Here is a 72,089-nt window from a genome sequence, read left to right as displayed (position 1 = left end):
CATCTCAGCCTGTAAACAGAAACAAGACGAAGACACTAGTGATTTCTATTCCAGATTTGAGAAATGTTTCATTATTAATAGCGGCTTGAAAACAAGTAGTGAGTCGTATCCCCATCTTTTTGTTACCAAACTAGTTGAGAATTCTTTACCACAAGTTAAAAATCGAGTACTGAAAGTCGAGAGTACCTGGCAAGCTAATACCCCGTCCCAAATGCTACAAATGTTGCAGTATCACCAGAACCGAATCAGAGAAGAGCAAGAACACGAAAGGAGACGTATGAAAGACACGAAAATGAAAGTGCTAGTGGCACAGTCTGTTCTAGCAGATAGTCAAAAGAGGGGTACGAATCAGACCAGTCATTCTGCAGCTCCCGTTAAAGGGACATGCAATTATTGTAAACAGCCAGGTCACTATATAAACGAATGTGCAGTTCTGAAACACAACATAGCTACTGGTAAGACGAAAGAAAGACCGCGTCCTCCTAGACAGGAACTTGTTCCGCAAAATACGCAACCACCGCAGAACGCACAACAGACAGTTACAGTACCGCAGCCTATAGCTGCCACACAACACGTTACACAGCAGATGTACCAGTATGCACAGTCAGATTATCCGGAATATCAGCAGTATTCATGAAACAGCCTAGAGAGGGAGGTTGGCTTGCCTCTCATCGAAGTTCCTGTAGATCAAGAGGGTCCCTATGTACACAGTCAAGTATTAGGGAAAGACAGAAAATTTATGATTGATACAGGGGCAAGTAGGACTACCATCAGTCATGACGAGGTTCCAGGGGCTCCTCTCTCGGGCTCAAGAAATGTTTCCCTGGGATTTTCAGGAAAGCCTATTGTTAACGAAATATCGAAACCAGTTTCCCTAGAAGTTGGTCCATTGTCCCGAACTACAGATTTGTTACTTACGAAATCATGTCCTGAAAACTTACTAGGTATTAAAACTTTGAAAGAATTGGGTGCAGTAATCTGTTGTTCTCCGGAAGGAGTGAGATTGTTTTTACGTGATTTTAAAGGACATTATGTGTTAAGAGATTTTGATCCAAGATTATTGAATGTACCACAGCATTTATGGGCGCAAGGTCCAACTGATGTAGGTTGTATGCACATTACACCATATCGTGTCACTCTGAAGCAAGGAGTTGTATTACCCCGAATCCTACAATACAAATTGCCACCTGAGGCTGTAACAGCCTTATCGAAAATCATTGACGAGCTCATTGCTCAAGGAGTAGTTGTAGAAACTGACTCCAATGTATGTAATTCTGCTATCATTCCGATTCTTAAACGTACTGACACAAATGCACCTCCAGTTTATCGACTAGTGATTGATCTTCGAGAACTTAATAAATGTATCATACCCCAGTACCCAGTGGTTCCAGATATCTCTTCCCTACTGACTGCCATTGATTCCGAAGCTACGTTCTTTACTGTTATTGATCTCAAGAACGCTTTCTTTAGTGTCCCCATTCATCCAGACAGCCAGTTCCTTTTCGGATTCTGTTTAAATGGAAGAAGCTATAAATTTACACGTGCACCTCAAGGGTTCACAGAAAGTCCTAGTATTTACAGTCAAGCACTTAAACGACAACTAGACAGTATTCACATGCCAACTGACACTCCCCTGCTCCAGTATGTCGATGATCTATTAATCACAGCCCGTACAGAACGTGACTGCGAACGTGCATCACTGACAGTCTTGTATTTCCTGGCAGAAATGGGGCACAAGGTGTCCCCTTCGAAACTGCAATTCTGTGTCCAGCAAGTGGTATACCTTGGACACTTACTGTCCAAGAGGGGTAGACAGTTGACACCTGACCGTATCCAGTTAATTGCACATCTTCCTCAGCCCAAGACACAGAAGGAGGTACGAGCTTTTATCGGCCTCACTTCCTACTGCAGACAATGGATCCCTCAGTATGCATATCTAGCCAAGCCACTGATACAGTTAACAACACAGGAGGCAGCGACATCGACTATCCTCCCTTGGACCCAGGAACATACACTTGTTTTTAATGAATTAAAGAAAGTTTTATGCCAAGCACCTGTTTTAGCGACACCAAACTACAGCAAGCCTTTTACACTTTTTGTCACCGAACGTGATGGTACAGCATTATCTGTTCTCACACAAGATCAAGCAGGACAACACAAGCCTTGTGCTTATTTTTCTAGCACATTAGATCCAGTAGCCCAGGCTCTGCCTGCATGCCTCAAATCAGTTGCAGCCACAGCTTTAGCTATCGGACAAAGTGATTCCATAGTGTTAGGACACTCCCTGACAGTACCGGTTCCACACTCCGTGGAAGTTCTTTTAAACCGAACACAGACTCAGCACTTGACAATTGCACGATTAACAGGATATGAACTGACACTGTTCCAGCCACACATAGAAATTAGACGCTGCAACATATTAAATCCTGCTACACTGTTACCCTCGATTACCTCAAATCCTGCAACACATGACTGTGTGGAAGTTATTAACACCATGACAAAGCCAAGACAAGACTTGACGGACACTGCATTACCTGATCCAGACCTGACACTTTACGTGGATGGTTCATGTATGAGAACAAGTACAGGAGAGTTAGTAGCTGCATATGCAGTGACTACTGAAACTGAAGTTATAGAAACACATCGTATTGACACCCTGTCTGCTCAAGCAGCAGAGCTTATCGCTCTGACCCAAGCCTGCATACGAGCCAAGAACCTGAAAGTAAACATATATACAGATTCACGTTAAGCATTCGGAGTCGTACACGACTTTGGAGTCCTTTGGCAAGAAAGAGGTTTCATGACCTCTCATGGAGCCAAGATTCAGCATGGCCCCCTCATTCAAGCTCTGTTAGAAGCAATACATTTACCTACAGCTATAGCCATTATGAAGTGCAAGGCACATACGAAAGTCACTGACACCATTTCCCAGGGTAACGACCTGGCAGATCGAACAGCCAAGCTTACAGCTCAGACTCCAGACATTCCAGTTGACACGACAAAGACAGACGTCCCAGTCAAGACGACTTGTATGACAGTTAAGGACCCTACACAAGATATACTAAACATACAGACACATGCTACTCCAGATGAAATCAAGAAATGGTCTGAACAAGGAGGGGTTCAGACAGTTCAGGGATGGTTGACGAAGGGAAAAGCCACATGGTTTCTCCCCGACTCTATGGTTCAAGTCATTATTAATACAGCACATAGTCCAGCACACTTAGGAGAAAAAGCCATGTTAGACAGTATCCAGAACCTCTGGTTTAACAAGCATTTACGAGCAGCAGCGAAGCAGAAAGTGCGTACCTGCATGATCTGTTGTCAGTTCAATCCAGGTAAAGGTGTTCCCGTGGAACAAGGTGGATTCCATCCTCCTGACCACCCTTTTGAAGTCCTCCAGATGGATTATATCCAGATGGATCGATGTCGAGGTTTCAAGTATGTCCTCGTAGTTGTCTGCGCTTTTTCCAGATGGACAGAAGCATATCCAGTCCCAGATTATACTGCCGCGACCACTGCCAAGCAGTTGGTTCGTGAGTTCTTCCCTCGCTATGGTTTGCCCCGGGTCGTGTATTCAGATAACGGACAGCCATTCTCGTCTGAACTCATGAAGCAGGTATCACTTCTGTTAGGGTACCAGTGCAAGTTCCACTGTGTACAACATCCCGAGGCAGCTGGCCTCGTCGAGAGACATAATCAAACTCTGAAAATACGAATAGCGAAGGTCTGTGCCGAAAAAGGTGTAGATTGGATGGTAGCCTTGCCGGTTGCCCTCTTCTATATGAGAATGGTCGCTCACTCCCGATCTGGTTTGTCACCCTACGAAGTAGTGTTCGGTCGTCCCCCAAACATGTGGGGTACACCTATGCCTCGTAAAATCACCGATATTGACAGTAACATGCTGACAGACTACCTAGCTTCCTTGATGTCTGCACTACTCTCTTGTCGTTCACAGGTTGCGGCTGCCTTTCCAGACAACACCCAGGTGAAACCGCACGAGGTCATTCCAGGTGACCTTGTTTTGATCCGCAACTTCGATCGTTCAAGCCCTCTGGAGCCCCGCTGGAAGGAGCCAAAACTCGTTCTGATGACCACAAGGACCGCCGTAAAGCTGGAAGGACGTAAAGGCTGGCTCCACTCCAGTCACATCAAGCGTTTCCATGGACTGCGTCCAAAGAGTTTTTTCAAGGACTGCCCCGATACTGACTCTAAACTTCCCCTGTTAGAGAAAACTCCGCAGCAGGAGTATAAAATGAAATTGAGGTCTAGTAAGTCAGACAGCGTTTAATTGTTTAAGTCCCCCTCGGGTGAAGCGGTTAGACAGGTTCCTGACATGTATGAGATAGACCCACATAGTGAGAGAGATAGACGAAACTCCAAGAAAATGAAATACTGTAAAACTCTCCGAAGCAGATGCATTGTTACGTTATTGTTTATGTTATTTCTGAGTCTTACGATCACATGTATAAGTTATATGCTACATGTATTCTTTCCTCCTCTTGGTTCACATGTACACTTTTCCTCTTATGATACTGTAGAGCACACATTTAGTGAACTACCCCCTCACGAGTTATCCTACCGACTTGCAATGCGCAACAATACTTTTATTCGTATGTTACACTATTCGCACCAGACCAGCAATGCCACTAATTGCTGGGTATGTGGTTGACTCCCCACTTACCAGACAGTGAAGGGAGCTCTGCCACTCTTTCCCTATCCGTTTTCACACAATGGCTCGTGTGGAGCATGGTTTACGTTAACGTCATCTTCAGACGAAAAGTCCCTTCTGAATAGAACATGTTTCCCAGACAAGGACGGTCTTCCCCATAGGACAGGGATAGATCTAGAAAATGAAGTATATGATCTAGGTAATTTTTCCTCTAACCTCATGGTTTTGAATGTTCAGTCCGAGACTAATTCAGACTTGCCTTCTATAACAGTTCTACCAGTGAAAGGTGAATTATGTGTTAGAAAGAATGGTTCAGTACATCTAGGACACAGTGATTGTACTACTGTGGTCGAGTATAGTGACAGTGGGAAGTCTACTTTCAAAGCCTCACGTCATTCTTATTTTGTATGTGGTCAGACCGCATATGTACGTTTGCCCCTAGATTGGGATGGAACCTGTTACATTGCATTCCTACTGCCACCAGTTTTCCTGGCCCCATCCGATTATCACCGAAATACACATCTAGTACACGTCAGACATAGAAGGGAGATCGAGTCCCCAATTGTCGATCAGACTGAAACTGCATTGGAACAGTATACGGATTTCAATAAAGGTTTCTTCTTCTTCATAGGTCCTGTCCAGAATAGTAAATTAATACGCAGGTTAACCAGAACCCTTGAAGCAGTAGTGAATGAGACTACTTCCGCCCTAGGTAACTTAACAGAAGAGCAGTCTGCTATGAGATTTGTTGTTCTTCAGAACCGCCTTGTTCTTGACGTCATACTGGCCGATAGGGGCGGAGCTTGTAGAGTCATCGGATCTAGTTGTTGCGTTTTCATTCCTAATAACGCACCGTCTGTGTATTCAGCAATAACCAGACTTCATAAAATAGCTCATCAGCTACACCAGAATCCAGGCACCTGGACTTGGTCCGGCTGGCTCTGGAGTGTAATATCTGCATGGGGATGGAAAGTACTGTCGTTCCTGGGAGTAGTAGTAATGATCATATTCAGTTGTTGTCTCTGTTTACAATGTGGCCCAGCGATTTGCGGCTTGTGCGCTACATCTTGTATTCCACGTCCTAAGTCCCATTCCCAAAAGATAAATGACGAGCAAATGATGCTGTATGAACAGATAGATGGTATAATGAATATTGATGTTTCCTGAAGGGAACGTAGGGAACAAGGAGGGAATGAGGAAAATTGAATTTTGCCTTGTTATGTGTCCCTACGTGCTCCCCCACATGTAACATATATGCATGATTAATATGCATATTTCCCTCCATGATCGAATATAAAGACGCATTTACAGTTGCGTCCAATGTTAGTATGTCAGTTATCCAGTTCTCCTGAAAGCAACGTGAATTAGGCTTTTAGGCCTATGTTGCCAACGTCTTTACATTATGCACGTTAAATCCTCGAGTTGCACCCGTTTCTAGGCCTCACAGGGCCCGGACACCAGATTCAAGCCTCAAGTCTCCTGAACCACTCCGAGAGATGCAGCCCCGCCCGCATCCCTGACCCTTCACTCACTTCCTGCCAAGCAGCGCGGTGCCCGGCTCGGCCTGGCCTGCCTGCCAAGAATATGTTATGCCTACAGTTATCTGTTCAGCTCCCCGGCTTCACATTCCTAGCTAACAAACAGCATAAACATATCCATCTATAGTCTAGTCTTCCTGTCTCCATGCAAGTGAATTACTGAATTAATACCCATAGAAGATCCATAGCACACGCAATACATGAAGAAATATATGCATGCACTAGCCTTAGTGACAAGTAGCCTTTGCCCTGATGACTTTTAGAATCAAGCAACATGTACTCCAAACACAAGATATCAGATATGCTATAGGTACAGGTCGCTCTGACATCCCAGACTTCAGTCTCCTCTTCTAGTGCTAGAAGTCAGCGGCCCCCAGCTCTCCCCAGTTACACGTCATGACTCGTTTGCGCGCACCAGTAGGTTAAAGGTGCCAGCTGCCCATGAAGCCCCCTCCATGTGTCCACCCACTTATGACACCTCTGTGATGTCTACATCACACACCTCCGTGCACGCCCTGTGCACGCCTTCTTTTCACGCCCATATGTTCTTATCTTCCGTTTGTTACTTGTTACGCCTACTGTATTCAATGCACCTGTACTGTTTTACTATATATACTGTATGATGTTAATAAGAGATTGTCTGTCCCTTCCTGAACCTTAGCAGGTGATGGAACCCGATGTCCATTGGCTCGAGCCACTTAATTAAAGCCCGTATGACTCAGATACCACGGATTCTGCCTCTTATTTATTGAGCTATCCTTTTCAGTTAATGCATAGAAAAATAGTACCGGTAATTATTTATTTATTTACCACAGTGCCCTGTTTCAGATGTGAACCTCAGTGCCAAGTGTAATATCCCCAGTGACAGATTTACCCTCAGAAGCCCTTACAAATGTCTACCTTTACTAGTAGTAGTGTACAACTGCCAGCAGACCCATGTAGAGGAATAGCATCAAAACACAACTTAGTTTTCGCACTAACATATTTATTCTCAAAAGTCAGGTTTGGCCCCTCCTTTGACAAGTATGCCCTCAATTGATGTAAATGCTCTCTACAGCCTCTTGAACAAACGAATGACCTTAATAGACTAGGTCACATCCCCTACGGCCTCAAAGGTCCAATTTAGGATCCAGATGTGTCTCAATAGCCCTGTACAGGCTTCACAATCACCTCAAATTCATAATGAAACCTCTTCAATGGCCTGAGGTTTAGCCAGTGCATGCTTCTTACGGCCTGAAACATCTGACAATCTGTTTAATGGCATCAAATGCTAAATTCAGTCCAACCACCAAACAATTATGGCCTCAGAGGTCCCAGAGCTGCCTTCACTCATTCTCCACATTCAGGTCACAACTTACCTTTGGGCTTCTTTCATTCCAGAGACAAGGATAATGGTAGCCAGGGTGATGTACTGTCTATGCACCTATGGGGTATTGTGCCTAACCATCACTAACTATGTGAATGCGGGAGACCAATGTTACATTTCATACAAAGGACCTCATTGACTAGTGTCCCCATTACAAGAGGATCACCTTCGAGACAGATTATTTTGTACATACTTTGGACTATAGCTAAGGCATTGAACCACGAATATAACTGTCTTGGTCAGGCCTATCCTTTTTATTACTGAACTGAATTAATTAATTAATTAACCACTTGTTGTATACACAAGATTGATGGAGGGGCAAGGAAAAGATGTATTCTTTTGACCATTCATACTAATTTGTGTTCGTGACTGTGAAAGAAAATTGTTTTGTGAATATGCTCTATGTTTGTCTTAGTTGATATATATGTCCATAACTGACTGGACTTCAGGCTACTAAGCCTTAATAACCAACTTTGGTGTAATAAAAACGAAGATAAGTGTTGGTAGCACTATTTTAAGCAGTATAACAAACTTTTATGATTTAGTCAGTCTGCCCACTTTAATTAATTTCGCTGCTGATGCAAAGTAACCCTTGTGTTTAATCTATCTCTGCTAGCTACCCGCTTTTGTTGGTAAAAACATTGACTAGTTTATCAGAGGGTCTCACAAGTTGGTGTGTGAGGGATATAGTTAGGGTGGCCATTATCTGGGGGTAATGTTCATTTGTTTTAGGTGTAAATGTTCCACTACATTTGCTTTTTAATTCTACTTTAGAACCACAGGACTTTGCTGAGCTAAATGTGTCAGCACAATACGGGGAAGAAGCAACCCCTTGGGAATTATTATCTGTGACAGACGTTTCCCAAATATATGTCTCCAATAGCTTCTTCAACCCACTTTAATTAGAACCTGTTCGAGACATGTTACACACCATTCTTAACAGTATATGTGTTTGTCAACTCTGCTTTCTCAATGGCATTAGAATATTTGATCTGCAGGAAACATACATACCTCTACAATATTTGTAAATATCCACTGATATTTCGGATTGAACCTGCGACCTGTAGATTAAACATAAATCCCTGATCAAGGCAGATCTGCATATGGTTGCATAAGGCACATTTTGAAAATGTCACTTCCTAAATGCTAGACTACCCAGGACAATACCTTTTCGAGAACTGTTGAAATATGAACAACGTTTTTTTATCAGTGGACTCTAAGAACTTTAAAATGTTGAGGTTTAAAGCCATGGAGAGACATTGAGCAGAACTGTAAAATGTGCATAGGCCAACAATAAAACCAAACGGCAAACATTTTACTATGAGAAAGGCAATCCTAATGGCTTTGGTAATGTCTTTTATCTATGTAACATGACCACCATTAAAGAATAGGACAGATTCACCTAAAGAAAGTTTCCAAACAAACAAAAAGGCACAATTTGATCCTAATATATTGACAACTATTTTCTGTTTTAGTTTTTAGGTTTCATACAGTCATGTGAAAGGCATTTGAACAGTTTAACACTTTTGACACTTTTAAGGGACAAACTTTTAAATAATCAGTACTAATAGAGTACACCTATTTCTTATTGTAATCAACTATAATCTGTCACTGCACTGTTGTCAGTTGTGACATATCACGAGTTAATGATTAATGTACAGCTTCTCTTATATTGATAATATTTTAATAATGCACCAGCGAGCAACTAGGAAAGAAGCACCTTTCATCTTACGCTATATTTTAGGAGTAGAGAATTAAATGTTACTCCTTTCAAAAACTTAACCAATCAATTTCTACAAACTTCTCCTTAAGGAATCCGCGTCTAGGTTTTGAACGCAATTGATCAGCAAAGTTACTTGGACAAAAAGTTGAATACTTTCTTTCACATCTATCAAAGTCTGAAATAGGCACCGAAAGCTAGGAAAGGAAAGAGAGCAAATGCAAAGGAAGCATCAAAATGTTTGCAGTTAAATATGCTGTGTTCTCCTAAAATGGATTTAGAGATTTTGCAGGTGAGTTTGACGTGAGAATATCGCTTGGACACTTTCACTACTAATTCTGACTCTTCCATTTGACATGGTCACACTTTTAGTGTTTCAATCATTGTAATAATGGATACACAGATTGATTGTATTGATATTTAACATCTCTTTGTTTAATGACTTTAGGTCTGATTTAGCGTGTGCCGTATTTTCAATCCAAATCCATTCCAATCCTTTCCAAGACAAAACAGGTTGATGACAAAATAATTTTGCTGGCGCTATTACATGTTCTTGGTTGTATGCAAGGCACTGCTTGATGCAAATACCATTTATCAGCATATTTTGAAATGGTATGCTCAAGTCACCAGTGCAGGGGCCCCTCAGAAGCCTAGTCTTTTCATGTTGGCTTTCATGTTTTTTAAAGTCACTTGAATTTGAGGAGAGCCAAGGTAGTAATCTAGCAACAAATGCCCCATATACCAGTCCTTGTCTGCCATCACAAAAAATAATGCATCCTGGGAGTACTAGTGTCACTCACAACTTCATCTAAACCCAGCAGTGATCCATCTGATACCAATTATGTGTCATGTTAAATGTACATTCAAATTGTGAATTGGTGCCTTAGCAATATGGGGCCAGATTTTGACGTGAGCTGTAATCGAAGTTCTACCAAGGATTGCTCAAGTTCCATCCAACACGCCCCCATCCCACCCCACCCCACACGTGGTCTACCGCACTGTGAATAGCTAATTCTGGAGCCAAAAACAAAAGTTGAATGCATGAGAGGCCAAAATGAAAGAGCAAAGATACTGGTGGGAGTCATTACTAAAGGAGTGAAAAGTGGAAATCTGTGATATGTGCCATGTAGTATACCTCTCTGCAAAGCAGTTTATGTTTGCAGGTAGTTGATGCCTTTGGACAAATTCCCTGGGGCAACAGTGTTGACGGCCCTGAACTGTTACCTAAAAATACCATTTTATGGGCACATTTTCTATATGCACCCAGCACAGCTGTAAACAGTGGCTAAAATGTGGCATGCAACGATTCTGGAGTTATAAGGATAGTCACAAAGGAGTCGTTCCTACCAAATAAATATGCTGCACATGCCAAATTTGCGTCCACTCAAACAAAAAATCACAGACAATGTAGAAGATGAGATGATGTGTTTGATTTGTAACACTACGGTTTTACCCATGCGTTTGGGAGAGACCAATAGGAACCACAACCAAACTCTGAAAATGCCAATAGCCGCTCATGCAGCAACATCTAGAATTGTATCACCTGACACTGAGTCCACGCCACCCGCCATCCACAACCAACAACCAAACCATCACCGGACAATTAAGATGATTGAACGAGGTATGCCAAAACCAACTCAATACCTAGAGGTGCTACTGGAGAGCTATTAGGAAAGATTAATCATACCATTTCAAAATGTCACTATGGTCACATGAGGCTTATTTGTATGGGAGCTGGGGACAACACAACATTACACAATTGTATCTTTCCGGGGATGGCAACATTTCATAACTCATAACTATTGGAAAATCTAACATCTAGCATGACTACTCCACAATTTGAAGGGGGTCATAAAAACATGACTAATGTCACCATGAACATAGGCATCTCATCCTTAAGAAGTCAGTCAGCTGCCTGCAAGCTGCAATGTCATTGTCTGTAGCTTCTACCCCCACGCTTCAGGAGCATGTACTCATCAAAGATCAGTGAAGAACCAAATCCTGCTATTTTTCGCCTCTACACCAAAGAAGGGAACTGTATGCCTGACAAAAAGGAAATCCAATTGTCAAGCCACCCTGACTAGTCAAGAAGTAGAAGCCATAAAGGTATGCTGTTGATCAAATCACTACAACGATTCAAAGGAAATATTTAAATACAATCTTTGTCCAGGCATCCAGGGCAGGTGGTGCCCACAAATAGGTGTATTAGCAACTAGGAGGGGTTTGGCCCATAATCAGTAAGGCTATGCTATTTAATTGTTTTAAAGTAACATACATGCCAGTACTGATAGTCTTTCACACTCTTCCTTCCTGATCACACCACACACTTGATATGACCACAACAGATTTCTTATTCCTTTTGTTATTTATTCTTTAACATTTGGTATTAAGTTCTTTCAAAACATGTTTTTCTTTTTTTCAAAGGCTAAGATAAACTTGTTTTTGTCAACAACATTTTAAACCATAAAGACATTGAACATAGAAAAAGTTACAAAACTCAAACAACACATACAGTCATTACAATACACATATATGAATACAATTACATATAAAGACAAAGTTGTAAACCAGCTCAAGTTCTGTAATTGTTTCAGGCACAGTAAAGAACAAAAATAAAGAAAGAAAATTAGATGATAACAGCCCTGCTAAACTTCTCCAGAAACCTGGGCTAACAATCAAACAGTGTACCAATTAGGCTCATAATAAATCTATATACATGATGCTTAATTCTTTTTTGGAGTGAGCCACCTTGGTATAATTCTATACTGTTACACGTGTTTGAAGGATTTAACTGTTGATGCATTTCAAACCCATTTACTTTTTATTTCGGGTTCTCCTCAGGGCACAGAACAGAAAAGAGCTAAAAAAAACACAAAACATTGTATTAACAATCATCCTCTACATGACTTACACCATTCATCAAAATGAACCCCCCTTCTTCCTATTTACCTTTTTATTAATAAGGGAAACAATTGAAAAACAATCCTCTCAGATAATGCCACGGCCCCCTACATTTTAACTTGTCTGCAGAACTGTTAAAAACCAAAATAAACCAATATTCAGAAAACGAGCTACCACGTTGTTACAGCAAGGCACTTCAACACAATGTAAATCCAAGTACCTACTTGTAGAAATTACTCACATCAAATCAAATCAACTAAACTGTATTTGGTTTCACAGAGGAGAACCATAAAAGTTACAAACATACAATTACATTAAAACGGTGATTCATTAAAAATACAGGTTAAAAATAAAATAACTTACACAGCCTCCCAATTTAAGCTATAATCACACAGTGCAATGTGCCATAAAAATCATCACTCCTTTGAGTATTTAACCATATAATGTAGTCTGAGCCTTCACAAGTTAATAAAATCCCAATGAAACATACATTAACTATACATCCAAACAAACCTTAGATTTCACAATGGATTTTAGATATCCCACACTGAAGGGTAAGCAGCACTCTTTCAGCAACTGCAAGTACAGTAGGGCGGGGCGAGCCTGAGTAATATCCATCTTCTTTTAAATTGGAACCAAAAAGTGCCTTTGAGGGCTTACATAAAACGTACATATAAACATAAAATGCAGCAAATCCTGCGGAGACTGACCGTCGCAGCCAGAGGGTGCTAGCACATAGCCTCTACTGCATCCCTTGGGCCTTGCTAACAGGAGGTGAAAAAAGATCACCTGAAACCAGGTAAGTAAAAACCTCTCATGTGTAGATAGGGGCCCCATAAGATAAGGCTCCATCAACTGAGTTGTTTTAAGCATTAAAAACTTACGAACACTTAACTTCTGCAACTCCTGTTCATCCCTATTCAATTTTCTTTGGGTTAAAAAGGGTTCCCTGATTGATTTCACATCTTTCTTCACAATATTTTCAGGCTTGAAAAATAAATCAACATGCCCTACCCCTTCAAAGCTACTTTTAATATAATGTAACCAGGGGATTCGGGTTGCATTATCAAGGGACATACATTCTCGTAATATCAGATGGTTAAGAGTTAGTTCCTTATTCAAACTACACTTCAACCAAAACACAAGAGGGCGTAAGGCCAAATTACTCAATAACCACTGGGGGAAGAGTGCCTAGTGTTCTCTGTAGTGAGCGGCGTTGCCGCTATCAATGCGAACTGAAAGTAAAACGCGAGGCCTGTTGTTTTAATTTAATCCAGACTGTGAGCTCATAAAGAGTAGGTTCCTTAAAGGAAAATATGCTCCGTAGCACACGTACGTTCAATTCAGTTAAGCTTCTCGATATGTTCCCACGCTGTCAGGATACTCCTCATCTGACTGCTGTGTACCCGTTGGTGCTTCCACTCTGCAACTAAATAATTTGAGCGTACTTCAGAAGCTGACGTTAAAGTTAGACTCACCCGATATTCACTTCCGGGTCAGAGGCAATCAAGGTCCAGTTGCTGGCTTTTGTCAAAACAGTTGTTACTGTCAATTTTTTAAGAACTCCGACGTGTTACGGAGTAGCTCAAATACTTGTTGGAATTGGTACTTCCAGTTGTTGTTGTTGTCTAACGGGCCATGCTGCAATAAAGTATCATTTTTTAACAAAACTCCAATGTATATCAATGTAGCCTTAAGGATAGTTGGAATTAGTACTTCACAGCTTAGTGATTCTGCCTTTTGAAAATCGGTCTGTATGTATGTTTTGTGACAATTATGTATTTGCCTTACCAAGATAAAAATGCATTAACGCTATGGTTCTACCACCTTTCATGCAGTATATAATCCCATTTCAGAATATTTGCTCCTTAAATGGACCGCAGTGAACTTATTTCCACTACCTATATTACCTGTTTTGTGTGACTAAAAACAATAAGTCACAACAGCTTATGAACCCTGCCGGTATGTATAAATGCATTCACAAAGGCTCTTGGGAATTGGAGTCAAAATTGCCTGGCCATCAATCAGTGGTCTCGATGTCCAAGTTTGAATTATCACATAGGTGGCAAGAAACACTTTGAATTTGCAAAACACTAAGTTTACAACATTCGCAAATTGTGTAACTCTCACATTTAATTCAGACCGAATTTGACTATGAGCAACGCCTCTCTCTCAATCAATAATTGTTCTAGGTCACCTCCTCAGGTGCCTAGCTCAATCACAGATAATACAGTCCATTGTAAATCGCTCCTACCATGATTTGAATCGCTCCAATGGCTTATGAAGGGAGCTGTAACGCCATTTTTATGAATTCTAGATTTGTGCTGGGAAATTCATTTTCCCACTTCCTGGCTAGTTTTGCCAATGTATGGTTTAAGACAAGGGCACAATATTCTATATATAAAATCTTTTGATTTACAATTTGAAAAATGTGTGTTTCCAATTGATGTTCTTGTGGGTAAATTATTTTCCTTCGATCATAGTGGACAACACACACATGTGCCACATTTATGATGGCCCAAGACTGGTGGTAAGTTCAGTTGTTCTCGTACTGTATATTTTACCAGTGATTTTGGAAGAGCTGCCAGGACTACTTGGTTTGCTATACTTTTGTCTTTTTTTAGTACGAACAAAGGTTTTGAGAAAGACGCATCTAGATTCTCCAGTAGATGCCAGTTATGATTCACAAACTTCTTCAACTGATTTGTTTTAGTACAGAATGTTGTTACACACACACTAAGTGCTCATCCAGATTTGTATCTTTCTGCAGAAAGAGTTCTTCACTAGGAAGATGGATTAAACCCAGATCAGTTGACTGGGGGTGAGTGTTTGTATTGTCAACGCTCCGTCCATCACCACCTTTGTTTTTTCTTTGTGCGCCCTAAGTTGGCAGGGTATGCTCAGACGTGAGTCCCTTGCTCACTTTGCCACTAGAGTCAAGCAAGCCCGGCTGATGACGGCTGTAATGCCAGAAAGCGGTCCTGGGAAGCTTGATTCCGGTCCAGGGAAGACATGGCTTGGCAGTTCGGGCTGGACTGTTCCCATGAGGCACAGGGTCAGACTGATTTGCATATGGCCATGTCTGAACTGGGGTGGCGGAGTGAGCTAAAGAACGGTGATGGATTAAACCCAGATCAGTTGACTGGGGGTGATTGTTGGTATTGTCAACGCTCCGTCCATCACCACCTTTGGTTTTTCTTTGTTCGCCCTAAGTTGGCAGGGTATGCTCAGACGTGAGTCCCTTGCTCACTTTGCCACTAGAGTCAAGCAAGCCCGGCTGATGACGGCTCTGATGCCAGAAACCGGTCCTGGGAAGCTTGATTCCGGTCCAGGGAAGACATGGCTTGGCAGTTGGGGCTGGACTGTTCCCATGAGCCACAGGGTCAGACTGATTTGCATATGGCCATGTCTGAACTGGGGTGGCGGAGTGAGCTAAAGAGCGGTGATGGATTAAACCCAGATCAGTTGACTGGGGGTGAGTGTTTGTATTGTCAACGCTCCGTCCATCACCACCTTTGGTTTTTCTTTGTTCCCCCTAAGTTGGCAGGGTATGCTCAGACGGGAGTCCCTTGCTCACTTTGCCACTAGAGTCAAGCAAGCCCGACTGATGACGGCTGTAATGCCAGAAACCGGTCCTGGGAAGCTTAATTCCGGTCCAGGGAAGACATGGCTTGGCAGTTCGGGCTGGACTGTTCCCATGAGGCACAGGGTCAGACTGATTTGCATATGGCCATGTCTGAACTGGGGTGGCGGAGTGAGCTAAAGAACGGTGATGGATTAAACCGAGATCAGTTGACTGGGGGTGAGTGTTTGTATTGTCAACGCTCCGTCCATCACCACCTTTGTTTTTTCTGTATATTTCACCATATCTATTTCATGCAGAGCTATTGGCTCATGTTCAGGTATAGTTCTAAATGCCCAGTGAAGTATTACAGTGTGCAGGTACATACTCGCTTCCTTCTAATGTGCATTGCTGGCATTAAATTCCTTGCATATTCGCACTAAGCTAAGGTATGGTATTAATTGCCCAGTGCAACCTACACATATGAATGATTAGCCTCAGTGTACCAGTGAGAGTGCCCTGTTTCAGATGTGACCCTCAGTGCCAAGTGTAATATCCCCAGTGACAGATTTACCCTCAGAAGCCCTTACAAATGTCTACCTTTACTAGTAGTAGTGTACAACTGCCAGCAGACCCATGTAGAGGAATAGCATCAAAACACAACTTAGTTTTCGCACTAACATATTTATTCTCAAAAGTCAGGTTTGGCACCTCCTTTGACAAGTATGCCCTCAATTGATGTAAATGCTCTCTACAGCCTCTTGAACAAACGAATGACCTTAATAGACTAGGTCACATCCCCTACGGCCTCAAAGGTCCAATTTAGGATCCAGATGTGTCTCAAAAGCCCTGTACAGGCTTCACAATCACCTCAAATTCATACTGAAACCTCTTCAATGGCCTGAGGTTTAGCCAGTGCATGCTTCTTACGGCCTGAAACATCTGACAGTCTGTTTAATGGCATCAAATGCTAAATTCAGTCCAACCACCAAACAATTATGGCCTCAGAGGTCCCAGAGCTGCCTTCACTCATTCTCCACATTCAGGTCACAACTTACCTTTGGGCTTCTTTCATTCCAGAGACAAGGATAATGGTAGCCAGGGTGATGTACTGTCTATGCACCTATGGGGTATTATGCCTAACCATCACTAACTATGTGAATGCGGGAGACCAATGTTACATTTCATACAAAGGACCTCATTGACTAGTGTCCCCATTACAAGAGGATCACCTTCGAGACAGATTATTTTGTACATACTTTGGACTATAGCTAAGGCATTGAACCACGAATATAACTGTCTTGGTCAGGCCTATCCTTTTTATTACTGAACTGAATTAATTAATTAATTAACCACTTGTTGTATACACAAGATTGATGGAGGGGCAAGGAAAAGATGTATTCTTTTGACCATTCATACTAATTTGTGTTCGTGACTGTGAAAGAAAATTGTTTTGTGAATATGCTCTATGTTTGTCTTAGTTTATATATATGTCCATAACTGTCTGGACTTCAGGCTACTAAGCCTTAATAACCAACTTTGGTGTAATAAAAACGAAGATAAGTGCTGGTAGCAGTATTTTAAGCAGTATAACAAACTTTTATGATTTAGTCAGTCTGCCCACTTTAATTAATTTCGCTGCTGATGCAAAGTAACCCTTGTGATTAATCTATCTCTGCTAGCTACCCGCTTTTGTTGGTAAAAACATTGACTAGTTTATCAGAGGGTCTCACAAGTTGGTGTGTGAGGGATATAGTTAGGGTGGCCATTATCTGGGGGTAATGTTCATTTGTTTTAGGTGTAAATGTTCCACTACATTTGTTTTTTAATTCTACTTTAGAACCACAGGACTTTGCTGAGCTAAATGTGTCAGCACAATACGGGGTAGAAGCAACCCCTTGGGAATTATTATCTGTGACAGACGTTTCCCAAATATATGTCTCCAATAGCTTCTTCAACCCACTTTAATTAGAACCTGTTCGAGACATGTCACACACCATTCTTAACAGTATATGTGTTTGTCAACTCTGCTTTCTCAATGGCATTAGAATATTTGATCTGCAGGAAACATACATACCTCTACAATATTTGTAAATATCCACTGATATTTCGGATTGAACCTGCGACCTGTAGATTACACATAAATCCCTGATCAAGGCAGATCTGCATATGGTTGCATAAGGCACATTTTGAAAATGTCACTTCCTAAATGCTAGACTACCCAGGACAATACCTTTTCGAGAACTGTTGAAATATGAACAACGTTTTTTTATCAGTGGACTTTAAGAACTTTAAAATGTTGAGGTTTAAAGCCATGGAGAGACATTGAGCAGAACTGTAAAATGTGCTTAGGCCAACAATAAAACCAAACGGCAAACATTTTACTATGAGAAAGGCAATCCTAATGGCTTTGGTAATGTCTTTTATCTATGTAACATGACCACCATTAAAGAATAGGACAGATTCACCTAAAGAAAGTTTCCAAACAAACAAAAATGCACAATTTGATCCTAATATATTGACAACTATTTTCTGTTTTAGTTTTTAGGTTTCATACAGTCATGTGAAAGGCATTTGAACAGTTTAACACTTTTGACACTTTTAAGGGACAAACTTTTAAATAATCCGTACTAATAGAGTACACCTATTTCTTATTGTAATCAACTATAATCTGTCACTGCACTGTTGTCAGTTGTGACATATCACGAGTTAATGATTAATGTTCAGCTTCTCTTATATTGATCATATTTTAATAATGCACCAGCGAGCAACTAGGAAAGAAGCACCTTTCATCTTACGCTATATTTTAGGAGTAGAGAATTAAATGTTACTCCTTTCAAAAACTTAACCAATCAATTTCTACAAACTTCTCCTTAAGGAATCCGCGTCTAGGTTTTGAACGCAATTGATCAGCAAAGTTACTTGGACAAAAAGTTGAATACTTTCTTTCACATCTATCAAAGTCTAAAATAGGCACCGAAAGCTATGAAAAGAAAGAGAGCAAATGCAAAGGAAGCATCAAAATGTTTGCAGTTAAATATGCTGTGTTCTCCAAAAATGGATTTGGAGATTTTGCAGGTGAGTTTGACGTGAGAATATCGCTTGGACACTTTCACTACTAATTCTGACTCTTCCATTTGACATGGTCACACTTTTAGTGTTTCAATCATTGTAATAATGGATATACAGATTGATTGTATTGATATTTAACATCTCTTTGTTTAATGACTTTAGGTCTGATTTAGCGTGTGCCGTATTTTCAATCCAAATCCATTCCAATCCTTTCCAAGACAAAACAGGTCGATGACAAAATAATTTTGCTGGCGCTATTACATGTTCTTGGTTGTATGCAAGGCACTGCTTGATGCAAATACCATTTATCAGCATATTTTGAAATGGTATGCTCAAGTCACCAGTGCAGGGGCCCCTCAGAAGCCTAGTCTTTTCATGTTGGCTTTCATGTTTTTTAAAGTCACTTGAATTTGAGGAGAGCCAAGGTAGTAATCTAGCAACAAATGCCCCATATACCAGTCCTTGTCTGCCATCACAAAAAATAATGCATCCTGGGAGTACTAGTGTCACTCACAACTTCATCTAAACCCAGCAGTGATCCATCTGATACCAATTATGTGTCATGTTAAATGTACATTCAAATTGTGAATTGGTGCCTTAGCAATATGGGGCCAGATTTTGACGTGAGCTGTAATCGAAGTTCTACCAAGGATTGCTCAAGTTCCATCCAACACGACTCCATCCCACCCCACCCCACACGTGGTCTACTGCACTGTGAATAGCTAATTCTGGTGCCAAAAACAAAAGTTGAAAGCATGAGAGGCCAAAATGAAAGAGCAAAGATACTGGTGGGAGTCATGACTAAAGGAGTGAAAAGTGGAAATCTGTGATATGTGCCATGTAGTATACCTCTCTGCAAAGCAGTTTATGTTTGCAGGTAGTTGATGCCTTTGGACAAATTCCCTGGGGCAACAGTGTTGACGGCCCTGAACTGTTACCTAAAAATACCATTTTATGGGCACATTTTCTATATGCACCCAGCACAGCTGTAAACAGTAGCTGAAATGTGGCATGCAACGATTCTGGAGTTATAAGGATAGTCACAAAGGAGTCGTTCCTACCAAATAAATATGCTGCACATGCCAAATTTGCGTCCACTCAAACAAAAAATCACAGACAATGTAGAAGATGAGATGATGTGTTTGATTTGTAACACTACGGTTTTACCCATGCATTTGGGAGAGACCAATAGGAACCACAACCAAACTCTGAAAATGCCAATAGCCGCTCATGCAGCAACATCTAGAATTGTATCACCTGACACTGAGTCCACGCCACCCGCCATCCACAACCAACAACCAAACCATCACCGGACAATTAAGATGATTGAACGAGGTATGCCAAAACCAACTCAATACCTAGAGGTGCTACTGGAGAGCTATTAGGAAAGATTAATCATACCATTTCAAAATGTCACTATGGTCACATGAGGCTTATTTGTATGGGAGCTGGGGACAACACAACATTACACAATTGTATCTTTCCTGGGATGGCAACATTTCATAACTCATAACTATTGGAAAATCTAACATCTAGCATGACTACTCCACAATTTGAAGGGGGTAATAAAAAACGTGACTAATGTCACCATGAACATAGGCATCTCATCCTTAAGAAGTCAGTCAGCAGCCTGCAAGCTGCAATGTCATTGTCTGTAGCTTCTACCCCCAGGCTTCAGGAGCATGTACTCATCAAAGATCAGTGAAGAACCAAATCCTGCTATTTTTCGCCTCTACACCAAAGAAGGGAACTGTATGCCTGACAAAAAGGAAATCCAATTGTCAAGCCACCCTAACTAGTCAAGAAGTAGAAGCCATAAAGGTATGCTGTTGATCAAATCACTACAATGATTCAAAGGAAATATTTAAATACAATCTTTGTCCAGGCATCCAGGGCAGGTGGTGCCCACAAATAGGTGTATTAGCAACTAGGAGGGGTTTGGCCCATAATCAGTAAGGCTATGCTATTTAATTATTTTAAAGTAACATACATGCCAGTACTGATAGTCTTTCACATTCTTCCTTCCTGATCACACCACACACTTGATATGACCACAACAGATTTCTTATTCCTTTTGTTATTTATTCTTTAACATTTGGTATTAATTTCTTTCAAAACATGTTTTTCTTTTTTTCAAAGGCTAAGATAAACTTGTTTTTGTCAACAACATTTTAAACCATAAAGACATTGAACATAGAAAAAGTTACAAAACTCAAACAACACATACAGTCATTACAATACACCTTTATGAATACAATTACATATAAAGACAAAGTTGTAAACCAGCTCAAGTTCTGTAATTGTTTCAGGCACAGTAAAGAACAAAAATAAAGAAAGAAAATTAGATGATAACAGCCCTGCTAAACTTCTCCAGAAACCTGGGCTAACAATCAAACAGTGTACCAATTAGGCTCATAATAAATCTATATACATGATGCTTAATTCTTTTTTGGAGTGAGCCACCTTGGTATAATTCTATACTGTTACACTTGTTTGAAGGATTTAACTGTTGATGCATTTCAAACCCATTTACTTTTTATTTCGGGTTCTCCTCAGGGCACAGAACAGAAAAGAGCTAAAAAAAAACACAAAACATTGTATTAACAATCATCCTCTACATGACTTACACCATTCATCAAAATGAACCCCCCTTCTTCATATTTACCTTTTTATTAATAAGGGAAACAATTGAAAAACAATCCTCTCAGATAATGCCACGGCCCCCTACATTTTAACTTGTCTGCAGAACTGTTAAAAACCAAAATAAACCAATATTCAGAAAACGAGCTACCACGTTGTTACAGCAAGGCACTTCAACACAATGTAAATCCAAGTACCTACGTGTAGAAATTACTCACATCAAATCAAATCAACTAAACTGTATTTGGTTTCACAGAGGAGAACCATAAAAGTTACAAACATACAATTACATTAAAACGGTGATTCATTAAAAATACAGGTTAAAAATAAAATAACTTACACAGCCTCCCAATTTAAGCTATAATCACACAGTGCAATGTGCCATAAAAATCATCACTCCTTTGAGGATTTAACCATATAATGTAGTCTGAGCCTTCACAAGTTAATAAAATCCCAATGATACATACATTAACTATACATCCAAACAAACCTTAGATTTCACAATGGATTTTAGATATCCCACACTGAAGGGTAAGCAGCACTCTTTCAGCAACTGCAAGTACAGTAGGGCGGGGCGAGCCTGAGTAATATCCATCTTCTTTTAAATTGGAACCAAAAAGTGCCTTTGAGGGCTTACATAAAACTTACATGTAAACATAAAATGCAGCAAATCCTGCGGAGACTGACCGTCGCAGCCAGAGGGTGCTAGCACATAGCCTCTACTGCATCCCTTGGGCCTTGCTAACAGGAGGTGAAAAAAGATCATCTGAAACCAGGTAAGTAAAAACCTCTCATGTGTAGATAGGGGCCCCATAAGATAAGGCTCCATCAACTGAGTTGTTTTAAGCATTAAAAACTTACGAACACTTAACTTCTGCAACTCCTGTTCATCCCTATTCAATTTTCTTTGGGTTAAAAAGGGTTCCCTGATTGATTTCACATCTTTCTTCACAATATTTTCAGGCTTGAAAAATAAATCAACATGCCCTACCCCTTCAAAGCTACTTTTAATATAATTTAACAAGGGGATTCGGGTTGCATTATCAAGGGACATACATTCTCGTAATATCAGATGGTTAAGAGTTAGTTCCTTATTCAAACTACACTTCAACCAAAACACAAGAGGGCGTAAGGCCAAATTACTCAATAACCACTGGGGGAAGAGTACCTAGTGTTCTCTGTAGTGAGCGGCGTTGCCGCTATCAATGCGAACTGAAAGTAAAACGCGAGGCCTGTTGTTTTAGTTTAATCCAGACTGTGAGCTCATAAAGAGTAGGTTCCTTAAAGGAAAATACGCTCCGTAGCACACGTACGTTCAATTCAGTTAAGCTTCTCGATATGTTCCCACGCTGTCAGGATACTCCTCATCTGACTGCTGTGTACCCGTTGGTGCTTCCACTCTGCAACTAAATAATTTGAGCGTACTTCAGAAGCTGACGTTAAAGTTAGACTCACCCGATATTCACTTCCGGGTCAGAGGCAATCAAGGTCCAGTTGCTGGCTTTTGTCAAAACAGTTGTTACTGTCAATTTTTTAAGAACTCCGACGTGTTACGGAGTAGCTCAAATACTTGTTGGAATTGGTACTTCCAGTTGTTGTTGTTGTCTAACGGGACGTCAAACTCTGGACTGCATTGAAGCGCCAAGGTCGGAGCCCTTTATCTACAGTTTCTGAAGCCCTCATCTCTTCCTACTTCTTGCGGAACCCGCTCCGCGGGTCCCGCTGCGTGAGGGGTGAACCTACCGGCATCAGAAGATCTTTCCACCGGGAGTAACTGCAGGCGAGTGACAGGCGGGGCTGCGAGCGAGTGCAGGCGCTGCGCAGGGACTACGGTTCCCAGGAGCGCCTGCCAGACCCAATTGCGAACACCTGGGCCGCTCTCCCTGTCTGTTCCTCCCCCTCCCCTGCGTTTAAGACTCACGTGCTGGGGGCAGCATTTGGGACGTCAAACTCTGGACTGCATTGAAGCGCCAAGGTCGGAGCCCTTTATCTACAGTTTCTGAAGCCCTCATCTCTTCCTACTTCTTGCGGAACCCGCTCCGCGGGTCCCGCTGCGTGAGGGGTGAACCTACCGGCATCAGAAGATCTTTCACCGGGAGTAACTGCAGGCGAGTGACAGGCGGGGCTGCGAGCGAGTGCAGGCGCTGCGCAGGGACTACGGTTCCCAGGAGCGCCTGCCAGACCCAATTGCGAACACCTGGGCCGCTCTCCCTGTCTGCTCCTCCCCCTCCCCTGCGTTTAAGACTCGCGTGCTGGGGGCAGCATTTGGGACGTCAAACTCTGGACTGCATTGAAGCGCCAAGGTCGGAGCCCTTTATCTACAGTTTCTGAAGCCCTCATCTCTTCCTACTTCTTGCGGAACCCGCTCCGCGGGTCCCGCTGCGTGAGGGGTGAACCTACCGGCATCAGAAGATCTTTCAACCGGGAGTAACTGCAGGCGAGTGACAGGCGGGGCTGCGAGCGAGTGCAGGCGCTGCGCAGGGACTACGGTTCCCAGGAGCGCCTGCCAGACCCAATTGCGAACACCTGGGCCGCTCTCCCTGTCTGCTCCTCCCCCTCCCCTGCGTTTAAGACTCGCGTGCTGGGGGCAGCATTTGGGACGTCAAACTCTGGACTGCATTGAAGCGCCAAGGTCGGAGCCCTTTATCTACAGTTTCTGAAGCCCTCATCTCTTCCTACTTCTTGCGGAACCCGCTCCGCGGGTCCCGCTGCGTGAGGGGTGAACCTACCGGCATCAGAAGATCTTTCCACCGGGAGTAACTGCAGGCGAGTGACAGGCGGGGCTGCGAGCGAGTGCAGGTGCTGCGCAGGGACTACGGTTCTCAGGAGCGCCTGCCAGACCCAATTGCGAACACCTGGGCCGCTCTCCCTGTCTGCTCCTCCCCCTCCCCTGCATTTAAGACTCGCGTGCTGGGGGCAGCATTTGGGACGTCAAACTCTGGACTGCATTGAAGCGCCAAGGTCGGAGCCCTTTATCTACAGTTTCTGAAGCCCTCATCTCTTCCTACTTCTTGCGGAACCCGCTCCGCGGGTCCCGCTGCGTGAGGGGTGAACCTACCGGCATCAGAAGATCTTTCCACCGGGAGTAACTGCAGGCGAGTGACAGGCGGGGCTGCGAGCGAGTGCAGGCGCTGCGCAGGGACTACGGTTCCCAGGAGCGCCTGCCAGACCCAATTGCGAACACCTGGGCCGCTCTCCCTGTCTGCTCCTCCCCCTCCCCTGCGTTTAAGACTCGCGTGCTGGGGGCAGCATTTGGGACGTCAAACTCTGGACTGCATTGAAGCGCCAAGGTCGGAGCCCTTTATCTACAGTTTCTGAAGCCCTCATCTCTTCCTACTTCTTGCGGAACCCGCTCCGCGGGTCCCGCTGCGTGAGGGGTGAACCTACCGGCATCAGAAGATCTTTCCACCGGGAGTAACTGCAGGCGAGTGACAGGCGGGGCTGCGAGCGAGTGCAGGCGCTGCGCAGGGACTACGGTTCCCAGGAGCGCCTGCCAGACCCAATTGCGAACACCTGGGCCGCTCTCCTTTTCTGCTCCTCCCCTCCCCTATAGATAGATAAAGTGACACTGCTATATCCGCTGCGCGGAAGCGCGCGGGAGCGCCGGGAGAAGCCCGGGACAAGGGCGGGACCGTCTGTGGCCGTCCGGGGCCGCAGGAGGCTGGGCAGGGCCGCCTTTCTAACACTTTCCTTCCTATTTTTGGCTTTTATTCTGGTTTTTATTTTTTAACAGTTATTTATTATAATTGTTGGTTACCTAACCAAAGACTAAGAGGCGGCTGAGTTCTTATATTTGGAAGTATATATTATGCACATTTGTTGATTGTCTATTGAGATTGGTGATATTTTAGTTTCTTGTACTCCCCTTGAAATATGACCTTAAGGTCGGGTAAAGAAAGACATGTCCAGGTCTCCACCTCTAATGGCACTTTTACTGGGACTATTGATCAATTTTTTACACGTTCAACTGCCATTTTGGAAAAGGAGATTGCCTTAGTCGAAAAACGCCTCTCGCTTGATATTATCACTGGCAAGCGATCCTCTCTTGGCAAAATTAGTGCGGTTGTCTCCCCCGTCCCACTCACATTGTTGACTACAAACAGTGATGATGCTAATGTGGAGTCATTGTTGTTAACCGCTCCCGAGAATCATCCTGTGGAGGTAGCGGGGACAAACCAAGAAAGTGTATTTAATACTGTACAGGATAACTTATCAAATGGTGGGATTATTGATCTAGATCTGGTTAGTGAGAAATCTGGCCTCTCAGATTCGCCAAATCTTAATGTCAGCACCGAACATATGGACTCCCCTTCCAACTCACAACATACATCTTTCCATAACCGTGGGAAGCGTAAAAGGGTAGACTCACCTGACGCAGAGGTCCAAACCGAGGGTGCGGGAAATCTTATTTTATCCCCCCCGCAGCCACCTAATACTAATTTGGTTGTCCACCCTGAGGAATGTAATCCTACAATTAGCATTTCAGAAGAAATTTTCCTGGCCAGGACAGAGTTACTACTTAAATCGCTTCTTTTACCACTTTTCGAAAGGACTAGACTATTAAACACTAAAATGGATGCCTTAGATAAGTTGGTGAAAGATAATATAGCGTCATCTAATAGAATTCTTGCTAGTTTAGTGCCAAAAGGATTGATCCCCCCTGCCTTTCCCACTAAGTTGCCTACTTCTATGGTTAACAATATAGGGGGTAATAACAATAACGATAATAATAGTAAAAATACCTCTAAAGCGGGACTATCCATTCCCAAACCCGCACAACATATAACAGTACCTGTTCCCAAGAAAGTAACCACTTTGGAGAATTCCTCTGGGCCCAAGCCTACTAAAAATTCTCAGGATCAGAAAAACCCAATTTCCACAAAGAGTCAGGATTTAAGTTACCAGCCCAAATCTATTCCAAGGAAGCATTGTGTGAATCTCCCTCCAGAGTCAGTGCCTTTTACTATCATTTTAACCGGCGTGGCTCCCCTCAGTAGCGGTACGAGAGAAACACACAAGGATCTTTATAATAAGGTCATATTTTGGCTTAATAAAAATCGTCCGCTTCCCCCCGACCTAAAACCCGAAATCCTTAATGTAAGGAGGGTGGACTGGGTAGGCTTTGGAAAAAAAGACCTTGAGGGTGATTGTGTGGTTATTAGCTTTAGAGAGCCATGGGTAGCTGAACTTATTAGTAGGGAACCAAGATTTGGAAGAGTTGGAGATGTGCAAACATTATCATTGCATTATTTTTACCCTGCTTTACACGCAACTAGACCCCAAACTTCATTCCACCATACAAGAAGGGATAGGTCTAGAGGTAGATTTCAACCTGAAACCCCGATCTACCCAATGTTTTATCCTCGCCTTGCAAACCGGTTTGCACCGTTGTCAGGTTTGGAAGGAGTAGATTGACAAGATGTAGAACCTTTAGGTATTGGGTTGCTTGAAGCTGTAGTAAATCACTCCCTAAATAACCTGAGAACCCCTGGAAAAGAGATTGCCCCAGGGTCTACTGATGTAGTACAGAGGGTGACAGATAGGGATACACATTCAAATTGCACACCCAGACCTTTGAATACAGTAGAAACTGAGAACTCAACTGTTCTTATGGGAGAGAAATCACCTCACATTCTGACAGTCTTGTCATGGAATATAGCGGGACTGAGGGGGAAAATGTCAGAGGCTGATTGGGGTTCCTTTATAGACTTACACGATATAATTGTTTTGCAGGAAAGTTGGTCAACAGAGCCCATCTATCGAGTTGGCTATCTTAACTACCATAAACTAGCCTGTAAGGGATTGAAGGGACGTCCCTCGGGCGGTCTGGTCATCTGGATAAAACAATCTCTAGCTCTTACAATAATAGACCTCCCCACCCCAAGCAATGATATTCTGGCCCTGAAACTATGTGGTAAAAGCAATCAGGTTTTTTTCCTGATTAATATTTATGCAAGAGGGCAACCAGGAGGGAAGCCCGCGAGAGTGGTAGCTGAATTAGAATCTTTATTGAACAGTATTTGCAGAGATAATTGTGTTATGGTGGCAGGAGATTTTAATTGTTCTTTTGAACCGTTTCCCAACCTTGTTGATGGGGGTTATGGGGAGACTGATCAGTTATGGAATATTCCTCATTTATCTATTCCACCAGTTAAAAAAGTCACTGAGGCTGCTATGCAGTGGTTAGGTCTTTGCCTTGAATGGAATTTGCGCGCAGCAAATGGTAGGACTAAATCAGATACGATGGGAATGGTTACATTTGACAATTCCCTGCATTCGAGTCGCATTGACTATTTCTTGATAAGGTTAGAGTACTGGAAATTATTGGAGGATATGGTGGTGGTCACCAGACCTGAAAGTGATCATAACCCCCTGGTAATAAAACTATTATTGCAGGAGGGCTTGTTTTTGGACCCTGCAACCAGCATCGTCACAGCAGATGCTGGTCTTACGAATGATTGCAGAAGGGTAAGATGGGCTAGGTTCCTAGACAACCCCTCCATTATTAATAAAGTTGCTAATGAGGTCACAGCTGCTACAAACTTGATAGTACCCTTATTTGATGAAGGAACTTCACTTGATCAAATTGGGATGATCCACGAGTCTCTTTTTAATAAAATTAAATCTTTTTTTATTGAACCTGTCAAAGGAAGGATAAAAGTGCAAACTAAGTCTAAGTGGTACGACAAATCCTGTTGCATTGCCCATAGCTCTTTGTTATTAATTAATTCATTAATTAATTGTGGGTTTATATAGCGCTAGAATCAACTCCCGGAGGAGTATCTCCGCGCTTCGACCGCTGGGGAACCCGTCCTGGCTCACCCTGAGAGATGGTCCCTAATGGGTATCTTTAAGGTGCGACCAAGCATCCCCGGCGGTCTGGGGGGCCGATGTGAAGATGAGGCAAGCTAATGCCCAGAGTTGCCGAGTGTGGTCCCTGACTAGAGTAGGCACCGAGGCGAGAATTATCGAGCCCGCTGACCCTGGTCCACGACCCTGCCGCGTCGGGAATCGAACCCTGGTCCCGGGCCGTCCTCTGCTTACGGGTCTGCCGCCTCTAACCAGTGAGCCACACCACTCCACTTATCTGCTATTAAATCTAAAATAGCTATGGACATAAGGTTGGCTAGGGTAAACTACAAGAAAGTACTTAAAGAGGCAAAAACCAAATGGGATGACCAGCGTTGGTTGGACTTATATCAGGCAAGCACCTCATCCAATCAACAAAAATTCTGGGAGGTTGTAAAATGGGGTGGGACTGGTGATATGCATGTTCCTGTTAACTATGTCCCAGTTGAGCAATGGGTCAAGCATTTTGAGGCGCAGTTTAGTGTCACAGAACGGATCTCCCATAACAATAGGGAAGATGCCAGTGTACAGTCTGCTGTGCCACTTTATGATTACATTGTCTTTACTAAATTAGAAACGATCACTGCCCTTAATCAAGTGCAGAATGGCAAAGCCCCAGGCATGAACTGCATCCCTGCGGACCTTTTTAAGTATGACCAATTGCATTGGGTCCCGTATATAACAGTTTTGGCGAATGCAATAGCCAGAGGGACTGAAATTCCCATTTCGTGGAAAGGGGCTGAGATCCTGCCCGTGTATAAAAAAAGGGATAGAACTGATGCAGGGAACTACAGACCCATCAGTCTTATTGATGCCCTTCAAAAGGTTATAGCTCGAATGTTGTTAGGAAAAATCCACTCATGGATGACCGAAGTTGACATTCTGTCTCCGATGCAGGCGGGTTTTAGGGAATATACAAGCACAGTTGATCAGATATTAAGACTTGTCATGATCTTTTGGAAAACTGTATTCCTGAGAGGTGGCACGATATTTGCTGCATTTGTGGACCTCAAATCAGCATTTGATTTGGTCCCCAGAGCGAAGATGTGGGCAGCCTTGAGCAGGATGGGTGTGCCTGCCGCACTCCTGGATCTTACCATTAGGATGCATGAGGGAAATTTTGCCAGAGTTAGATGGGGGCGGCAGGGTCAGGTCACAGACTCCTTCCCCGTGACTCGCGGAGTGAGGCAGGGCTGCGTCCTGGCTCCTACCCTGTTTATACTCTTTATTAACCAAGTGGTGAAGTTCCTCACAGATATTCCTACTGATGCCCCTTCACTGGGTGGGACTAAATTTCCCCTTTTAATATTTGCAGACGATACTCTTATACTGGCCAAAACACAGAAGGGCCTACAGGTTGCTATAAACAAATTTGTGGACTTCTGTAATGAGAATGATCTGGAAATTAACATCAATAAAACCAAGTTCATGGTCCTGACAAAAAATAAACCAAAGAGGGGTCATGTTACCATGAATGGGTCTAGTTTGGAGCAGGTTGAAGCAATGACATACCTCGGTGTTTCAATAGACTATAGATTAAGATGGAAAGAACAAGTGGCGGCGCTTAGTTTGAAATTTGCTCGGTTGTCTAGTAAAAGAGCAGCGATGTTCTCTTACCAAAAGAGTTTTGCCGGCTCTTAAAATCTATAGTGCCAAAATTAGCTCAGCCATTTTATACGGGGCTGATATTTGGGGCTGTGTGGATTTGGCTGTCCTAGATAGGATACAGAACAAATTTCTTCGAAACCTAGTCAGCCTCCCCCCTTCTACACCAGTCCTACCATTGTTGATGGATATGGGCTTGCATTCTATTAAACATCAAGCCCTCTACAGGATGGTGGCCCTGTGGAGGCGCATCTGGTCTACCCCAGAACTCGCCATGTTTGCCCGAGAACTACAGGATGTGAGAATGCAACAGGGGGCAGGTGACATACCGTGGTTTAAGAAAATTAAGATTACTTTGATTAAAATGGGCCTTCCATTGCTCTGGTCTGAGCCGGGTTCTCATACTTTCCCTACAAAAAAAGATTTCAAATTACTTTTCTGGACCACGGTAAAAGTAGAACATGTTGCTCTTTCGGAGAAACAGAACTTGACAGGTCAGTTTCTGCTTCACAAAACAGTCCCTCACATAGAGACCTATTGGGATGTTATTCTTAAAACGTTAGACAGGAAACTATACCATCACTTTCGTGTAGGCACACTGCCACTGAGGGTTTTTACTAATGGTTGGCAGAAGACAGAATCATCCCTTTGCCCCTGTTGTACTGATTGTAGAGAAACACTAGGTCACTTTTTATTTGTATGTACTGCTTATAGTGAACCAAGATGTAAATGGTTGAAACCTGTATGTTCCAGACTTAATACCCGAGTGAGTAGCGAAGCTTTGTACATTCTGAGAACAAATACTGCTGAATGGTTATCCATTGGAATGGCTAAATTCCTTGGATGGGCTTGGCTAATTAGGATCAAGTCAGTTCGAAACTTATCGTCTTGAATAACTTTGAATAGAATGCAACTGTATTACACTATGGTCTGACCAGAATTGACGTCCAGTTTTCTTTTTATACAAATGTATACTTGTAAGTTTTTTATATATTTTTTTGTCTTTTTCCTCCTTGACGTCTGTATACTTATGTTTAATTGGACATTTTTATCTAATTCTTGTTATTTCTTTTTTGTCTGTTAGTATTGATTTGAAACTTTATGACCTTGTTAATTTAATTGCACTGTTTGCATTTTTTTTTTTTTTTTTTATTATCTTTATGTGTGTCTTTTATGAATAACAATTCGAAATAAAGACGTTAAAAACTGAACTGACTTCACAGCTTAGTGATTCTGCCTTTTGAAAATCGGTCTGTATGTATGTTTTGTGACAATATGTATTTGCCTTACCAAGATAAAAATGCATTAACGCTATGGTTCTACCACCTTTCATGCAGTATATAATCCCATTTCAGAATATTTGCTCCTTAAATGGACCGCAGTGAACTTATTTCCACTACCTATAATACCTGTTTTGTGTGACTAAAAACAATAAGTCACAACAGCTTATGAACCCTGCCGGTATGTATAAATGCATTCACAAAGGCTCTTGGGAATTGGAGTCAAAATTGCCTGGCCATCAATCAGTGGTCTCGATGTCCAAGTTTGAATTATCACATAGGTGGCAAGAAACACTTTGAATTTGCAAAACCCTAAGTTTACAACATTCGCAAATTGTGTAACTCTCACATTTAATTCAGACCGAATTTGACTATGAGCAACGCCTCTCTCTCAATCAATAATTTTTCTAGGTCACCTCCTCAGGTGCCTAGCTCAATCACAGATAATACAGTCCATTGTAAATCACTCCTACCATGATTTGAATCGCTCCAATGGCTTATGAAGGGAGCTGTAACGCCATTTTTATGAATTCTAGATTTGTGCTGGGAAATTCATTTCCCCACTTCCTGGCTAGTTTTGCCAATGTATGGTTTAAGACAAGGGCACAATATTCTATATATAAAAAAATCTTTCGATTTACAATTTGAAAAATGTGTGTTTCCAATTGATGTTCTTGTGGGTAAATTATTTTCCTTCGATCATAGTGGACAACACACACATGTGCCACATTTATGATGGCCCAAGACTGGTGGTAAGTTCAGTTGTTCTCGTACTGTATATTTTACCAGTGATTTTGGAAGAGCTGCCAGGACTACTTGGTTTGCTATACTTTTGTCTTTTTTTAGTACGAACAAAGGTTTCGAGAAAGACGCATCTTGATTCTCCAGTAGATGCCAGTTATGATTCACAACCTTCTTCAACTGATTTGTTTTAGTACAGAATGTTGTTACACACACACTAAGTGCTCATCCAGATTTGTATCTTTCTGCAGAAAGAGTTCTTCACTAGGAAGATGGATTAAACCCAGATCAGTTGACTGGGGGTGAGTGTTTGTATTGTCAACGCTCCGTCCATCAACACCTTTGGTTTTTCTTTGTGCGCCCTAAGTTGGCAGGGTATGCTCAGACGTGAGTCCCTTGCTCACTTTGCCACTAGAGTCAAGCAAGCCCGGCTGATGACGGCTGTAATGCCAGAAACCGGTCCTGGGAAGCTTGATTCCGGTCCAGGGAAGACATGGCTTGGCAGTTCGGGCTGGACTGTTCACATGAAGCACAGGGTCAGACTGATTTGCATATGGCCATGTCTGAACTGGGGTGGCGGAGTGAGTTAAAGAACAGTGATGGATTAAACCCAGATCAGTTGACTGGGGGTGAGTGTTTGTATTGTCAACGCTCCGTCCATCACCACCTTTGGTTTTTCTTTGTTCGCCCTAAGTTGGCAGGGTATGCTCAGAGGTGAGTCCCTTGCTCACTTTGCCACTAGAGTCAAGCAAGCCCGGCTGATGACGGCTGTAATGCCAGAAACCGGTCCGGGGAAGCTTGATTCCGGTCCAGGGAAGACATGGCTTGGCAGTTCGGGCTGGACTGTTCCCATGAGGCACAGGGTCAGACTGATTTGCATATGGCCATGTCTGAACTGGGGTGGCGGAGTGAGCTAAAGAACGGTGATGGATTAAACCCAGATCAGTTGACTGGGGGTGATTGTTGGTATTGTCAACGCTCCGTCCATCACCACCTTTGGTTTTTCTTTGTTCGCCCTAAGTTGGCAGGGTATGCTCAGACGTGAGTCCCTTGCTCACTTTGCCACTAGAGTCAAGCAAGCCCGGCTGATGACGGCTCTGATGCCAGAAACCGGTCCTGGGAAGCTTGATTCCGGTCCAGGGAAGACATGGCTTGGCAGTTCGGGCTGGACTGTTCCCATGAGCCACAGGGTCAGACTGATTTGCATATGGCCATGTCTGAACTGGGGTGGCGGAGTGAGCTAAAGAACGGTGATGGATTAAACCCAGATCAGTTGACTGGGGGTGAGTGTTTGTATTGTCAACGCTCCGTCCATCACCACCTTTGGTTTTTCTTTGTTCGCCCTAAGTTGGCAGGGTATGCTCAGACGTGAGTCCCTTGCTCACTTTGCCACTAGAGTCAAGCAAGCCCGACTGATGACGGCTGTAATGCCAGAAACCGGTCCTGGGAAGCTTAATTCCGGTCCAGGGAAGACATGGCTTGGCAGTTCGGGCTGGACTGTTCCCATGAGGCACAGGGTCAGATTGATTTGCATATGGCCATGTCTGAACTGGGGTGGCGGAGTGAGCTAAAGAACAGTGATGGATTAAACCCAGATCAGTTGACTGGGGGTGAGTGTTTGTATTGTCAACGCTCCGTCCATCACCACCTTTGGTTTTTCTGTATATTTCACCATATCTATTTCATGCAGAGCTATTGGCTCATGTTCAGGTATAGTTCTAAATGCCCAGTGAAGTATTACAGTGTGCAGGTACATACTCGCTTCCTTCTAATGTGCATTGCTGGCATTAAATTCCTTGCATAATCGCACTAAGCTAAGGTATGGTATTAATTGCCCAGTGCAACCTACACATATGAATGATTAGCCTCAGTGTACCAGTGAGAGTGCCCTGTTTCAGATGTGACCCTCAGTGCCAAGTGTAATATCCCCAGTGACAGATTTACCCTCAGAAGCCCTTACAAATGTCTACCTTTACTAGTAGTAGTGTACACCTGCCAGCAGACCCATGTAGAGGAATAGCATCAAAACACAACTTAGTTTTCGCACTAACATATTTATTCTCAAAAGTCAGGTTTGGCACCTCCTTTGACAAGTATGCCCTCAATTGATGTAAATGCTCTCTACAGCCTCTTGAACAAACGAATGACCTTAATAGACTAGGTCACATCCCCTACGGCCTCAAAGGTCCAATTTAGGATCCAGATGTGTTTCAATAGCCCTGTACAGGCTTCACAATCACCTCAAATTCATAATGAAACCTCTTCAATGGCCTGAGGTTTAGCCAGTGCATGCTTCTTACGGCCTGAAACATCTGACAGTCTGTTTAATGGCATCAAATGCTAAATTCAGTCCAACCACCAAACAATTATGGCCTCAGAGGTCCCAGAGCTGCCTTCACTCATTCTCCACATTCAGGTCACAACTTACCTTTGGGCTTCTTTCATTCCAGAGACAAGGATAATGGTAGCCAGGGTGATGTACTGTCTATGCACCTATGGGGTATTGTGCCTAACCATCACTAACTATGTGAATGCGGGAGACCAATGTTACATTTCATACAAAGGACCTCATTGACTAGTGTCCCCATTACAAGAGGATCACCTTCGAGACAGATTATTTTGTACATACTTTGGACTATAGCTAAGGCATTGAACCACGAATATAACTGTCTTGGTCAGGCCTATCCTTTTTATTACTGAACTGAATTAATTAATTAATTAACCACTTGTTGTATACACAAGATTGATGGAGGGGCAAGGAAAAGATGTATTCTTTTGACCATTCATACTAATTTGTGTTCGTGACTGTGAAAGAAAATTGTTTTGTGAATATGCTCTATGTTTGTCTTAGTTGATATATATGTCCATAACTGTCTGGACTTCAGGCTACTAAGCCTTAATAACCAACTTTGGTGTAATAAAAACGAAGATAAGTGTTGGTAGCAGTATTTTAAGCAGTATAACAAACTTTTATGATTTAGTCAGTCTGCCCACTTTAATTAATTTCACTGCTGATGCAAAGTAACCCTTGTGATTAATCTATCTCTGCTAGCTACCCGCTTTTGTTGGTAAAAACATTGACTAGTTTATCAGAGGGTCTCACAAGTTGGTGTGTGAGGGATATAGTTAGGGTGGCCATTATCTGGGGGTAATGTTCATTTGTTTTAGGTGTAAATGTTCCACTACATTTGTTTTTTAATTCTACTTTAGAACCACAGGACTTTGCTGAGCTAAATGTGTCAGCACAATACGGGGAAGAAGCAACCCCTTGGGAATTATTATCTGTGACAGACGTTTCCCAAATATATGTCTCCAATAGCTTCTTCAACCCACTTTAATTAGAACCTGTTCGAGACATGTTACACACCATTCTTAACAGTATATGTGTTTGTCAACTCTGCTTTCTCAATGGCATTAGAATATTTGATCTGCAGGAAACATACATACCTCTACAATATTTGTAAATATCCACTGATATTTCGGATTGAACCTGCGACCTGTAGATTAAACATAAATCCCTGATCAAGGCAGATCTGCATATGGTTGCATAAGGCACATTTTGAAAATGTCACTTCCTAAATGCTAGACTACCCAGGACGATACCTTTTCGAGAACTGTTGAAATATGAACAACGTTTTTTTATCAGTGGACTCTAAGAACTTTAAAATGTTGAGGTTTAAAGCCATGGAGAGACATTGAGCAGAACTGTAAAATGTGCATAGGCCAACAATAAAACCAAACGGCAAACATTTTACTATGAGAAAGGCAATCCTAATGGCTTTGGTAATGTCTTTTATCTATGTAACATGACCACCATTAAAGAATAGGACAGATTCACCTAAAGAAAGTTTCCAAACAAACAAAAATGCACAATTTGATCCTAATATATTGACAACTATTTTCTGTTTTAGTTTTTAGGTTTCATACAGTCATGTGAAAGGCATTTGAACAGTTTAACACTTTTGACACTTTTAAGGGACAAACTTTTAAATAATCCGTACTAATAGAGTACACCTATTTCTTATTGTAATCAACTATAATCTGTCACTGCACTGTTGTCAGTTGTGACATATCATGAGTTAATGATTAATGTACAGCTTCTCTTATATTGATCATATTTTAATAATGCACCAGCGAGCAACTAGGAAAGAAGCACCTTTCATCTTACGCTATATTTTAGGAGTAGAGAATTAAATGTTACTCCTTTCAAAAACTTAACCAATTAATTTCTACAAACTTCTCCTTAAGGAATCCGCGTCTAGGTTTTGAACGCAATTGATCAGCAAAGTTACTTGGACAAAAAGTTGAATACTTTCTTTCACATCTATCAAAGTCTAAAATAGGCACCGAAAGCTATGAAAAGAAAGAGAGCAAATGCAAAGGAAGCATCAAAATGTTTGCAGTTAAATATGCTGTGTTCTCCAAAAATGGATTTGGATATTTTGCAGGTGAGTTTGACGTGAGAATATCGCTTGGACACTTTCCCTACTAATTCTGACTCTTCCATTTGACATGGTCACACTTTTAGTGTTTCAATCATTGTAATAATGGATATACAGATTGATTGTATTGATATTTAACATCTCTTTGTTTAATGACTTTAGGTTTGATTTAGCGTGTGCCGTATTTTCAATCCAAATCCATTCCAATCCGTTCCAAGACAAAACAGGTCGATGACAAAATAATTTTGCTGGCGCTATTACATGTTCTTGGTTGTATGCAAGGCACTGCTTGATGCAAATACCATTTATCAGCATATTTTGAAATGGTATGCTCAAGTCACCAGTGCAGGGGCCCCTCAGAAGCCTAGTCTTTTCATGTTGGCTTTCATGTTTTTTAAAGTCACTTGAATTTGAGGAGAGCCAAGGTAGTAATCTAGCAACAAATGCCCCATATACCAGTCCTTGTCTGCCATCACAAAAAATAATGCATCCTGGGAGTACTAGTGTCACTCACAACTTCATCTAAACCCAGCAGTGATCCATCTGATACCAATTATGTGTCATGTTAAATGTACATTCAAATTGTGAATTGGTGCCTTAGCAATATGGGGCCAGATTTTGACGTGAGCTGTAATCGAAGTTCTACCAAGGATTGCTCAAGTTCCATCCAACACGACCCCATCCCACCCCACCCCACACGTGGTCTACCGCACTGTGAATAGCTAATTCTGGAGCCAAAAACAAAAGTTGAAAGCATGAGAGGCCAAAATGAAAGAGCAAAGATACTGGTGGGGGTCATGACTGAAGGAGTGAAAAGTGGAAATCTGTGATATGTGCCATGTAGTATACCTCTCTGCAAAGCAGTTTATGTTTGCAGGTAGTTGATGCCTTTGGACAAATTCCCTGGGGCAACAGTGTTGGCGGCCCTGAACTGTTACCTAAAAATACCATTTTATGGGCACATTTTCTATATGCACCCAGCACAGCTGTAAACAGTGGCTAAAATGTGGCATGCAACGATTCTGGAGTTATAAGGATAGTCACAAAGGAGTCGTTCCTACCAAATAAATATGCTGCACATGCCAAATTTGCGTCCACTCTAACAAAAAATCACAGACAATGTAGAAGATGAGATGATGTGTTTGATTTGTAACACTACGGTTTTACCCATGCATTTGGGAGAGACCAATAGGAACCACAACCAAACTCTGAAAATGCCAATAGCCGCTCATGCAGCAACATCTAGAATTGTATCACCTGACACTGAGTCCACGCCACCCGCCATCCACAACCAACAACCAAACCATCACCGGACAATTAAGATGATTGAACGAGGTATGCCAAAACCAACTCAATACCTAGAGGTGCTACTGGAGAGCTATTAGGAAAGATTAATCATACCATTTCAAAATGTCACTATGGTCACATGAGGCTTATTTGTATGGGAGCTGGGGACAACACAACATTACACAATTGTATCTTTCCTGGGATGGCAGCATTTCATAACTCATAACTATTGGAAAATCTAACATCTAGCATGACTACTCCACAATTTGAAGGGGGTAATAAAAAACGTGACTAATGTCACCATGAACATAGGCATCTCATCCTTAAGAAGTCAGTCAGCAGCCTGCAAGCTGCAATGTCATTGTCTGTAGCTTCTACCCCCAGGCTTCAGGAGCATGTACTCATCAAAGATCAGTGAAGAACCAAATCCTGCTATTTTTCGCCTCTACACCAAAGAAGGGAACTGTATGCCTGACAAAAAGGAAATCCAATTGTCAAGCCACCCTAACTAGTCAAGAAGTAGAAGCCATAAAGGTATGCTGTTGATCAAATCACTACAATGATTCAAAGGAAATATTTAAATACAATCTTTGTCCAGGCATCCAGGGCAGGTGGTGCCCACAAATAGGTGTATTAGCAACTAGGAGGGGTTTGGCCCATAATCAGTAAGGCTATGCTATTTAATTATTTTAAAGTAACATACATGCCAGTACTGATAGTCTTTCACACTCTTCCTTCCTGATCACACCACACACTTGATATGACCACAACAGATTTCTTATTCCTTTTGTTATTTATTCTTTAACATTTGGTATTAAGTTCTTTCAAAACATGTTTTTCTTTTTTTCAAAGGCTAAGATAAACTTGTTTTTGTCAACAACATTTTAAACCATAAAGACATTGAACATAGAAAAAGTTACAAAACTCAAACAACACATACAGTCATTACAATACACATATATGAATACAATTACATATAAAGACAAAGTTGTAAACCAGCTCAAGTTCTGTAATTGTTTCAGGCACAGTAAAGAACAAAAATAAAGAAAGAAAATTAGATGATAACAGCCCTGCTAAACTTCTCCAGAAACCTGGGCTAACAATCAAACAGTGTACCAATTAGGTTCATAATAAATCTATATACATGATGCTTAATTCTTTTTTGGAGTGAGCCACCTTGGTATAATTCTATACTGTTACACTTGTTTGAAGGATTTAACTGTTGATGCATTTCAAACCCATTTACTTTTTATTTCGGGTTCTCCTCAGGGCACAGAACAGAAAAGAGCTAAAAAAAACACAAAACATTGTATTAACAATCATCCTCTACATGACTTACACCATTCATCAAAATGAACCCCCCTTCTTCATATTTACCTTTTTATTAATAAGGGAAACAATTGAAAAACAATCCTCTCAGATAATGCCACGGCCCCCTACATTTTAACTTGTTTGCAGAACTGTTAAAAACCAAAATAAACCAATATTCAGAAAACGAGCTACCACGTTGTTACAGCAAGGCACTTCAACACAATGTAAATCCAAGTACCTACGTGTAGAAATTACTCACATCAAATCAAATCAACTAAACTGTATTTGGTTTCACAGAGGAGAACCATAAAAGTTACAAACATACAATTACATTAAAACGGTGATTCATTAAAAATACAGGTTAAAAATAAAATAACTTACACAGCCTCCCAATTTAAGCTATAATCACACAGTGCAATGTGCCATAAAAATCATCACTCCTTTGAGGATTTAACCATATAATGTAGTCTGAGCCTTCACAAGTTAATAAAATCCCAATGATACATACATTAACTATACATCCAAACAAACCTTAGATTTCACAATGGATTTTAGATATCCCACACTGAAGGGTAAGCAGCACTCTTTCAGCAACTGCAAGTACAGTAGGGCGGGGCGAGCCTGAGTAATATTCATCTTCTTTTAAATTGGAACCAAAAAGTGCCTTTGAGGGCTTACATAAAACTTACATATAAACATAAAATACAGCAAATCCTGCGGAGACTGACCGTCGCAGCCAGAGGGTGCTAGCACATAGCCTCTACTGCATCCCTTGGGCCTTGCTAACAGGAGGTGAAAAAAGATCATCTGAAACCAGGTAAGTAAAAACCTCTCATGTGTAGATAGGGGCCCCATAAGATAAGGCTCCATCAACTGAGTTGTTTTAAGCATTAAAAACTTACGAACACTTAAATTCTGCAACTCCTGTTCATCCCTATTCAATTTTCTTTGGGTTAAAAAGGGTTCCCTGATTGATTTCACATCTTTCTTCACAATATTTTCAGGCTTGAAAAATAAATCAACATGCCCTACCCCTTCAAAGCTACTTTTAATATAATTTAACCAGGGGATTCGGGTTGCATTATCAAGGGACATACATTCTCGTAATATCAGATGGTTAAGAGTTAGTTCCTTATTCAAACTACACTTCAACCAAAACACAAGAGGGCGTAAGGCCAAATTACTCAATAACCACTGGGGGAAGAGTGCCTAGTGTTCTCTGTAGTGAGCGGCGTTGCCGCTATCAATGCGAACTGAAAGTAAAACGCGAGGCCTGTTGTTTTAGTTTAATCCAGACTGTGAGCTCATAAAGAGTAGGTTCCTTAAAGGAAAATACGCTCCGTAGCACACGTACGTTCAATTCAGTTAAGCTTCTCGATATGTTCCCACGCTGTCAGGATACTCCTCATCTGACTGCTGTGTACCCGTTGGTGCTTCCACTCTGCAACTAAATAATTTGAGCGTACTTCAGAAGCTGACGTTAAAGTTAGACTCACCCGATATTCACTTCCGGGTCAGAGGCAATCAAGGTCCAGTTGCTGGCTTTTGTCAAAACAGTTGTTACTGTCAATTTTTTAAGAACTCCGACGTGTTACGGAGTAGCTCAAATACTTGTTGGAATTGGTACTTCCAGTTGTTGTTGTTGTCTAACGGGCCATGCTGCAATAAAGTATCAATTTTTTAACAAAACTCCAATGTATATCAATGTAGCCTTAAGGATAGTTGGAATTAGTACTTCACAGCTTAGTGATTCTGCCTTTTGAAAATCGGTCTGTATGTATGTTTTGTGACAATATGTATTTGCCTTACCAAGATAAAAATGCATTAACGCTATGGTTCTACCACCTTTCATGCAGTATATAATCCCATTTCAGAATATTTGCTCCTTAAATGGACCGCAGTGATCTTATTTCCACTACCTATATTACCTGTTTTGTGTGACTAAAAACAATAAGTCACAACAGCTTATGAACCCTGCCGGTATGTATAAATGCATTCACAAAGGCTCTTGGGAATTGGAGTCAAAATTGCCTGGCCATCAATCAGTGGTCTCGATGTCCAAGTTTGAATTATCACATAGGTGGCAAGAAACACTTTGAATTTGCAAAACACTAAGTTTACAACATTCGCAAATTGTGTAACTCTCACATTTAATTCAGACCGAATTTGACTATGAGCAACGCCTCTCTCTCAATCAATAATTTTTCTAGGTCACCTCCTCAGGTGCCTAGCTCAATCACAGATAATACAGTCCATTGTAAATCACTCCTATCATGATTTGAATCGCTCCAATGGCTTATGAAGGGAGCTGTAACGCCATTTTTATGAATTCTAGATTTGTGCTGGGAAATTCATTTCCCCACTTCCTGGCTAGTTTTGCCAATGTATGGTTTAAGACAAGGGCACAATATTCTATATATAAAATCTTTCGATTTACAATTTGAAAAATGTGTGTTTCCAATTGATGTTCTTGTGGGTAAATTATTTTCCTTCGATCATAGTGGACAACACACACATGTGCCACATTTATGATGGCCCAAGACTGGTGGTAAGTTCAGTTGTTCTCGTACTGTATATTTTACCAGTGATTTTGGAAGAGCTGCCAGGACTACTTGGTTTGCTATACTTTTGTCTTTTTTTAGTACGAACAAAGGTTTTGAGAAAGACGCATCTTGATTCTCCAGTAGATGCCAGTTATGATTCACAACCTTCTTCAACTGATTTGTTTTAGTACAGAATGTTGTTCCACACACACTAAGTGCTCATCCAGATTTGTATCTTTCTGCAGAAAGAGTTCTTCACTAGGAAGATGGATTAAACCCAGATCAGTTGACTGGGGGTGAGTGTTTGTATTGTCAACGCTCCGTCCATCACCACCTTTGGTTTTTCTTTGTGCGCCCTAAGTTGGCAGGGTATGCTCAGACGTGAGTCCCTTGCTCACTTTGCCACTAGAGTCAAGCAAGCCCGGCTGATGACGGCTGTAATGCCAGAAACCGGTCCTGGGAAGCTTGATTCCGGTCCAGGGAAGACATGGCTTGGCAGTTCGGGCTGGACTGTTCACATGAAGCACAGGGTCAGACTGATTTGCATATGGCCATGTCTGAACTGGGGTGGCGGAGTGAGTTAAAGAACAGTGATGGATTAAACCCAGATCAGTTGACTGGGGGTGAGTGTTTGTATTGTCAACGCTCCGTCCATCACCACCTTTGGTTTTTCCTTGTTCGCCCTAAGTTGGCAGGGTATGCTCAGAGGTGAGTCCCTTGCTCACTTTGCCACTAGAGTCAAGCAAGCCCGGCTGATGACGGCTGTAATGCCAGAAACCGGTCCGGGGAAGCTTGATTCCGGTCCAGGGAAGACATGGCTTGGCAGTTCGGGCTGGACTGTTCCCATGAGGCACAGGGTCAGACTGATTTGCATATGGCCATGTCTGAACTGGGGTGGCGGAGTGAGCTAAAGAACGGTGATGGATTAAACCCAGATCAGTTGACTGGGGGTGATTGTTGGTATTGTCAACGCTCCGTCCATCACCACCTTTGGTTTTTCTTTGTTCGCCCTAAGTTGGCAGGGTATGCTCAGACGTGAGTCCCTTGCTCACTTTGCCACTAGAGTCAAGCAAGCCCGGCTGATGACGGCTCTGATGCCAGAAACCGGTCCTGGGAAGCTTGATTCCGGTCCAGGGAAGACATGGCTTGGCAGTTCGGGCTGGACTGTTCCCATGAGCCACAGGGTCAGACTTATTTGCATATGGCCATGTCTGAACTGGGGTGGCGGAGTGAGCTAAAGAACGGTGATGGATTAAACCCAGATCAGTTGACTGGGGGTGAGTGTTTGTATTGTCAACGCTCCGTCCATCACCACCTTTGGTTTTTCTTTGTTCGCCCTAAGTTGGCAGGGTATGCTCAGACGTGAGTCCCTTGCTCACTTTGCCACTAGAGTCAAGCAAGCCCGACTGATGACGGCTGTAATGCCAGAAACCGGTCCTGGGAAGCTTAATTCCGGTCCAGGGAAGACATGGCTTGGCAGTTCGGGCTGGACTGTTCCCATGAGGCACAGGGTCAGACTGATTTGCATATGGCCATGTCTGAACTGGGGTGGCGGAGTGAGCTAAAGAACGGTGATGGATTAAACCCAGATCAGTTGACTGGGGGTGAGTGTTTGTATTGTCAACGCTCCGTCCATCACCACCTTTGGTTTTTCTGTATATTTCACCATATCTATTTCATGCAGAGCTATTGGCTCATGTTCAGGTATAGTTCTAAATGCCCAGTGAAGTATTACAGTGTGCAGGTACATACTCGCTTCCTTCTAATGTGCATTGCTGGCATTAAATTCCTTGCATAATCGCACTAAGCTAAGGTATGGTATTAATTGCCCAGTGCAACCTACACATATGAATGATTAGCCTCAGTGTACCAGTGAGAGTGCCCTGTTTCAGATGTGACCCTCAGTGCCAAGTGTAATATCCCCAGTGACAGATTTACCCTCAGAAGCCCTTACAAATGTCTACCTTTACTAGTAGTAGTGTACAACTGCCAGCAGACCCATGTAGAGGAATAGCATCAAAACACAACTTAGTTTTCGCACTAACATATTTATTCTCAAAAGTCAGGTTTGGCACCTCCTTTGACAAGTATGCCCTCAATTGATGTAAATGCTCTCTACAGCCTCTTGAACAAACGAATGACCTTAATAGACTAGGTCACATCCCCTACGGCCTCAAAGGTCCAATTTAGGATCCAGATGTGTTTCAATAGCCCTGTACAGGCTTCACAATCACCTCAAATTCATAATGAAACCTCTTCAATGGCCTGAGGTTTAGCCAGTGCATGCTTCTTACGGCCTGAAACATCTGACAGTCTGTTTAATGGCATCAAATGCTAAATTCAGTCCAACCACCAAACAATTATGGCCTCAGAGGTCCCAGAGCTGCCTTCACTCATTCTCCACATTCAGGTCACAACTTACCTTTGGGCTTCTTTCATTCCAGAGACAAGGATAATGGTAGCCAGGGTGATGTACTGTCTATGCACCTATGGGGTATTGTGCCTAACCATCACTAACTATGTGAATGCGGGAGACCAATGTTACATTTCATACAAAGGACCTCATTGACTTGTGTCCCCATTACAAGAGGATCACCTTCGAGACAGATTATTTTGTACATACTTTGGACTATAGCTAAGGCATTGAACCACGAATATAACTGTCTTGGTCAGGCCTATCCTTTTTATTACTGAACTGAATTAATTAATTAATTAACCACTTGTTGTATACACAAGATTGATGGAGGGGCAAGGAAAAGATGTATTCTTTTGACCATTCATACTAATTTGTGTTCGTGACTGTGAGAGAAAATTGTTTTGTGAATATGCTCTATGTTTGTCTTAGTTGATATATATGTCCATAACTGTCTGGACTTCAGGCTACTAAGCCTTAATAACCAACTTTGGTGTAATAAAAACGAAGATAAGTGTTGGTAGCACTATTTTAAGCAGTATAACAAACTTTTATGATTTAGTCAGTCTGCCCACTTTAATTAATTTCGCTGCTGATGCAAAGTAACCCTTGTGATTAATCTATCTCTGCTAGCTACCCGCTTTTGTTGGTAAAAACATTGACTAGTTTATCAGAGGGTCTCACAAGTTGGTGTGTGAGGGATATAGTTAGGGTGGCCATTATCTGGGGGTAATGTTCATTTGTTTTAGGTGTAAATGTTCCACTACATTTGTTTTTTAATTCTACTTTAGAACCACAGGACTTTGCTGAGCTAAATGTGTCAACACAATACGGGGAAGAAGCAACCCCTTGGGAATTATTATCTGTGACAGACGTTTCCCAAATATATGTCTCCAATAGCTTCTTCAACCCACTTTAATTAGAACCTGTTCGAGACATGTTACACACCATTCTTAACAGTATATGTGTTTGTCAACTCTGCTTTCTCAATGGCATTAGAATATTTGATCTGCAGGAAACATACATACCTCTACAATATTTGTAAATATCCACTGATATTTCGGATTGAACCTGCGACCTGTAGATTAAACATAAATCCCTGATCAAGGCAGATCTGCATATGGTTGCATAAGGCACATTTTGAAAATGTCACTTCCTAAATGCTAGACTACCCAGGACAATACCTTTTCGAGAACTGTTGAAATATGAACAACGTTTTTTTATCAGTGGACTCTAAGAACTTTAAAATGTTGAGGTTTAAAGCCATGGAGAGACATTGAGCAGAACTGTAAAATGTGCATAGGCCAACAATAAAACCAAACGGCAAACATTTTACTATGAGAAAGGCAATCCTAATGGCTTTGGTAATGTCTTTTATCTATGTAACATGACCACCATTAAAGAATAGGACAGATTCACCTAAAGAAAGTTTCCAAACAAAGAAAAATGCACAATTTGATCCTAATATATTGACAACTATTTTCTGTTTTAGTTTTTAGGTTTCATACAGTCATGTGAAAGGCATTTGAACAGTTTAACACTTTTGACACTTTTAAGGGACAAACTTTTAAATAATCCGTACTAATAGAGTACACCTATTTCTTATTGTAATCAACTATAATCTGTCACTGCACTGTTGTCAGTTGTGACATATCACGAGTTAATGATTAATGTACAGCTTCTCTTATATTGATCATATTTTAATAATGCACCAGCGAGCAACTAGGAAAGAAGCACTTTTCATCTTACGCTATATTTTAGGAGTAGAGAATTAAATGTTACTCCTTTCAAAAACGTAACCAATCAATTTCTACAAACTTCTCCTTAAGGAATCCGCGTCTAGGTTTTGAACGCAATTGATCAGCAAAGTTACTTGGACAAAAAGTTGAATACTTTCTTTCACATCTATCAAAGTCTAAAATAGGCACCGAAAGCTAGGAAAAGAAAGAGAGCAAATGCAAAGGAAGCATCAAAATGTTTGCAGTTAAATATGCTGTGTTCTCCAAAAATGGATTTAGAGATTTTGCAGGTGAGTTTGACGTGAGAATATCGCTTGGACACTTTCACTACTAATTCTGACTCTTCCATTTGACATGGTCACACTTTTAGTGTTTCAATCATTGTAATAATGGATATACAGATTGATTGTATTGATATTTAACATCTCTTTGTTTAATGACTTTAGGTCTGATTTAGCGTGTGCCGTATTTTCAATCCAAATCCATTCCAATCCTTTCCAAGACAAAACAGGTCGATGACAAAATAATTTTGCTGGCGCTATTACATGTTCTTGGTTGTATGCAAGGCACTGCTTGATGCAAATACCATTTATCAGCATATTTTGAAATGGTATGCTCAAGTCACCAGTGCAGGGGCTCCTCAGAAGCCTAGTCTTTTCATGTTGGCTTTCATGTTTTTTAAAGTCACTTGAATTTGAGGAGAGCCAAGGTAGTAATCTAGCAACAAATGCCCCATATACCAGTCCTTGTCTGCCATCACAAAAAATAATACATCCTGGGAGTACTAGTGTCACTCACAACTTCATCTAAACCCAGCAGTGATCCATCTGATACCAATTATGTGTCATGTTAAATGTACATTCAAATTGTGAATTGGTGCCTTAGCAATATGGGGCCAGATTTTGACGTGAGCTGTAATCGAAGTTCTACCAAGGATTGCTCAAGTTCCATCCAACACGCCCCCATCCCACCCCACCCCACACGTGGTCTACCGCACTGTGAATAGCTAATTCTGGAGCCAAAAACAAAAGTTGAAAGCATGAGAGGCCAAAATGAAAGAGCAAAGATACTGGTGGGAGTCATGACTAAAGGAGTGAAAAGTGGAAATCTGTGATATGTGCCATGTAGTATACCTCTCTGCAAAGCAGTTTATGTTTGCAGGTAGTTGATGCCTTTGGACAAATTCCCTGGGGCAACAGTGTTGACGGCCCTGAACTGTTACCTAAAAATACCATTTTATGGGCACATTTTCTATATGCACCCAGCACAGCTGTAAACAGTGGCTAAAATGTGGCATGCAACGATTCTGGAGTTATAAGGATAGTCATAAAGGAGTCGTTCCTACCAAATAAATATGCTGCACATGCCAAATTTGCGTCCACTCAAACAAAAAATCACAGACAATGTAGAAGATGAGATGATGTGTTTGATTTGTAACACTACGGTTTTACCCATGCATTTGGGAGAGACCAAAAGGGACCACAACCAAACTCTGAAAATGCCAATAGCCGCTCATGCAGCAACATCTAGAATTGTATCACCTGACACTGAGTCCACGCCACCCGCCATCCACAACCAACAACCAAACCATCACCGGACAATTAAGATGATTGAACGAGGTATGCCAAAACCAACTCAATACCTAGAGGTGCTACTGGAGAGCTATTAGGAAAGATTAATCATACCATTTCAAAATGTCACTATGGTCACATGAGGCTTATTTGTATGGGAGCTGGGGACAACACAACATTACACAATTGTATCTTTCCTGGGATGGCAACATTTCATAACTCATAACTATTGGAAAATCTAACATCTAGCATGACTACTCCACAATTTGAAGGGGGTCATAAAAAACATGACTAATGTCACCATGAACATAGGCATCTCATCCTTAAGAAGTCAGTCAGCAGCCTACAAGCTGCAATGTCATTGTCTGTAGCTTCTACCCCCAGGCTTCAGGAGCATGTACTCATCAAAGATCAGTGAAGAACCAAATCCTGCTATTTTTCGCCTCTACACCAAAGAAGGGAACTGTATGCCTGACAAAAAGGAAATCCAATTGTCAAGCCACCCTAACTAGTCAAGAAGTAGAAGCCATAAAGGTATGCTGTTGATCAAATCACTACAATGATTCAAAGGAAATATTTAAATACAATCTTTGTCCAGGCATCCAGGGCAGGTGGTGCCCACAAATAGGTGTATTAGCAACTAGGAGGGGTTTGGCCCATAATCAGTAAGGCTATGCTATTTAATTATTTTAAAGTAACATACATGCCAGTACTGATAGTCTTTCACACTCTTCCTTCCTGATCACACCACACACTTGATATGACCACAACAGATTTCTTATTCCTTTTGTTATTTATTCTTTAACATTTGGTATTAAGTTCTTTCAAAACATGTTTTTCTTTTTTTCAAAGGCTAAGATAAACTTGTTTTTGTCAACAACATTTTAAACCATAAAGACATTGAACATAGAAAAAGTTACAAAACTCAAACAACACATACAGTCATTACAATACACATATATGAATACAATTACATATAAAGACAAAGTTGTAAACCAGCTCAAGTTCTGTAATTGTTTCAGGCACAGTAAAGAACAAAAATAAAGAAAGAAAATTAGATGATAACAGCCCTGCTAAACTTCTCCAGAAACCTGGGCTAACAATCAAACAGTGTACCAATTAGGCTCATAATAAATCTATATACATGATGCTTAATTCTTTTTTGGAGTGAGCCACCTTGGTATAATTCTATACTGTTACACTTGTTTGAAGGATTTAACTGTTGATGCATTTCAAACCCATTTACTTTTTATTTCGGGTTCTCCTCAGGGCACAGAACAGAAAAGAGCTAAAAAAAACACAAAACATTGTATTAACAATCATCCTCTACATGACTTACACCATTCATCAAAATGAACCCCCCTTCTTCATATTTACCTTTTTATTAATAATGGAAACAATTGAAAAACAATCCTCTCAGATAATGCCACGGCCCCCTACATTTTAACTTGTCTGCAGAACTGTTAAAAACCAAAATAAACCAATATTCAGAAAACGAGCTACCACGTTGTTACAGCAAGGCACTTCAACACAATGTAAATCCAAGTACCTACGTGTAGAAATTACTCACATCAAATCAAATCAACTAAACTGTATTTGGTTTCACAGAGGAGAACCATAAAAGTTACAAACATACAATTACATTAAAACAGTGATTCATTAAAAATACAGGTTAAAAATAAAATAACTTACACAGCCTCCCAATTTAAGCTATAATCACACAGTGCAATGTGCCATAAAAATCATCACTCCTTTGAGGATTTAACCATATAATGTAGTCTGAGCCTTCACAAGTTAATAAAATCCCAATGATACATACATTAACTATACATCCAAACAAACCTTAGATTTCACAATGGATTTTAGATATCCCACACTGAAGGGTAAGCAGCACTCTTTCAGCAACTGCAAGTACAGTAGGGCGGGGCGAGCCTGAGTAATATCCATCTTCTTTTAAATTGGAACCAAAAAGTGCCTTTGAGGGCTTACATAAAACTTACATATAAACATAAAATGCAGCAAATCCTGAGGAGACTGACCGTCGCAGACAGAGGGTGCTAGCACATAGCCTCTACTGCATCCCTTGGGCCTTGCTAACAGGAGGTGAAAAAAGATCATCTGAAACCAGGTAAGTAAAAACCTCTCATGTGTAGATAGGGGCCCCATAAGATAAGGCTCCATCAACTGAGTTGTTTTAAGCATTAAAAACTTACGAACACTTAACTTCTGCAACTCCTGTTCATCCCTATTCAATTTTCTTTGGGTTAAAAAGGGTTCCCTGATTGATTTCACATCTTTCTTCACAATATTTTCAGGCTTGAAAAATAAATCAACATGCCCTACCCCTTCAAAGCTACTTTTAATATAATTTAACCAGGGGATTCGGGTTGCATTATCAAGGGACATACATTCTCGTAATATCAGATGGTTAAGAGTTAGTTCCTTATTCAAACTACACTTCAACCAAAACACAAGAGGGCGTAAGGCCAAATTACTCAATAACCACTGGGGGAAGAGTGCCTAGTGTTCTCTGTAGTGAGCGGCGTTGCCGCTATCAATGCGAACTGAAAGTAAAACGCGAGGCCTGTTGTTTTAGTTTAATCCAGACTGTGAGCTCATAAAGAGTAGGTTCCTTAAAGGAAAATACGCTCCGTAGCACACGTACGTTCAATTCAGTTAAGCTTCTCGATATGTTCCCACGCTGTCAGGATACTCCTCATCTGACTGCTGTGTACCCGTTGGTGCTTCCACTCTGCAACTAAATAATTTGAGCGTACTTCAGAAGCTGACGTTAAAGTTAGACTCACCCGATATTCACTTCCGGGTCAGAGGCAATCAAGGTCCAGTTGCTGGCTTTTGTCAAAACAGTTGTTACTGTCAATTTTTTAAGAACTCCGACGTGTTACGGAGTAGCTCAAATACTTGTTGGAATTGGTACTTCCAGTTGTTGTTGTTGTCTAACGGGCCATGCTGCAATAAAGTATCATTTTTTAACAAAACTCCAATGTATATCAATGTAGCCTTAAGGATAGTTGGAATTAGTACTTCACAGCTTAGTGATTCTGCCTTTTGAAAATCGGTCTGTATGTATGTTTTGTGACAATTATGTATTTGCCTTACCAAGATAAAAATGCATTAACGCTATGGTTCTACCACCTTTCATGCAGTATATAATCCCATTTCAGAATATTTGCTCCTTAAATGGACCGCAGTGAACTTATTTCCACTACCTATATTACCTGTTTTGTGTGACTAAAAACAATAAGTCACAACAGCTTATGAACCCTGCCGGTATGTATAAATGCATTCACAAAGGCTCTTGGGAATTGGAGTCAAAATTGCCTGGCCATCAATCAGTGGTCTCGATGTCCAAGTTTGAATTATCACATAGGTGGCAAGAAACACTTTGAATTTGCAAAACACTAAGTTTACAACATTCGCAAATTGTGTAACTCTCACATTTAATTCAGACCGAATTTGACTATGAGCAACGCCTCTCTCTCAATCAATAATTTTTCTAGGTCACCTCCTCAGGTGCCTAGCTCAATCGCAGATAATACAGTCCATTGTAAATCACTCCTACCATGATTTGAATCGCTCCAATGGCTTATGAAGGGAGCTGTAACGCCATTTTTATGAATTCTAGATTTGTGCTGGGAAATTCATTTCCCCACTTCCTGGCTAGTTTTGCCAATGTATGGTTTAAGACAAGGGCACAATATTCTATATATAAAATCTTTCGATTTACAATTTGAAAAATGTGTGTTTCCAATTGATGTTCTTGTGGGTAAATTATTTTCCTTCGATCATAGTGGACAACACACACATGTGCCACATTTATGATGGCCCAAGACTGGTGGTAAGTTCAGTTGTTCTCGTACTGTATATTTTACCAGTGATTTTGGAAGAGCTGCCAGGACTACTTGGTTTGCTATACTTTTGTCTTTTTTTAGTACGAACAAAGGTTTTGAGAAAGACGCATCTTGATTCTCCAGTAGATGCCAGTTATGATTCACAACCTTCTTCAACTGATTTGTTTTAGTGCAGAATGTTGTTACACACACACTAAGTGCTCATCCAGATTTGTATCTTTCTGCAGAAAGAGTTCTTCACTAGGAAGATGGATTAAACCCAGATCAGTTGACTGGGGGTGAGTGTTTGTATTGTCAACGCTCCGTCCATCACCACCTTTGGTTTTTCTTTGTGCGCCCTAAGTTGGCAGGGTATGCTCAGACGTGAGTCCCTTGCTCACTTTGCCACTAGAGTCAAGCAAGCCCGGCTGATGACGGCTGTAATGCCAGAAACCGGTCCTGGGAAGCTTGATTCCGGTCCAGGGAAGACATGGCTTGGCAGTTCGGGCTGGACTGTTCACATGAAGCACAGGGTCAGACTGATTTGCATATGGCCATGTCTGAACTGGGGTGGCGGAGTGAGTTAAAGAACAGTGATGGATTAAACCCAGATCAGTTGACTGGGGGTGAGTGTTTGTATTGTCAACGCTCCGTCCATCACCACCTTTGGTTTTTCTTTGTTCGCCCTAAGTTGGCAGGGTATGCTCAGAGGTGAGTCCCTTGCTCACTTTGCCACTAGAGTCAAGCAAGCCCGGCTGATGACGGCTGTAATGCCAGAAACCGGTCCTGGGAAGCTTGATTCCGGTCCAGGGAAGACATGGCTTGGCAGTTCGGGCTGGACTGTTCACATGAAGCACAGGGTCAGACTGATTTGCATATGGCCATGTCTGAACTGGGGTGGCGGAGTGAGCTAAAGAACGGTGATGGATTAAACCCAGATCAGTTGACTGGGGGTGATTGTTGGTATTGTCAACGCTCCGTCCATCACCACCTTTGGTTTTTCTTTGTTCGCCCTAAGTTGGCAGGGTATGCTCAGACGTGAGTCCCTTGCTCACTTTGCCACTAGAGTCAAGCAAGCCCGGCTGATGACGGCTCTGATGCCAGAAACCGGTCCTGGGAAGCTTGATTCCGGTCCAGGGAAGACATGGCTTGGCAGTTCGGGCTGGACTGTTCCCATGAGCCACAGGGTCAGACTGATTTGCATATGGCCATGTCTGAACTGGGGTGGCGGAGTGAGCTAAAGAACGGTGATGGATTAAACCCAGATCAGTTGACTGGGGGTGATTGTTGGTATTGTCAACGCTCCGTCCATCACCACCTTTGGTTTTTCTTTGTTCACCCTAAGTTGGCAGGGTATGCTCAGACGTGAGTCCCTTGCTCACTTTGCCACTAGAGTCAAGCAAGCCCGGCTGATGACGGCTCTGATGCCAGAAACCGGTCCTGGGAAGCTTGATTCCGGTCCAGGGAAGTCATGGCTTGGCAGTTCGGGCTGGACTGTTCCCATGAGCCACAGGGTCAGACTGATTTGCATATGGCCATGTCTGAACTGGGGTGGCGGAGTGAGCTAAAGAACGGTGATGGATTAAACCCAGATCAGTTGACTGGGGGTGAGTGTTTGTATTGTCAACGCTCCGTCCATCACCACCTTTGGTTTTTCTGTATATTTCACCATATCTATTTCATGCAGAGCTATTGGCTCATGTTCAGGTATAGTTCTAAATGCCCAGTGAAGTATTACAGTGTGCAGGTACATACTCGCTTCCTTCTAATGTGCATTGCTGGCATTAAATTCCTTGCATAATCGCACTAAGCTAAGGTATGGTATTAATTGCCCAGTGCAACCTACACATATGAATGATTAGCCTCAGTGTACCAGTGAGAGTGCCCTGTTTCAGATGTGACCCTCAGTGCCAAGTGTAATATCCCCAGTGACAGATTTACCCTCAGAAGCCCTTACAAATGTCTACCTTTACTAGTAGTAGTGTACAACTGCCAGCAGACCCATGTAGAGGAATAGCATCAAAACACAACTTAGTTTTCGCACTAACATATTTATTCTCAAAAGTCAGGTTTGGCACCTCCTTTGACAAGTATGCCCTCAATTGATGTAAATGCTCTCTACAGCCTCTTGAACAAACGAATGACCTTAATAGACTAGGTCACATCCCCTACGGCCTCAAAGGTCCAATTTAGGATCCAGATTTGTTTCAATAGCCCTGTACAGGCTTCACAATCACCTCAAATTCATAATGAAACCTCTTCAATGGCCTGAGGTTTAGCCAGTGCATGCTTCTTACGGCCTGAAACATCTGACAGTCTGTTTAATGGCATCAAATGCTAAATTCAGTCCAACCACCAAACAATTATGGCCTCAAAGGTCCCAGAGCTGCCTTCACTCATTCTCCACATTCAGGTCACAACTTACCTTTGGGCTTCTTTCATTCCAGAGACAAGGATAATGGTAGCCAGGGTGATGTACTGTCTATGCACCTATGGGGTATTGTGCCTAACCATCACTAACTATGTGAATGCGGGAGACCAATGTTACATTTCATACAAATAATAATAATAATAATATTGCCATTTATAGAGCGCCTGGTTACACTAAAACAGTGTGTCCCCGCGCTGTAAATTGCTGTAAGACCCTAGAAGGCAGAAGATCGGAGGCAGGGGGAAAGTTAAGCTAGAAACAATAATTGTAATTGGCAGGGAAAAGATGGGTTTTAAGTTTTGAACGGAATCTTGTTTCTGAGGGCTCCATACGAAGATCTATGGGCAGTTCGTTCCAGTGTTTACTTGCCAAAAACCTAAAGGAACGGCCTCCCATCCTGGCCTTGCGAATGCGAGGGAGTTTAAACAGCATTGCTCCGGCCGATCTCAGGTTCCGGATGGGGCGATGGACGGTAAGGAGATTTTGCAGGTATCTTGGGCCCTTTCCTTGGGCAATGCGGTGGGCAAAGCAGAGCGCTTTGAACTTAATACGCTCCCTGATGGGGAGCCAGTGAAGTCTTGACAGAGCCAACTTCCCAGATGCTCTGCGGGGTAGATTGAGAACCAGGCGTGCAGCAGCGTTTTGTACACACTGCATTTGGTGTAAGCCTTTCTTACTTAAACCTAAAAGCAGGGCATTACCGTAGTCAAGATGGGGTGTGACTAATGCGTGGATGAGGCTTCTCCTAGCGTTGATGGGAAGAAGGTCGAGGATTTTGCGAAGAGTTTTGAGTATGCTGTAGCATCTACCCGTGACTTTGCTGACCTGGTGTTTAAAAGAGAGATCAGCATCAAGCATAACTCCGAGATTCCTGACTGATTCCGATGGAGAAGGAATTGCGCCCAGTTCAGTTGGCCACCACTCAGGTGACCAGTCACAAAAGGATTTACCGATGACTAAAAGCTCCGTCTTGTCGCCATTAAGGCGTAGGCAGTTGTTATTCATCCAGCCTGCTACTGACAGAAGGCAGTTGGAGAAATTGGTGGCATCTTCCTGATTGTGCGTGAGTTTAATCATGAGTTGGGTATCGTCAGCATACGTGACAATATCCACTCCGAAAGATTGCACAATGTGGGCCAGGGGTTCCATATAGAGATTGAACAAGGTAGGGCTCAAACTGGAGCCCTGTGGAACCCCATGTTTCAGCTTCCTGGGGGAGGATTTGAATGGAGGACAATGCATTTGAAAACTCCTGTTTTCAAGAAAAGATTTAATCCATTCAAAGGCAGATCCTACCACTCTCATATCCGAGAGGCGAGTCAGCAGCGTTGTGTGCAGCACGGTGTCAAAAGCTGCACTAAGATCTAGAAGTATCAACGCTGCTGTCTGCCCCTCATCCGCCATTTGCCTCAGACATTCTGTAGAGAAGAGAAGGGCTGACTCAGTAGAGTAACAGGCTCTGAACCCTGACTGTGTGGAGTGAAGGAGAGACTCATCTTCAAGATGTTTCATGAGTTGAATGTTGGCTATCTTCTCTACCACTTTCATACAGAAGGGGAGGAGGGAGATAGGGCGGAGATTCTGAAACTGGGAAATTTGCACATTGGGTTTCTTTTTTAATGGGATGACTTGGGCCATTTTCCATGCATCCAGCACATGGCACTCTTGGAAGGATAGAGTTATCATATGACCAATATGATCAATAGTGCTCTCTAAAATTCCCTTACAACGTTTTGGAGGGATGACATCCATGGGTGAGCCGGACTGAATGCTATTAGCGATGCTAAGCAGGTCTTGTCTGTCAGGGACTTTAAAACACGACAGGCAAGGTTTATTATCTGAAATATCCACTGTTGCACTGTGATCAGACGGTGGCTCAGTGCCACTCGTAAAGGTGGTGTGTATTTTTTCAACTTTGCTTACAAAGTAGTCTGCAATAGAGTCACATAGCTCATTGGAGTAGATGTCCTGGGCCTCTAGTCTAGTGGGTACCGTAAGTTCTTTATATACCGAGAAGAGTTCTTTGGTGGGGTTGTCTGCCAGTTCTATTCTTTCCCTGAGATAATTGCCTTTAGTAGCTCTCAAGAGTTTATGATATTTTTTTTGTTCTGCTCTGTAATTAAGCTTGCTTTCTGAATCATAGTTTTTTCTCCACGAGCGTTCAAGCTTTTTACATTTCGCTTTGCTCTCCTTGAGCTCATTGGAGAACCAAGGAGCGGTTTTAGTATTTCTTACGGGGAGTTTCAGTGTCCAAGGCGCTACTGTATCCAGGGCTTTGGACATCCAACTCTCATAGTCATGCCATGCTTCTAGAAGGGTGTCACCAGGGGGAGGGGGTTCCTTTAGCAGGGCAAGATTAAAAGAATCTAGGCTAAAGTTTTTCCAATTTCTGCGTTTGTGGGAGATGGGCTTAGTATTCCTGATTTCCTGAGGAGTACCATTTACCACAAAGGGAATAATGTAATGGTCAGACCAAGTGATTCTAATCGGAGTGGAGACCTTAATACCATCCCAATTAGCAAAAACAGGGTCCAAGAGATGCCCTAATTGATGCGATGGGGACAATGATTGTAAGTTGAGCATTAGAGCTTTCAGAACTTCAACCACCGCCTGTGCCTCCCCACAGTCATTGTCTTCAAAATGGAGGTTTAAGTCACCCAAAACGAGTAATTTTTTATAACGGAGTGCAGGTTGAGTTATCAGTTCTGTCAGATGGTCACAGAACTGTGTGGCCCCCCCGGGAGGACGATATATAAGGAATCCATTGATGGTATTTTTAGGGCAAACTTTTATCGTGAAAAAACCACATTCACTGTTAGATAGGGTGGCTTTCTCTAAAGTACATTGTAGGTCTCCCTTATATATCAGTGCTAACCCCCCACCTCTCTGGCGAATTCTGTCAATTCTGAGCAGACTGTAGCCTGGGGGAATAGCTTCAAGGGTTTCGGGCGCCGACGTGTCATCTAACCAAGTTTCAGTCAGAAAAAGGACGTCAGGGCCCTCCTCTGTGAGCAGATCATGTATCTCCTGTTTGTGCTTTTTCATAGATCTGCAGTTGAGCAATATCAGCTTTATTTTGGCTGTTTCTTGTTTTTCGATGTTCGGGGGGTGTGTAGTAAAGGCACAGATCTCACACTGAAGAGAGGGAGTGTCCGCACGTAGGTTGTGGCGGCAGCTATCATTGAATGTGGGACACAGAGATAGTAGTTTTTGTTTGGTATAGAGAATACTACCCCTATTTATACAGTCACTATCAGGGAGGGCAAGGGGTCCAGCCCCGAACCTAGTCCGGTCGCGGACAGGCGCAGACGGGCTGGACTCTGGCTTGACTCCGGCGCGTAGACGGCGTATCCGCTGAGCGCGTCCGCTGCGCGGAGCCATAGCTGAATGATTATATAGAGGCGACTAGCCTTACCCAAAATGGCCGTCTCAGCTTCCCATAGCCCGGGACCCGAGGATATTGGCCCAGCAATCGGCCAGCACCCGTAGGGAGATAAAAGTTTAAAATGCCCACACAAGGCAGGGTGCAGTGACAGGTATTTAAAAATGCAATTGAGTCCAGAACCAATAAAAAAAACGAAATTACGAGCAAAAATGCTCAGCTGGAGTCCTAGCACTAATGTGGTGAGGGGGGGAGCGGACACAAAGGGAAATCACAGAAATAACTGCAGGAAAGTAAGAGAAAGCAACCACCCGGCAAAGCCTCGGGGGTAATGAATCAGCAATGAGGTAAGTCATAAAAAACATTCAAAAGTAGAAAAATGCAATTGAGTCCAGAACCAATAAAAAACGAAATTACGAGCAAAATGCTCGGCTGGAGTCCTAGCACTAATGTGGTGAGGGGGGGAGCGGACACAAAGGGAAATCACAGAAATAACTGCAGGAGAGTAAGAGAAAGCAACCACCCGGCAAAGCCTCGGGGGTAATGAATCAGCAATGAGGTAAGTCATAAAAAAAAACATTCAAAAGTAGAGACCAAAAAGCATATGAGGGGATCATAAAAGGCACAAGAGGGGAATAGAACATGTAGGATAATTAAACCTAGGGGGCGAAGTTCGAAAAATTATTTAACAGCACATGTAGGATAAATAAACATAGGGGGGACGAAGTTCAAAGATTAGGCCACAGGGTGGAGCTCCAGGCAAAGGAAGGGAGCAGTATGAAGTTCAAAGGGGAAGAAAAATAGATCCGGAGTGTTTCTGTTTAATACAAAGGACCTCATTGACTAGTGTCCCCATTACAAGAGGATCACCTTCGAGACAGATTATTTTGTACATACTTTGGACTATAGCTAAGGCATTGAACCACGAATATAACTGTCTTGGTCAGGCCTATCCTTTTTATTACTGAACTGAATTAATTAATTAATTAACCACTTGTTGTATACACAAGATTGATGGAGGGGCAAGGAAAATATGTATTCTTTTGACCATTCATACTAATTTGTGTTCGTGACTGTGAAAGAAAATTGTTTTGTGAATATGCTCTATGTTTGTCTTAGTTGATATATATGTCCATAACTGTCTGGACTTCAGGCTACTAAGCCTTAATAACCAACTTTGGTGTAATAAAAACGAAGATAAGTGTTGGTAGCACTATTTTAAGCAGTATAACAAACTTTTATGATTTAGTCAGTCTGCCCACTTTAATTAATTTCGCTGCTGATGCAAAGTAACCCTTGTGATTAATCTATCTCTGCTAGCTACCCGCTTTTGTTGGTAAAAACATTGACTAGTTTATCAGAGGGTCTCACAAGTTGGTGTGTGAGGGATATAGTTAGGGTGGCCATTATCTGGGGGTAATGTTCATTTGTTTTAGGTGTAAATGTTCCACTACATTTGTTTTTTAATTCTACTTTAGAACCACAGGACTTTGCTGAGCTAAATGTGTCAGCACAATACGGGGAAGAAGCAACCCCTTGGGAATTATTATCTGTGACAGACATTTCCCAAATATATGTCTCCAATAGCTTCTTCAACCCACTTTAATTAGAACCTGTTCGAGACATGTTACACACCATTCTTAACAGTATATGTGTTTGTCAACTCTGCTTTCTCAATGGCATTAGAATATTTGATCTGCAGGAAACATACATACCTCTACAATATTTGTAAATATCCACTGATATTTCGCATTGAACCTGCGACCTGTAGATTAAACATAAATCCCTGATCAAGGCAGATCTGCATATGGTTGCATAAGGCACATTTTGAAAATGTCACTTCCTAAATGCTAGACTACCCAGGACAATACCATTTCGAGAACTGTTGAAATATGAACAACGTTTTTTTATCAGTGGACTCTAAGAACTTTAAAATGTTGAGGTTTAAAGCCATGGAGAGACATTGAGCAGAACTGTAAAATGTGCATAGGCCAACAATAAAACCAAACGGCAAACATTTTACTATGAGAAAGGCAATCCTAATGGCTTTGGTAATGTCTTTTATCTATGTAACATGACCACCATTAAAGAATAGGACAGATTCACCTAAAGAAAGTTTCCAAACAAACAAAAATGCACAATTTGATCCTAATATATTGACAACTATTTTCTGTTTTAGTTTTTAGGTTTCATACAGTCATGTGAAAGGCATTTGAACAGTTTAACACTTTTGACACTTTTAAGGGACAAACTTTTAAATAATCCGTACTAATAGAGTACACCTATTTCTTATTGTAATCAACTATAATCTGTCACTGCACTGTTGTCAGTTGTGACATATCACGAGTTAATGATTAATGTACAGCTTCTCTTATATTGATCATATTTTAATAATGCACCAGCGAGCAACTAGGAAAGAAGCACTTTTCATCTTACGCTATATTTTAGGAGTAGAGAATTAAATGTTACTCCTTTCAAAAACTTAACCAATCAATTTCTACAAACTTCTCCTTAAGGAATCCGCGTCTAGGTTTTGAACGCAATTGATCAGCAAAGTTACTTGGACAAAAAGTTGAATACTTTCTTTCACATCTATCAAAGTCTAAAATAGGCACCGAAAGCTAGGAAAAGAAAGAGAGCAAATGCAAAGGAAGCATCAAAATGTTTGCAGTTAAATATGCTGTGTTCTCCAAAAATGGATTTAGAGATTTTGCAGGTGAGTTTGACGTGAGAATATCGCTTGGACACTTTCACTACTAATTCTGACTCTTCCATTTGACATGGTCACACTTTTAGTGTTTCAATCATTGTAATAATGGATATACAGATTGATTGTATTGATATTTAACATCTCTTTGTTTAATGACTTTAGGTCTGATTTAGCGTGTGCCGTATTTTCAATCCAAATCCATTCCAATCCTTTCCAAGACAAAACAGGTCGATGACAAAATAATTTTGCTGGCGCTATTACATGTTCTTGGTTGTATGCAAGGCACTGCTTGATGCAAATACCATTTATCAGCATATTTTGAAATGGTATGCTCAAGTCACCAGTGCAGGGGCTCCTCAGAAGCCTAGTCTTTTCATGTTGGCTTTCATGTTTTTTAAAGTCACTTGAATTTGAGGAGAGCCAAGGTAGTAATCTAGCAACAAATGCCCCATATACCAGTCCTTGTCTGCCATCACAAAAAATAATACATCCTGGGAGTACTAGTGTCACTCACAACTTCATCTAAACCCAGCAGTGATCCATCTGATACCAATTATGTGTCATGTTAAATGTACATTCAAATTGTGAATTGGTGCCTTAGCAATATGGGGCCAGATTTTGACGTGAGCTGTAATCGAAGTTCTACCAAGGATTGCTCAAGTTCCATCCAACACGCCCCCATCCCACCCCACCCCACACGTGGTCTACCGCACTGTGAATAGCTAATTCTGGAGCCAAAAACAAAAGTTGAAAGCATGAGAGGCCAAAATGAAAGAGCAAAGATACTGGTGGGAGTCATGACTAAAGGAGTGAAAAGTGGAAATCTGTGATATGTGCCATGTAGTATACCTCTCTGCAAAGCAGTTTATGTTTGCAGGTAGTTGATGCCTTTGGACAAATTCCCTGGGGCAACAGTGTTGACGGCCCTGAACTGTTACCTAAAAATACCATTTTATGGGCACATTTTCTATATGCACCCAGCACAGCTGTAAACAGTGGCTAAAATGTGGCATGCAACGATTCTGGAGTTATAAGGATAGTCACAAAGGAGTCGTTCCTACCAAATAAATATGCTGCACATGCCAAATTTGCGTCCACTCAAACAAAAAATCACAGACAATGTAGAAGATGAGATGATGTGTTTGATTTGTAACACTACGGTTTTACCCATGCATTTGGGAGAGACCAATAGGAACCACAACCAAACTCTGAAAATGCCAATAGCCGCTCATGCAGCAACAACTAGAATTGTATCACCTGACACTGAGTCCACGCCACCCGCCATCCACAACCAACAACCAAACCATCACCGGACAATTAAGATGATTGAACGAGGTATGCCAAAACCAACTCAATACCTAGAGGTGCTACTGGAGAGCTATTAGGAAAGATTAATCATACCATTTCAAAATGTCACTATGGTCACATGAGGCTTATTTGTATGGGAGCTGGGGACAACACAACATTACACAATTGTATCTTTCCTGGGATGGCAACATTTCATAACTCATAACTATTGGAAAATCTAACATCTAGCATGACTACTCCACAATTTGAAGGGGGTCATAAAAAACATGACTAATGTCACCATGAACATAGGCATCTCATCCTTAAGAAGTCAGTCAGCAGCCTGCAAGCTGCAATGTCATTGTCTGTAGCTTCTACCCCCAGGCTTCAGGAGCATGTACTCATCAAAGATCAGTGAAGAACCAAATCCTGCTATTTTTCGCCTCTACACCAAAGAAGGGAACTGTATGCCTGACAAAAAGGAAATCCAATTGTCAAGCCACCCTAACTAGTCAAGAAGTAGAAGCCATAAAGGTATGCTGTTGATCAAATCACTACAATGATTCAAAGGAAATATTTAAATACAATCTTTGTCCAGGCATCCAGGGCAGGTGGTGCCCACAAATAGGTGTATTAGCAACTAGGAGGGGTTTGGCCCATAATCAGTAAGGCTATGCTATTTAATTATTTTAAAGTAACATACATGCCAGTACTGATAGTCTTTCACACTCTTCCTTCCTGATCACACCACACACTTGATATGACCACAACAGATTTCTTATTCCTTTTGTTATTTATTCTTTAACATTTGGTATTAAGTTCTTTCAAAACATGTTTTTCTTTTTTTCAAAGGCTAAGATAAACTTGTTTTTGTCAACAACATTTTAAACCATAAAGACATTGAACATAGAAAAAGTTACAAAACCCAAACAACACATACAGTCATTACAATACACATATATGAATACAATTACATATAAAGACAAAGTTGTAAACCAGCTCAAGTTCTGTAATTGTTTCAGGCACAGTAAAGAACAAAAATAAAGAAAGAAAATTAGATGATAACAGCCCTGCTAAACTTCTCCAGAAACCTGGGCTAACAATCAAACAGTGTACCAATTAGGCTCATAATAAATCTATATACATGATGCTTAATTCTTTTTTGGAGTGAGCCACCTTGGTATAATTCTATACTGTTACACTTGTTTGAAGGATTTAACTGTTGATGCATTTCAAACCCATTTACTTTTTATTTCGGGTTCTCCTCAGGGCACAGAACAGAAAAGAGCTAAAAAAAACACAAAACATTGTATTAACAATCATCCTCTACATGACTTACACCATTCATCAAAATGAACCCCCCTTCTTCATATTTACCTTTTTATTAATAATGGAAACAATTGAAAAACAATCCTCTCAGATAATGCCACGGCCCCCTACATTTTAACTTGTCTGCAGAACTGTTAAAAACCAAAATAAACCAATATTCAGAAAACGAGCTACCACGTTGTTACAGCAAGGCACTTCAACACAATGTAAATCCAAGTACCTACGTGTAGAAATTACTCACATCAAATCAAATCAACTAAACTGTATTTGGTTTCACAGAGGAGAACCATAAAAGTTACAAACATACAATTACATTAAAACGGTGATTCATTAAAAATACAGGTTAAAAATAAAATAACTTACACAGCCTCCCAATTTAAGCTATAATCACACAGTGCAATGTGCCATAAAAATCATCACTCCTTTGAGGATTTAACCATATAATGTAGTCTGAGCCTTCACAAGTTAATAAAATCCCAATGATACATACATTAACTATACATCCAAACAAACCTTAGATTTCACAATGGATTTTAGATATCCCACACTGAAGGGTAAGCAGCACTCTTTCAGCAACTGCAAGTACAGTAGGGCGGGGCGAGCCTGAGTAATATCCATCTTCTTTTAAATTGGAACCAAAAAGTGCCTTTGAGGGCTTACATAAAACTTACATATAAACATAAAATGCAGCAAATCCTGAGGAGACTGACCGTCGCAGCCAGAGGGTGCTAGCACATAGCCTCTACTGCATCCCTTGGGCCTTGCTAACAGGAGGTGAAAAAAGATCATCTGAAACCAGGTAAGTAAAAACCTCTCATGTGTAGATAGGGGCCCCATAAGATAAGGCTCCATCAACTGAGTTGTTTTAAGCATTAAAAACTTACGAACACTTAACTTCTGCAACTCCTGTTCATCCCTATTCAATTTTCTTTGGGTTAAAAAGGGTTCCCTGATTGATTTCACATCTTTCTTCACAATATTTTCAGGCTTGAAAAATAAATCAACATGCCCTACCCCTTCAAAGCTACTTTTAATATAATTTAACCAGGGGATTCGGGTTGCATTATCAAGGGACATACATTCTCGTAATATCAGATGGTTAAGAGTTAGTTCCTTATTCAAACTACACTTCAACCAAAACACAAGAGGGCGTAAGGCCAAATTACTCAATAACCACTGGGGGAAGAGTGCCTAGTGTTCTCTGTAGTGAGCGGCGTTGCCGCTATGAATGCGAACTGAAAGTAAAACGCGAGGCCTGTTGTTTTAGTTTAATCCAGACTGTGAGCTCATAAAGAGTAGGTTCCTTAAAGGAAAATACGCTCCGTAGCACACGTACGTTCAATTCAGTTAAGCTTCTCGATATGTTCCCACGCTGTCAGGATACTCCTCATCTGACTGCTGTGTACCCGTTGGTGCTTCCACTCTGCAACTAAATAATTTGAGCGTACTTCAGAAGCTGACGTTAAAGTTAGACTCACCCGATATTCACTTCCGGGTCAGAGGCAATCAAGGTCCAGTTGCTGGCTTTTGTCAAAACAGTTGTTACTGTCAATTTTTTAAGAACTCCGACGTGTTACGGAGTAGCTCAAATACTTGTTGGAATTGGTACTTCCAGTTGTTGTTGTTGTCTAACGGGCCATGCTGCAATAAAGTATCATTTTTTAACAAAACTCCAATGTATATCAATGTAGCCTTAAGGATAGTTGGAATTAGTACTTCACAGCTTAGTGATTCTGCCTTTTGAAAATCGGTCTGTATGTATGTTTTGTGACAATTATGTATTTGCCTTACCAAGATAAAAATGCATTAACGCTATGGTTCTACCACCTTTCATGCAGTATATAATCCCATTTCAGAATATTTGCTCCTTAAATGGACTGCAGTGAACTTATTTCCACTACCTATATTACCTGTTTTGTGTGACTAAAAACAATAAGTCACAACAGCTTATGAACCCTGCCGGTATGTATAAATGCATTCACAAAGGCTCTTGGGAATTGGAGTCAAAATTGCCTGGCCATCAATCAGTGGTCTCGATGTCCAAGTTTGAATTATCACATAGGTGGCAAGAAACACTTTGAATTTGCAAAACACTAAGTTTACAACATTCGCAAATTGTGTAACTCTCACATTTAATTCAGACCGAATTTGACTATGAGCAACGCCTCTCTCTCAATCAATAATTTTTCTAGGTCACCTCCTCAGGTGCCTAGCTCAATCACAGATAATACAGTCCATTGTAAGTCACTCCTACCATGATTTGAATCGCTCCAATGGCTTATGAAGGGAGCTGTAACGCCATTTTTATGAATTCTAGATTTGTGCTGGGAAATTCATTTCCCCACTTCCTGGCTAGTTTTGCCAATGTATGGTTTAAGACAAGGGCACAATATTCTATATATAAAATCTTTCGATTTACAATTTGAAAAATGTGTGTTTCCAATTGATGTTCTTGTGGGTAAATTATTTTCCTTCGATCATAGTGGACAACACACACATGTGCCACATTTATGATGGCCCAAGACTGGTGGTAAGTTCAGTTGTTCTCGTACTGTATATTTTACCAGTGATTTTGGAAGAGCTGCCAGGACTACTTGGTTTGCTATACTTTTGTCTTTTTTTAGTACGAACAAAGGTTTTGAGAAAGACGCATCTTGATTCTCCAGTAGATGCCAGTTATGATTCACAACCTTCTTCAACTGATTTGTTTTAGTGCAGAATGTTGTTACACACACACTAAGTGCTCATCCAGATTTGTATCTTTCTGCAGAAAGAGTTCTTCACTAGGAAGATGGATTAAACCCAGATCAGTTGACTGGGGGTGAGTGTTTGTATTGTCAACGCTCCGTCCATCACCACCTTTGGTTTTTCTTTGTGCGCCCTAAGTTGGCAGGGTATGCTCAGACGTGAGTCCCTTGCTCACTTTGCCACTAGAGTCAAGCAAGCCCGGCTGATGACGGCTGTAATGCCAGAAACCGGTCCTGGGAAGCTTGATTCCGGTCCAGGGAAGACATGGCTTGGCAGTTCGGGCTGGACTGTTCACATGAAGCACAGGGTCAGACTGATTTGCATATGGCCATGTCTGAACTGGGGTGGCGGAGTGAGTTAAAGAACAGTGATGGATTAAACCCAGATCAGTTGACTGGGGGTGAGTGTTTGTATTGTCAACGCTCCGTCCATCACCACCTTTGGTTTTTCTTTGTTTGCCCTAAGTTGGCAGGGTATGCTCAGAGGTGAGTCCCTTGCTCACTTTGCCACTAGAGTCAAGCAAGCCCGGCTGATGACGGCTGTAATGCCAGAAACCGGTCCTGGGAAGCTTGATTCCGGTCCAGGGAAGACATGGCTTGGCAGTTCGGGCTGGACTGTTCACATGAAGCACAGGGTCAGACTGATTTGCATATGGCCATGTCTGAACTGGGTTGGCGGAGTGAGCTAAAGAACGGTGATGGATTAAACCCAGATCAGTTGACTGGGGGTGATTGTTGGTATTGTCAACGCTCCGTCCATCACCACCTTTGGTTTTTCTTTGTTCGCCCTAAGTTGGCAGGGTATGCTCAGACGTGAGTCCCTTGCTCACTTTGCCACTAGAGTCAAGCAAGCCCGGCTGATGACGGCTCTGATGCCAGAAACCGGTCCTGGGAAGCTTGATTCCGGTCCAGGGAAGACATGGCTTGGCAGTTCGGGCTGGACTGTTCCCATGAGCCACAGGGTCAGACTGATTTGCATATGGCCATGTCTGAACTGGGGTGGCGGAGTGAGCTAAAGAACGGTGATGGATTAAACCCAGATCAGTTGACTGGGGGTGATTGTTGGTATTGTCAACGCTCCGTCCATCACCACCTTTGGTTTTTCTTTGTTCGCCCTAAGTTGGCAGGGTATGCTCAGACGTGAGTCCCTTGCTCACTTTGCCACTAGAGTCAAGCAAGCCCGGCTGATGACGGCTCTGATGCCAGAAACCGGTCCTGGGAAGCTTGATTCCGGTCCAGGGAAGACATGGCTTGGCAGTTCGGGCTGGACTGTTCCCATGAGCCACAGGGTCAGACTGATTTGCATATGGCCATGTCTGAACTGGGGTGGCGGAGTGAGCTAAAGAACGGTGATGGATTAAACCCAGATCAGTTGACTGGGGGTGAGTGTTTGTATTGTCAACGCTCCGTCCATCACCACCTTTGGTTTTTCTTTGTTCGCCCTAAGTTGGCAGGGTATGCTCAGACGTGAGTCCCTTGCTCACTTTGCCACTAGAGTCAAGCAAGCCCGACTGATGACGGCTGTAATGCCAGAAACCGGTCCTGGGAAGCTTAATTCCGGTCCAGGGAAGACATGGCTTGGCAGTTCGGGCTGGACTGTTCCCATGAGGCACAGGGTCAGACTGATTTGCATATGGCCATGTCTGAACTGGGGTGGCGGAGTGAGCTAAAGAACGGTGATGGATTAAACCCAGATCAGTTGACTGGGGGTGAGTGTTTGTATTGTCAACGCTCCGTCCATCACCACCTTTGGTTTTTCTGTATATTTCACCATATCTATTTCATGCAGAGCTATTGGCTCATGTTCAGGTATAGTTCTAAATGCCCAGTGAAGTATTACAGTGTGCAGGTACATACTCGCTTCCTTCTAATGTGCATTGCTGGCATTAAATTCCTTGCATAATCGCACTAAGCTAAGGTATGGTATTAATTGCCCAGTGCAACCTACACATATGAATGATTAGCCTCAGTGTACCAGTGAGAGTGCCCTGTTTCAGATGTGACCCTCAGTGCCAAGTGTAATATCCCCAGTGACAGATTTACCCTCAGAAGCCCTTACAAATGTCTACCTTTACTAGTAGTAGTGTACAACTGCCAGCAGACCCATGTAGAGGAATAGCATCAAAACACAACTTAGTTTTCGCACTAACATATTTATTCTCAAAAGTCAGGTTTGGCACCTCCTTTGACAAGTATGCCCTCAATTGATGTAAATGCTCTCTACAGCCTCTTGAACAAACGAATGACCTTAATAGACTAGGTCACATCCCCTACGGCCTCAAAGGTCCAATTTAGGATCCAGATTTGTTTCAATAGCCCTGTACAGGCTTCACAATCACCTCAAATTCATAATGAAACCTCTTCAATGGCCTGAGGTTTAGCCAGTGCATGCTTCTTACGGCCTGAAACATCTGACAGTCTGTTTAATGGCATCAAATGCTAAATTCAGTCCAACCACCAAACAATTATGGCCTCAGAGGTCCCAGAGCTGCCTTCACTCATTCTCCACATTCAGGTCACAACTTACCTTTGGGCTTCTTTCATTCCAGAGACAAGGATAATGGTAGCCAGGGTGATGTACTGTCTATGCACCTATGGGGTATTGTGCCTAACCATCACTAACTATGTGAATGCGGGAGACCAATGTTACATTTCATACAAAGGACCTCATTGACTAGTGTCCCCATTACAAGAGGATCACCTTCAAGACAGATTATTTTGTACATACTTTGGACTATAGCTAAGGCATTGAACCACGAATATAACTGTCTTGGTCAGGCCTATCCTTTTTATTACTGAACTGAATTAATTAATTAATTAACCACTTGTTGTATACACAAGATTGATGGAGGGGCAAGGAAAAGATGTATTCTTTTGACCATTCATACTAATTTGTGTTCGTGACTGTGAAAGAAAATTGTTTTGTGAATATGCTCTATGTTTGTCTTAGTTGATATATATGTCCATAACTGTCTGGACTTCAGGCTACTAAGCCTTAATAACCAACTTTGGTGTAATAAAAACGAAGATAAGTGTTGGTAGCACTATTTTAAGCAGTATAACAAACTTTTATGATTTAGTCAGTCTGCCCACTTTAATTAATTTCGCTGCTGATGCAAAGTAACCCTTGTGATTAATCTATCTCTGCTAGCTACCCGCTTTTGTTGGTAAAAACATTGACTAGTTTATCAGAGGGTCTCACAAGTTGGTGTGTGAGGGATATAGTTAGGGTGGCCATTATCTGGGGGTAATGTTCATTTGTTTTAGGTGTAAATGTTCCAATACATTTGTTTTTTTAATTCTACTTTAGAACCACAGGACTTTGCTGAGCTAAATGTGTCAGCACAATACGGGGAAGAAGCAACCCCTTGGGAATTATTATCTGTGACAGACGTTTCCCAAATATATGTCTCCAATAGCTTCTTCAACCCACTTTAATTAGAACCTGTTCGAGACATGTTACACACCATTCTTAACAGTATATGTGTTTGTCAACTCTGCTTTCTCAATGGCATTAGAATATTTGATCTGCAGGAAACATACATACCTCTACAATATTTGTAAATATCCACTGATATTTCGGATTGAACGTGCGACCTGTAGATTAAACATAAATCCCTGATCAAAGCAGATCTGCATATGGTTGCATAAGGCACATTTTGAAAATGTCACTTCCTAAATGCTAGACTACCCAGGACAATACCATTTCGAGAACTGTTGAAATATGAACAACGTTTTTTTATCAGTGGACTCTAAGAACTTTAAAATGTTGAGGTTTAAAGCCATGGAGAGACATTGAGCAGAACTGTAAAATGTGCATAGGCCAACAATAAAACCAAACGGCAAACATTTTACTATGAGAAAGGCAATCCTAATGGCTTTGGTAATGTCTTTTATCTATGTAACATGACCACCATTAAAGAATAGGACAGATTCACCTAAAGAAAGTTTCCAAACAAAGAAAAATGCACAATTTGATCCTAATATATTGACAACTATTTTCTGTTTTAGTTTTTAGGTTTCATACAGTCATGTGAAAGGCATTTGAACAGTTTAACACTTTTGACACTTTTAAGGGACAAACTTTTAAATAATCCGTACTAATAGAGTACACCTATTTCTTATTGTAATCAACTATAATCTGTCACTGCACTGTTGTCAGTTGTGACATATCACGAGTTAATGATTAATGTACAGCTTCTCTTATATTGATCATATTTTAATAATGCACCAGCGAGCAACTAGGAAAGAAGCACTTTTCATCTTACGCTATATTTTAGGAGTAGAGAATTAAATGTTACTCCTTTCAAAAACTTAACCAATCAATTTCTACAAACTTCTCCTTAAGGAATCCGCGTCTAGGTTTTGAACGCAATTGATCAGCAAAGTTACTTGGACAAAAAGTTGAATACTTTCTTTCACATCTATCAAAGTCTAAAATAGGCACCGAAAGCTAGGAAAAGAAAGAGAGCAAATGCAAAGGAAGCATCAAAATGTTTGCAGTTAAATATGCTGTGTTCTCCAAAAATGGATTTAGAGATTTTGCAGGTGAGTTTGACGTGAGAATATCGCTTGGACACTTTCACTACTAATTCTGACTCTTCCATTTGACATGGTCACACTTTTAGTGTTTCAATCATTGTAATAATGGATATACAGATTGATTGTATTGATATTTAACATCTCTTTGTTTAATGACTTTAGGTCTGATTTAGCGTGTGCCGTATTTTCAATCCAAATCCATTCCAATCCTTTCCAAGACAAAACAGGTCGATGACAAAATAATTTTGCTGGCGCTATTACATGTTCTTGGTTGTATGCAAGGCACTGCTTGATGCAAATACCATTTATCAGCATATTTTGAAATGGTATGCTCAAGTCACCAGTGCAGGGGCTCCTCAGAAGCCTAGTCTTTTCATGTTGGCTTTCATGTTTTTTAAAGTCACTTGAATTTGAGGAGAGCCAAGGTAGTAATCTAGCAACAAATGCCCCATATACCAGTCCTTGTCTGCCATCACAAAAAATAATACATCCTGGGAGTACTAGTGTCACTCACAACTTCATCTAAACCCAGCAGTGATCCATCTGATACCAATTATGTGTCATGTTAAATGTACATTCAAATTGTGAATTGGTGCCTTAGCAATATGGGGCCAGATTTTGACGTGAGCTGTAATCGAAGTTCTACCAAGGATTGCTCAAGTTCCATCCAACACGCCCCCATCCCACCCCACCCCACACGTGGTCTACCGCACTGTGAATAGCTAATTCTAGAGCCAAAAACAAAAGTTGAAAGCATGAGAGGCCAAAATGAAAGAGCAAAGATACTGGTGGGAGTCATGACTAAAGGAGTGAAAAGTGGAAATCTGTGATATGTGCCATGTAGTATACCTCTCTGCAAAGCAGTTTATGTTTGCAGGTAGTTGATGCCTTTGGACAAATTCCCTGGGGCAACAGTGTTGACGGCCCTGAACTGTTACCTAAAAATACCATTTTATGGGCACATTTTCTATATGCACCCAGCACAGCTGTAAACAGTGGCTAAAATGTGGCATGCAACGATTCTGGAGTTATAAGGATAGTCACAAAGGAGTCGTTCCTACCAAATAAATATGCTGCACATGCCAAATTTGCGTCCACTCAAACAAAAAATCACAGACAATGTAGAAGATGAGATGATGTGTTTGATTTGTAACACTACGGTTTTACCCATGCATTTGGGAGAGACCAATAGGAACCACAACCAAACTCTGAAAATGCCAATAGCCGCTCATGCAGCAACATCTAGAATTGTATCACCTGACACTGAGTCCACGCCACCCGCCATCCACAACCAACAACCAAACCATCACCGGACAATTAAGATGATTGAACGAGGTATGCCAAAACCAACTCAATACCTAGAGGTGCTACTGGAGAGCTATTAGGAAAGATTAATCATACCATTTCAAAATGTCACTATGGTCACATGAGGCTTATTTGTATGGGAGCTGGGGACAACACAACATTACACAATTGTATCTTTCCTGGGATGGCAACATTTCATAACTCATAACTATTGGAAAATCTAACATCTAGCATGACTACTCCACAATTTGAAGGGGGTCATAAAAAACATGACTAATGTCACCATGAACATAGGCATCTCATCCTTAAGAAGTCAGTCAGCAGCCTGCAAGCTGCAATGTCATTGTCTGTAGCTTCTACCCCCAGGCTTCAGGAGCATGTACTCATCAAAGATCAGTGAAGAACCAAATCCTGCTATTTTTCGCCTCTACACCAAAGAAGGGAACTGTATGCCTGACAAAAAGGAAATCCAATTGTCAAGCCACCCTAACTAGTCAAGAAGTAGAAGCCATAAAGGTATGCTGTTGATCAAATCACTACAATAATTCAAGGGAAATATTTAAATACAATCTTTGTCCAGGCATCCAGGGCAGGTGGTGCCCACAAATAGGTGTATTAGCAACTAGGAGGGGTTTGGCCCATAATCAGTAAGGCTATGCTATTTAATTATTTTAAAGTAACATACATGCCAGTACTGATAGTCTTTCACACTCTTCCTTCCTGATCACACCACACACTTGATATGACCACAACAGATTTCTTATTCCTTTTGTTATTTATTCTTTAACATTTGGTATTAAGTTCTTTCAAAACATGTTTTTCTTTTTTTCAAAGGCTAAGATAAACTTGTTTTTGTCAACAACATTTTAAACCATAAAGACATTGAACATAGAAAAAGTTACAAAACTCAAACAACACATACAGTCATTACAATACACATATATGAATACAATTACATATAAAGACAAAGTTGTAAACCAGCTCAAGTTCTGTAATTGTTTCAGGCACAGTAAAGAACAAAAATAAAGAAAGAAAATTAGATGATAACAGCCCTGCTAAACTTCTCCAGAAACCTGGGCTAACAATCAAACAGTGTACCAATTAGGATCATAATAAATCTATATACATGATGCTTAATTCTTTTTTGGAGTGAGACACCTTGGTATAACTCTATACTGTTACACTTGTTTGAAGGATTTAACTGTTGATGCATTTCAAACCCATTTACTTTTTATTTCGGGTTCTCCTCAGGG

This window comes from Lissotriton helveticus, chromosome 6, assembly GCF_964261635.1.
Source record: "Lissotriton helveticus chromosome 6, aLisHel1.1, whole genome shotgun sequence".
Lineage (NCBI taxonomy): Eukaryota > Metazoa > Chordata > Amphibia > Caudata > Salamandridae > Lissotriton > Lissotriton helveticus.
Note: the sequence above shows the minus strand (reverse complement) of the source record.